This window comes from Mercenaria mercenaria, chromosome 18 (genome assembly GCF_021730395.1).
Source record: "Mercenaria mercenaria strain notata chromosome 18, MADL_Memer_1, whole genome shotgun sequence".
NCBI lineage: Eukaryota > Metazoa > Mollusca > Bivalvia > Venerida > Veneridae > Mercenaria > Mercenaria mercenaria.
The window spans coordinates 41,665,594-41,737,682 of NC_069378.1; the positions used below are offsets into that span (position 1 = coordinate 41,665,594).

At 35.5% G+C, this 72,089-nt stretch overlaps 5 protein-coding genes across 5 annotated transcripts; 2 read left to right on the plus strand and 3 right to left on the minus strand.

Moving 5' to 3' along the window:
- Positions 1–531: 531 nt before the first annotated feature.
- On the minus strand, positions 532–1,440 carry LOC123538617 (microfibril-associated glycoprotein 4-like). The gene has a single exon (XM_053529796.1). It carries the CDS (start codon positions 1,438–1,440, stop codon positions 532–534), a length of 909 nt encoding a protein of 302 aa, XP_053385771.1.
- Positions 1,441–5,167: 3,727 nt separating this feature from the next.
- Positions 5,168–13,657, minus strand: LOC123539281 (perlucin-like protein). Its single transcript, XM_053530408.1, has 5 exons — positions 13,562–13,657; positions 12,867–12,957; positions 6,847–6,933; positions 5,949–6,078; positions 5,168–5,298 (listed from the first exon to the last, which is right to left on the minus strand). Exons 1-5 carry the CDS (start codon positions 13,625–13,627, stop codon positions 5,271–5,273), a joined length of 402 nt encoding a protein of 133 aa, XP_053386383.1. The 5' UTR covers positions 13,628–13,657; the 3' UTR covers positions 5,168–5,270.
- Positions 13,658–23,905: 10,248 nt separating this feature from the next.
- Positions 23,906–32,428, plus strand: LOC123538790 (uncharacterized). Its single transcript, XM_053529908.1, has 9 exons — positions 23,906–24,046; positions 25,807–25,888; positions 26,782–26,947; positions 27,377–27,398; positions 27,897–28,071; positions 29,443–29,562; positions 30,121–30,306; positions 30,941–31,059; positions 31,996–32,428. The coding sequence occupies exons 1-9, from the start codon at positions 23,945–23,947 to the stop codon at positions 32,173–32,175; spliced, it is 1,152 nt and encodes a 383-aa protein (XP_053385883.1). The 5' UTR covers positions 23,906–23,944; the 3' UTR covers positions 32,176–32,428.
- Positions 32,429–43,312: 10,884 nt separating this feature from the next.
- LOC123537765 (uncharacterized) lies at positions 43,313–51,603 on the plus strand. Its single transcript, XM_053530520.1, has 7 exons — positions 43,313–43,489; positions 43,918–44,092; positions 49,385–49,450; positions 49,895–50,026; positions 50,302–50,400; positions 50,851–50,912; positions 51,455–51,603. Exons 1-6 carry the CDS (start codon positions 43,424–43,426, stop codon positions 50,898–50,900), a joined length of 588 nt encoding a protein of 195 aa, XP_053386495.1. The 5' UTR covers positions 43,313–43,423; the 3' UTR covers positions 50,901–50,912; positions 51,455–51,603.
- A 9,253-nt stretch (positions 51,604–60,856) lies between these two features.
- On the minus strand, positions 60,857–62,119 carry LOC123538146 (heat shock 70 kDa protein 12A-like). The gene is made up of 2 exons (XM_053529797.1): positions 61,786–62,119; positions 60,857–61,641 (listed from the first exon to the last, which is right to left on the minus strand). The coding sequence occupies exons 1-2, from the start codon at positions 62,117–62,119 to the stop codon at positions 60,857–60,859; spliced, it is 1,119 nt and encodes a 372-aa protein (XP_053385772.1).
- Positions 62,120–72,089: the final 9,970 nt, after the last annotated feature.

A 72,089-nucleotide genomic window follows, 5' to 3' on the forward strand; every position in this document is an offset into this window, starting at 1 on the left:
ACTGCATCAATAGTAAAACGGCGCCCCATAGATACTTGATATCGTTTAAACGACTACGCAAATGAAAGTCCCTGACATATATTCACATATTTAGTGAGATGTTGTAAATATCGGAAATAACAACAATTATTTAAATAAATAATGTATTAAAAAGTTATTAAGCTGCATTAAAGGATATCAAATGGTTTGACATTACGTAAAAGCTCTTTGTAAAACAATATAAACGCTGAAATTTGGGTATATTGCAGATTAACTCATTTAGTAGATCTAGTTATGAGTTTAAAGAACGCTAACGTTCTTGATAAAATTAAGGGTATAAAGTTTGAAATAATAATATGATGCTTTTATTTTCTACAGATGTTTCCTAGCAGTACATGTACTAATAAATAAGCAATGAAGAATGTATCTATGTTAAATGTAAATATGAAATGCATTTCAAACCAAATAATGTTCCGTGTCTCCAGGCATAATTTCCAACAGGTTAGTCTTTTAAATATAAATACTACTTTATTGTAAACGCGAACATAGTTCTTATGGGTCTACAGAAACTAGTGTTTCGCTTTGTTGCCAGCGACGAATCTTCATTTCTGTTGTCTTCAAAGGCGAATAAAGTCCTTTCCATGTGTGCCATACCGGGCCTTTTGCGTAGGCTTTGTTGCCATAGTCACCATTCAAATTTGAAGCATGACAATCTGCATACCACCAGGCCCCAGAATACATCCGAGCGCAATTACCACTAGAGGTATCATAATCTCGATCTTTTGTAGAAAATTTTCTGTTATTGTGTACAGTAAGGCTGTCCCCGGCAGTACCACTATAGCCTGCTACAGTAAGTTTATATAATGAATCAACATCTCCGACAGAGAAAAGCTTATACTCTGCATATGCTGTTTCATTGTCCATGCTTGTCATATCAACTCGCAGTTCATACCAGCCCTGTGTAGAAATTAAATGAATCTGTTGATTACCAATCCAAAAATTTTCACTCAGATTGCCGAATCCAAACTGATAGTCGTCCCAGGTCTTATAAAAGTCGCTGTTCAATATTCTTCGCTGAATAAGAGTCCATCCACCGTTTGCTGTGTCCATGTCGCACCTAACGGAAAATCCTCTCGTGTTTTTCGGGTAAATGTAATAAACTCCTGACCTTCGATGCCCCAACGCTTTAATATCCTGGCAATCGATCGGTCTTGAAGTTACGTCTAGTGTATTCAAGAAAGCAACAAATCTCAGTTCATACTCGTCCAGTAGTGTTCTAGATACATTAGTAAACATCTGCCATACTTGCTCTGACTGAAATTCTGTAGAGACATGTACACTTTCGGAACCTCGATCATTTTCTCTCAGGATATTTATCACGGGATTACAATAGTGCTGCAAATCCTCGCCGGATATAACACCTGTCCAGAAAACAGTCACAGCTAGTATTTTCAGATACATTGTTCTTTAATATAGCAGGAAATATCGAATGTGAAAATGATCTTATCAAGCAGCTCATTATATAGGACTTACAATGAGTGGAAGTGTGCCAGCAAAATCGGGACTATAAAGTTAAACAAGTCATAAAATGATCATTAAAGATAATCTACATACACTGTACATACTTCCTCTTTTAGCACAAATGATTTTGACTGGCAAACTAAGTAGCCAATCAGGTGGACAGTGATCAAATAAAAATCATCCTTTATTTAAAAAAGCTTATTCACCACAGTAAAGAGGGTTCAAAGGAAGTCATGGACGGTAATATTTTTATAACACCAAGATTTACAATTCAAACGTTTTCACCCTGTGAAGTAAGAAATATTACGAACCGATTTGCTTGTTTCATGTGAGGTTTTTAAGTATGTTAAAAATGTGTGAGCGACACGAACCTATTGATCTGTACTTGATTGAGTACAAAATATTAGTCAAACAAATACAGATACGTATGTTGACGAGAGAGGAGACTGGGTTACTATTAACTTACAGTAATATTTACTTCTTTTTCCGTGATATAAGATGATTTAATGTAGGACAGTGAAGTGTCCTGTAGTGTGTGGGTACCAGAGATTGGTCTCAGCAGAAATTGTCACTTTACCAATTCACCAACCTGACAGTAACAGTAGTTATTGTCACTTTACAAACCTGACAATAATAGTAGTCATTGTCACTCTACCAATTCATCAACCTGACAGTAATAGTAGTCATTGTCACTTTACAAACCTGACAATAATAGGAGTCATTGTCACTGTACCAATTTACCAACCTAACAGTAATAGTACTCATTGTAACTCTACCAATTCACCAACCTGACAGTAATAGTAGTTATTGTCACTTTACACACCTGACAATAATAGTAGTCATTGTCACTCTACCAATTCATCAACCTGACAGTAATAGTAGTCATTGTCACTTTACAAACCTGACAATAATAGTAGTCATTGTCACTCTACCAGTTTACCAACCTGACAGTAATAGTACTCATTGTAACTCTACCAATTCACCAACCTGACAGTAATAGTAGTTATTGTCACTTTACAAACCTGACAATAACAGTAGTCATTGTCACTCTACCAATTCATCAACCTGACAGTAATAGTAGTCATTGTCACTCTACCAATTCATCAACCTGACAGTAATAGTAGTCATTGTCACTTTACAAACCTGACAATAATAGTAGTCATTGTCACTCTACCAATTTACCAACCTGACAGTGATAGTAGTTATTGACACTTTACAAACCTGACAGTAATAGTAGTAATTGCCACTTTACAAACCTGACAGAGATAGAAGATATTGTGTCTTTACCAGCCTGACATCAGAAGTAGTCAACCTGAAAGTCATTGTCACTCTAGCAACCTGACCTTAAAAATAGTTGTTGCCTTTCTACCAACCTGACTGTAACAGTAGTCATTGTCAATGTACTGACCAGACAGAAACAATAGCTATTTTCACTCTTCCAAGCAGACAGGAAAAGTAGTCATTGCTACTCTAACAACAAGACAGTTATAGTAGCCAGTGTCATTCTATAAACCTGGCAGTAATAGAAGTAATTGTCACTTTACCAACCTCACAGTGACAGTTTGCATTGTCACTCCACTAACTTGACAGTTAAGTAATCATTGTCACTCTATCAATCTGACAGTAAAATTTGTCATTGTCAGTCTACCATCCTCACAGTAATAGCAGCCATTGTCACTCTACCAACTCAACAGTCATTATGACTCTACCAACCCGACAGTCATTGTAACTTTACCAACCTGACAGTAAAATGTTTTCTTGTCACTCTTATATGTGTCAGTAACAGTATTCATTGTCACTCTATCAAACTGACTGTAACAGTAGTCATTGTCACCCTACAAACCTGACAGTAATAGAAATCATTGTCACTCTACAAACCTTACAATAATAGTAGTCGTTTTCATACTAGTAACGAAATGATACTTTTATAATTTTAGAACTGATACTTTACACATAATATAAAGGTATATTTAATAAAATATAAAACGCAAAATAACAGCAGACCCAGATTGACTGAGTCTGTGAACTATTGCATGTTACTTCTCCCATACCTCCTACCACAGGGTTAGGTGGGCTAGATTTAGCACAAAGCACTTAAAATATGATGATAATATTAAATTAATAATGATATTGATAATAACTCAATTTAAAGAGGATATCATATCTGGCTCTTGTTCAATGCAATTCCTTTTCATCATTGTAAACAATTCTGTACAGTGCGATGACGAGGGACTACCGTTTTCTGTAGAATTTGATTAAAATTGAAGCATTTTGTACAAAACGAGCGTTATAATGATAATGCATGCATCATAAAATGAGCCGCGCCATAAGAAAACCAACATAGTGGTTTTGCGTACAGCATGGATCCAGACCAGCCTGCGCATCCGCGCAGTCTGGTCAGGATCCATGATGTTCGCTAACGGTTTCTCTAACTGAATTACGCTTTGAAAGCGTACAGCATGGATCCTGGCCAGGCTGGTCTTGATCCATGCTGGTCGCAAAGCCACTATGTTGGTTTTCTCATGGCGCGACTTAAATAAGTACGACACTATCAAGCAACAATCATTTCCTCATAATCGTTGAATTTGTCATCGCAGACATATGAAATAATAGAACAGAATTGGTTCCAACCTAGGGGAAGTGGATACAACTGCAACGCATTACGGGGTGTCCGATTTCGTTAATGACTGTTTTGGAACTTGTACTTCCCTAAACTGCATTTGTGTCGGGATTTCCAATAGAGTACGACCATTACATCACTCTGACACAAGTCGATGTTTAGTAATAATATTTCAATGATGTGTACTTCGGTTTTCTGACTGTTGAAAGTAACCTTAACTACAAAGCTTATCGTTCGTATCGTGCTGCCTTTTTATGACCTTGAGCTGTGACTTTAACCTTGACCGACATGGCTAACTCTTTAGTTCTGCACATTGTCATGATGTGTTTCATAAAAATTCTTCAATGGGTAAGAATGTTAAAGAACTCTTCCATGCGTTAATATAAACATAATTTTGCTTTCAAGTTCTGAAAAGAAATATTCTGACTATCATAGAAGGCAAAAAAATATTGGCTACAATTTAAATCCCAGCTCTTTCATATATAATTTAATTGTTCATGTGTTTATTGTGTATTTTTATCAGATATACATTTTATCTGAAAGTTTTAAATATTATATCACAGCTCTAATCAAAGTGCTTTAGCTGTTTATTGTTTATTTTTGTCAGATAGACATATTTTGCTAATGTATAAGACTTGTTATTGCTCCTCTTCCTTTTGTCCTGAATTCAGTCGAATCTCGTATGACAGAGTACCATTTACGAGTATACCTATGCCAAAGGCGTGAGGATTGTTGCTATTTTCATAACTTTTTACGGACAGGTTCAGACAAATCGAAATTGCTATTTATTTTGCTTGATTTAGTTTTATACTTCCAAGAGAGTTTTTTACCTACATATTATAAAATTGATAAAATTCTACTTAACCTAACTTGGCGTGTCCTCGGGAAGGCTTTGAAATGATAGTTATATCATATAGGTTTGATTTGGTTTGTTTCTAAGAGGTGACAAGCATATCGAATTGACATACGAAAATACTGTCTGTCTTTCTGTTTGTAATACATTTTATATATTTGATTTTGATGTTTCGTTATTTTCAGTATGTTTGGATTTTATTCCCTTAAGACGGAATGTTTAACAACAAATGCTAAACAGAAAAATGTATTCAGTGTTTCCTACATAACATCCAACGTTTAAGCCGTTTAATTAAATTCATCCAACAACATCCACTTCGTCAGATCTGAAAAAAAAAAGTAAGAAAGAGTTCGAATTGTTCTAATTGCAAGCGTAGTCCTCTTTCTGTACTTTTATAAATTCTAATAGATATCTTATGTTATGAGGATAAAGACTCTTTAACACTGTATAAAGAATTTCAAAATTTCCTTTATTTAGCCTGTTGTAGTTCTGCCAAGAAATATTCTTGACCGCATGGTGCGGTTGGCAGTTTAATGCATGTTTATATCTGCTTCATGAAAGGTAGTAATTTAACAAACTAATGTCTTAGTGGCGGCAAAGTGATAGCACATATTTCTTTGATTTATGAAAATCAAACATACAGTGAAATTTAGGTAATTATTAAATAAATGCGTCTGTTCAGTATTTTACATGTTTGAAGATAAGATAATCGAAATAAATGTCGTAAATTGAATGTAATGTGTTTTGCATTTAACTGTCTTAATCCTGCCTATAAACTTCATGGTACATGTATAAGTATCACACGTTTCAAATTGTAGCAATGCACTCAACAATGTTATCTTCACTGTGTGTCACATTATACTGAATTAGTGTTTCTGTATATTGCAAATTTTATTTTGGGGAAGAAAGGTGTCATTTACTTCAGTTCATAATGATTTTAAAATGATATCGAGACAGAGTAAGAAAAACATTTACACAATCTCGCATATCGGTTCATACGAACGGGTACATGGTACATCAAGCCATCTGTAGTCCTCAGTGTACGAGAAGACAACACAGTCTTCTTCAGTTCCCCTGTGTGAGTTTGGTTCACCAGGATACCAATCTAAAATCGAACGTTGACAATAATAGAAAATACAATCAAAATTAATTTATATCTGCATATATTCATAATGACCAAACCAATACATAACACTATATTTCAATTTTGAGAAAATCATAATACAGGCTAATTCATGTTCATGTTCAGTACCAGCATAAGTCATTTTGAAAAGATTTAAGTGCCTTAATAAAACTGATTTAAAAGGGAATACTCGTCCAAAATGGAAGACTTTCTATCGTTACCCAAATTATGTTAAAAATCTAGTTCTTTTTGTCAATCTGAGGGTCTATGACAACAGACCAGAGTATCTGCAGTGATCAAATTTTGTTATGGCTTCAGTAGAGATTTTCCTCAACATTTAATAACGTTTCTTGCCGAGTTAATCTTGATCAACGAAAGTGAGGGCACATATGTTATACTGAATTTGAAAAAGAAATAAATGCCCCAATTTAGAATGCCATGATAAAACAAGCATTAATTTGTACCATGTACAATATGTACAATGAATATGTCTTGTTATACCCTAAGATATGATTTTACCATTTTCTTGTATTTCGAATAAAACAATGTTTTAAGAGGTAGACAAATACTTTTGCATGGTTGTGCATATACAATATTTTATTTTGATTGTTTGTGTTTTCTCATTGATTGTACATTGTCTTATTACCACTTTTTTGGCGTTGTCAGTCATGTTATTTATGGTATAAGAAACGTTAACATTTCGTTTTAACGAATCATACACGAGTGATTAGAAGATCAAATATACGTAACCTGTGTATGTTACATCTCTATTTGATGTATACCATTTCCAAACTCCCTCTACCATCTCGTCAGTTAGGCCTAACCAATGATATTCGCCTAGAAAAAAATAATTTGCTTAATCGTAGAATTTACTTGCATTTGTTACATTATATACTTTATATTTCATAATTTGGTTACCGTTTCGTAATATCTGAAGCCTGAATAATAAAATTCAACTTCAAAGCATATATTAGTTAAAATGCTGTCTGCAAACAAAATCATAGGCTTCTACAGTTTTAAATGGTTTCTATTGAAATTATCTATTTCACATCATTTATTAATTTTATGAACTCATTATGGACATACACTCAATTCAATTTTTAAAAGATGGTCAAAGAATTGATTCTAATGTTTTCTGATCAATAACTGGAGAACAAAATTGACCTATGGTAGTTAAATGTCAAATATGAAGATACTTGCTTGTTTTCTTCTATTAAGTAAGTCAAACACCAAGGTCATAAGGGCTAGAGACTCTAATGAGGTTTAATATCATTTACATTTAAGCATATAACTTTCGAATTTCAGAAAACTGCAAGAGGTTTCTACACTATGCTTTGTAATGTAGCAAGATGCATTGTAATTCTCATAAGCTAGAATAAATTTTGTTGTTATGTTATTGTTGTTGTCATTATGCTGTTGCTGTTTTTGTTGTTGTTGTTGTGGTTGTAAACATGACTTCTTTTACTTTCGTTTTATGAATAATCAGTTTATTAGAAATAAGGTCGAATACCCAAGAAAGAAAGCCACATGTCAAAACATAGCCTTCTCGAACCACAATTCACCAAGGCCGTCGCGGACAGTCGGACGACCTTTTTGGCCGAGCATAATATCTGTAATAGGACGTACCAGTCTTTTGCATTAAATTTAATCTTTTGCTTTGATTAAGAAAGCCGAAACATTGCCTTGTTAGTGTAATTACGGAGTGGTATCTGTCGTGTGAAAATAACTTCGGCACACTTTGTCAAACTTTTCGACCCTGCTTGATTGGATTAAACATAATTAAACGATTATCTCATAGATCTTTAATGAGGTCAGTTAAAAATTAAATAATTATGATAAAAGGGTTCGTGAGGACCTAGAATACAATGTTTACAATTGCATAATTATATAATGTTGTTTGTTCGGAAGTTTTAAGGAGTGGCTACGACCTCGGGCAAAAGTAATGCTGAATTCAGCAGTTTTGAGCTACGTTACTATATATCACATACTCACAACTAGTTATGATGATGTCAGGTTTATGTATGTATTGAATACTATGTCTATAATTGTAGATTTTATATAATAAAAAACAAAGAAAGAAGAGAAGAAAAATAAAAGAAAGACACAAAAAAATACGAAAAAAAAACCTATAGCGGGGATACGTTTGATGCCACCGCCTGATGAGACACCCAGTGGGGTCGAAATAATTGTTTTTTATGTCTTGGCCGACACTCAGAAACTGAAATACATCAACATTTATAGCAATCTTCTAGAATTGGGCAAATGTTGGAGAGTTATCCTTAAAAATAGGCCTAATGTGAAACTGACTGAAAATCTTAACCGTAAATGCTTTTAAGATGCAAGAAAAACGCATTTAAAGACCCCCAAACATATGGAACAGAATTAGGGCAAAAACTGCATTGTGCTGTCGTACACCCAATCTTGCGATTTACATGTATGCATTTGTGATTTTCATGTCCACATGTTTCCTTCTGACATTCCATTTTGCTTTGTTACATGACCATTTGTGCATCCTATGCTTGTCTGTTTCTTTCTGATATTCATACATGCTTAATTCTGAGAAATGATCTGTGCTTGCTTCATTTTTCTAAGATATTCGTGCTGCTTTCGGACATGCTATAATCTGACAAACTACATTCATTATTCATCTTATTTACTAGTGGTTACTTGCGTTATGTCTTCTTTGGAGCGTCAGTGGTGTATGCTAATTGATGAGAAGATCATACTAGGTGGTTCCTTAAATGTTTAAATGCAAGGAGTTTTGATGCTTACATATAAATTTAGCTGTGGGTTATGTTGCGTTGTGACAACATACATTTTTACATTCTCAAATTCTTGTTCAAGTGGAGATTACCCCCTCGCACTAAAATACGGAAACACACAAACTGTACCGAGAGTGTTAAGACTACACGTCCGGTAACCGGACAAACAACAAAGTTATATTCTTATCTGAATCCAAGTGTAACAAGCATTGTTTTCGAAACACTACCCTTACTATTGTGTAGTTAGCAGATATTTATAGCGCGCTTTAAATAGCCTACACAACACAATTATGTCAACTGAATGAATTGTCTCCCTGCAGTCGAGCGTGTATTTGATAGCCTTAAATTGAGATGTAATGCAGCGCTTTATCTTTATCAGTAAAATAACTTACGACTTAAATTTTACTCGGCCAACGCGGTATCACCCGCAGCACCGAACTTCTTTAAGTTCAAGACTCATATATTAAATAATTAACAATTAAAATGGAGATTTTCAATGGATAGTAAACCTAGCTGTCTGACAAAAAATGTTTCTTTTCAATGGCGCTTTTAACAAGAGCCGTCCGTAAAATAGCCAATGCTCGACTATTCACATTCTTGTCCCAAAAGCTGGAATATTACCCTAAATGTTAAAATATCTATAGAGTTTCAGTATCTGCATTTAAGGTTTGGAGGTAGCATAACTTGTAAGCAAATCTTTAACCAGGATTTTCTAAATCTAAAAAGGAGCATAATTTGGCTAAAATACACGTCAGAGTTACAGAACTTGATGCTATCACCTAGTTTTATAACACAGAAGACACATGTGAAGTTACAATTCAATATCTACATTAATTTTAGAGACAGTAACTTGCATGCAAAACTTTAACCAGGATTTTCTAAGTCTAAAAGGGGGCATGATTTAGCCAAAATACATGTGTCAGAGTTATGGGACTTGACCTAGTGAGGTTGGTTATTGACCTACAAAAAGACGAAAATAAGTTTCGAAGCTATATAAAATAATATCTATATGTACTTGCAAGCAAAACTTTAACCAGAACTTTCTAAATCTAAAAAGGGGAATAATTTGGCCAAAATACATGTCAGAGTTTTGGGACTTGATGATATTACATAGTTTTATAACCCCAAGGACACGTGTGAAGTTTCAGTTAAATATCTGCATAAGTTTTGGAGATAGTAACTTGCACGCAAAACTTCAACCAGAAATTCCTAACTCCAAAAAGGGGCATAATTTGGCCAAAATACATGTCAGAGTTATGCAGCTTGATGCTATCACCTAATTTTATAACCCCGAAGACACATGTGAAGTTTCAGTTAAATATCTGCATTAGTTTAGGAGATAGTAACTTGCCAGCCAGACTTTAACCAGGATTTTCTAAGTCCAAAAGGGGGCAATATTTGGCAAAGATGCATGTCAGAGTTATGGGACTTGATGCAGTCACCTAGTTTTATAACACAGAAGACACATGCGAAGTTTCAATTCAATATCTGCATTAGTTTAAGAGATATTTACTTGCATGTAAGACTTAAACCACGATTTTCTAAGTCCAAAAGGGGGCTTAATTTGACCAATATTCAGAGTTATAGGACTTGACCTAGTGAGGTTGGTAATTCACCTAGAAAAGGAAAAATAAGTTTCAAAGATATATGCCTTTAAATGATAGCCTTATGTACTTGCATGCAAAATTTTAGTTAATGTATAACGCCGACGCCGACGCTAGGGTGAGTAGAATAGCTAGACTATTCTTTGAATAGTCGAGCTAAAAACGAATTATTTCGCAATTGACTTAATGCAATAAATAAGATGCATACATTCTAATGATACACAGGCCTTTTCGAACTTGATTACCGGACGCCTGGAAAAATCAAACAGGTTAGGTCCGGTCACCGGCCACATAGTCAAAATGTGCAGTGTTCTACTTTTTCCGTGACTTAGCGGAAGCTTCCGAGCACGAATCTGGTATCATAATGAGAAATATACATTATGGCAACCTCATTATGCTTAGTGCTATGTTGCATTGTGACAAGTAAGATTGTGTTTGTTTAAAACTTTGTTAGCTATTAATACGTACGAGTAAGCACATTCAGCCTGTCCAGGAGCCACTTCTGTCCATATCATCAGTATATAGACAACATAAATACATGGGGAAGGTGTGTCTAGGTTAACCACAAGCTAATACAGTATGTATGACTGAAAGCAAGATAATATCATAGACTGATGAAGAAGTAACCATGATATTAAAATGAAACACGTAAACATAGGATGTACAAATGGTCACGTAACAATGCAAAATTGGATGTCAGAAGGAAGCATTTGAACATGAGAATAACGAATGCATATATGTAAATCGCAAGATTTGATATACGAAAGCACAATGCAGATTTTGCCCTAATTCTTTTCCATAGGATAAACCCCCCTCTCCTGCCCTCCCTCATTCCCCCGCCCCTCCTGCCTTCAGCACTCGTTCCAAGGCCGGACAACGACAGCCCTGCTCACAGCAAGTAGACGTACATGCGATCAGCAAATATACAGATATCACTAAGAACCACTAAGGACAGCTTAGTTCCACTAAGGACCACTAATGGGAGTACAAAAAAACTACTAAGGAGGCAATAAAGACTACTTAGGAGGTATAAGGACCACTAAAGAGGCACTTGGACCACTAATGGAGTAAAAAGGACCACTAAGAAGACAATAAAGACTACTAATGGGTTGAAAGGACCACTAAAGAAGCACTAAGGACCACTTAACTACAAGGGTCACTTAGAGAAAATAAAGGACCACAAAAGAGACATTAAGGACTCTTAATGAGTACTAAGTGGTAGTAGATTATATCATTTATTGTTTATTGACAAACATTTATTTCTGTAAGAATATTTCGAAACTTGAGCATAATCTGACTGATAATCTATAAATAAATATTATTTATCATATATAACAATATTCTATAATTCAAAGGATGTCCCACTTGATAAGTTAGCTGATGTGTCATAATCAAGATGATTAATAGTATTTTGCTTCTTGGTTACGTAAGGGCTTATAATCTGACAGGTAAGGTTTAAAAAATCAAAGAGACGATCAAAAACAGTTTTAGCAGAAAGAGTTATCTGTCCTTTAAAACGTCATTTCCCCCAAATGTCATTTTAAAGGGCAGAAAGTTCTTTTTCAATACCTGTGACATACTTCGGGGTTTTTTTTTCGATGATTGTCCTTCAAGATCAAAAGTTTGAAGAAATTCTGTTTTGGGGAGAAATTTCGCTCATTTTAAGTACAGGCAATTCTAGCGTATGCCTTTGATATAGGGATCAAGAGATTAAAATAGATTTATCACTATTTTATGATTAAAATATACCTATCAAACACAATCCTTCTTGAATCAAAGTAATTTTCTTTTATACTTAAAAGTGAATAATACACGATAAAATGCTTTGAATTGGCCTTAAATCCACAAGATCACCATACTCGTAATGCTATACAGTTTTAGGTTAAAACCCTGAAAAGATTCATGAATAACAAGGATGAACTCTATTGATAAAAGCACTAATAAACTGTAATTGTGCAGAATTTATCAAACCATTAGCAACACAATTGATCACGTTCATGTGTTAAAAATGTCTCATAAAATGTGTATAAACACCGCCAAATATTGATACTTTATAAACTGATTCTAATATATTTTTCTCTGTTAAAACACTCTTACGCTACAATGCCGTCACGTTGACGTGCGGTGACGTCACTGATTTTGTAGCGACCAAGACAAAAGCGCTACTGTATTTTATCTACTGTTTTAGATTAAGGGCGTATTAGAATCGAAATACTCTATAGCAAAAGGGTGTATACACTCGGGTGGTCGTACAAATTATTACGCCCGACGTATAACCGCCCATCGTGCATAGATAGTCTTATAGTCTTAAAACACTCTTTTGCTATAAATAATTTCTTAATTAATATGTTGTTTGTTCAGCTTATATAATTCTGAAAACAATCCAAACCTACAAATCAGTTACCTTTCAGGCCGCGTAAAAAGTCTTTGATGAACAGGTTTTCATTTTTCGTCTCTATGGTAATAAGATGACCTCCGTGTTGCTGACAGTAATGCTTGAAATAAACATGTAAACGAATGTTACGTCAAATATCAAGCCGATATCAAACCAGAATCCTTTATCGATCAGATATATTAAGCTGTATAGTATCATAATGTTTGTTATGATACCACCACTATAACATTTCATTTTGAAACTTATCGGCAGCTATTCTAGCCGAATGAAGAACAAAATATTTTTTAAGTAATACACAAAGTAAATAGTATGTTCGTCTTTCTTTTTCTTGATACATCTTTATTCTCTCTAGTGCAACAGAAAAACATCGTTTGACAACTGTGCTGATAGCAGAGTTAAGAAACATCTAGCCATCTATCCTCGTCTTCATTTGTATAATGTGTAATTAAAACGAAAAGATCATTTGGAAGAATAGAACGTAACTAAACTAAGAAATAACAGAATCGGTATATGATAGAGTAGATCCGTAAATTATCAATGACCAGAGAAAGGCATCATTACAGGAAATCTGAGTTTAGTTTTTATAAATGTTTCATAGATTATTTAAGAATCTATTAATCCTTAAGCTATTAATCTTTTGACTTTAATGATACAAAAATTGTTGAAACAGAAAAAAATTATCGACAACGTGTTGTTTTTTTTACCTCGGCCTCAGTGAAGGACGACGCGTGGTTTCGTGCAAACAAGTAACATGAATTGTGATATGCCATCCAGCCGTCTTTGCAATCTGTTCCTATGACCACTCCTGCGGACGACAAAATAAAAGATAAGGATGCATTAACAACAAAAATCCAAAATACTAAATTTGTTAGTGGAAATATTACAGAATACCGTTCACATGCTCTCTTAAATGTTGTATGTCTTCAAGATATTTTAAGCACTTGTAATTATACCAAATATTGAGTTCTTATATATGTTACATGGATCATTTCTATTATTCCTTCCAATTTCCTAAAATACGATAAACCTTTTGACCGTAATCAATACAAACATGTTGAGATTAAAATTAATAAGAAAATAATCGACATAGTGTTTTTAATCTATTTTAACCTCGGCCTAAGTGAAGGACGACGCGTGGCTTCTTGCAAACAAGTAACATTTATTGTGATATGCCATCCAGCCATCTTTGCAATCTGTTCCTATGACCACTCCCAAAGACGACACAATTAATGGTAAGGATGTATTAACAAAGTTTTTATGACGTTTTCTTTGACGTTGTGACGGCAAGCACAATCGGAAGATGCGTCCTTGCATGTGTACTAAGCGCAAACGTCTTACATGCCCAAGGTTCGATTCCGGAATCATGAGAAAAACATTTGACAATCTATAGCTTTATATTTTCGATTATAACCATATCTGCATAATGAAAACAAAGAAAGATAATTGTTTTCTTACTTAGGCTTCAGAAATATATAAAATTTTGAATAATGAACATAATAAAGCTTTCCCGTAATATATGAATGAAATAACAATTTGTAGCACAGTCCTTGTTTTAGTGTTGACCATTTTTGCGCTTGTATATTAATATATCGAAGTCCCTGGCATATCTGTGGTCTCTTATCTTTTCACTTAGTGCATTTGACCTTATCTGTGATAATTCGCTCGTACTGTGGTCCACTATTAAACTTTAAGACACAATCAGAGGAATAGGGACAGTCAAATTCATGTCAAGTGGTTTAGCTCGATTAAGATTTTAAATCTCTCTTGAGTTGTCTTTCCTTATAAAACTCTGTCCCGTAGCTATCTTATATATACGCGTTCTAAATAATGATGTTAAAGCATATTTGGAAGAATTAAATGCTTAATATCATTTGAAATTTTCAATTCTAATATGCTTGTCTCCGATAAAACACGCTTACGCTAGAATGACGTCACGTTAAAGAGCGGTGACGTCAAAGTTTTTGTTGCGGCAAGAGAAAAAGCGCTTCTATGTTATATTTTCTGTTTTAGATGAAGGGCATATTAGAATTGAAATAATTTATAGCAAAACCGTGTTTTAACACTACTTATACACTCGGGCGGTTATACGTCGTGACATTATTACGCCCGACGTATAACGGTCCATCGTGCATAGATAGTGATAAAGCACTCTTTTGCTATAAATTATTTTTTAAATCACGAATTAAGAACCCAAAACCTGTAAACTGAAAATAGTAGACTATTCTGATGTTATGATTTTGTTCTATTATAATTTAAGTGCAGAAAAATATAACAAACTCGTCGTTTTCAGGCAACAAATGCTTCATTTCTCTTCAACTCAAAGTTTGTACTGAATATAGGTGTATTAGTATCTGTAAAAGTTAGATAGAGTATTGCTGCGGGCGAAGTCTTCAGCATATACCGAGGACATATGCAGCCGTTGATACAAATATAATAATATAAAATAAAATATCACACAGAGATTGAATGTTTCCTTTTTAAAGATGACGATTTTATGAATTACAATAGCATGACTTGCCCAAAAGAACATTTACTTTCCCAATGAGTTATATATAAATATATCAATGCAAGGCTTTGACACAATGTTCTGGAGATAAAAGCAAATACTTTCTCTTTAGAAATCGATCTGATCCCTTTTATGAGACCTGTTACCCTGCTTCTTTTCTACTTAAATCTGTCAGAATGAACAGTGTATTTCATTTTTTCTAGAGAAGCAGTCAAACCTACTTTCTGTACAAACCCATGCACAGACTGTAATTAGCATAAGAAATTATGATTTTCAAGCAGACTTTTACACTTCCTCTTCATTCACATCAGTTTCTATAGAATTTGGTTACTTGCAGAAGCTCAGGCTATCTATTTTCAATCAGATCTTTAATGAAATGAGCGAGTGTTTTTCCTTTAGATGGAAAACGAGAGGCTGACAACTGTACCTTATTACCAACCATTTAACACTCCGTTGACCAATAGCTGATGATGGTGTTCGGAAGGGAAGTAAGCCAATGAAAAGTAAGCACATTAACATCCTGTGCAGTGGTTTACCCTCACCATCACAAACAGTTTCATCAAGATTTTGATAAAACGATTATTTCATCATTTGATATTACTTTTTTAATCATTGAAATTGTTTTGAGTATATTTTAAAGATTTAAGGCTAATGTGGATATTAAATGAAAAGAATAAAACTGAAATTAATATTTCATTTTCTTTCAACGGCCATGAGATTTTAGTGGGCACATGGTATTTGTGGCGGCAGCGATTAATGGAGATCACTGCTGGGAGTTTATTAGCACATAGGTAAGACGGCCACTAGAAGTTAATATAGAGGTACAAAGTGTAGATATACATTATTTGACAACGTCAAGGCTGCATTGTACCGTGAACATTTCTCAGTGAGCAGTACTGACAGTACCGCGGACACTTCTCAAAGAACAGTTCTCAAAGAACCGTGAATACTGAGCAAAACTCACAGTGTCATGAACACTACTACAAGAGTGATACTCAAGGTGCCGTGAACACTAATCAGGGAGTAACACTCAAAATACTGTGAACACTACTAAGTGAGTAATACTCACGATGTCGTGCACACTACCTGGTGTGCAGGACCCACGGTGCCGTGAACACTACACAGTGAGCAGTATTCACGGTGCCGTGAACATTATTCAGTGAGTAATACTCATTGTATCGTGAACACTATTCGGTGAGCAATACTAGGGATCCGATTAACACTACTCAATGAACAGTACTCACGGTACCGTGAACACTTCGCAGTGAGCAATACTCACGGGACAGTAAACACTACTCAATGAGCTATATTCACGGTGCCGTGAACACTTCTCAGTGAGCAGTACTCATGGGACGGTGAACACTACTCAATGAGCAGTACTCATGGTACCGTGAACACTTCGCAGTGAGCAATACTCACGGAACGGTGAACACTTCTCAGTGAGCAGTACTCACGATGCTGTGAACACTTCTCAGTGAGCAGTACTCACGGGACGTTGAACACTACTCAATGAGCAGTACTCACGGTACCTTGAACAATTCGCAGTGAACAATACACACGGGACGGTGAACACTTCTCAGTGAGCAGTCCTCACGGTACCGTGAACATTATTCAGTGAGTAATACTAGGGATCCGATTAACACTACTCAATGAGCAGTACTCACGGTACCGTGAACACTTCGCAGTGAGCAATACTAACGGGACGGTGAACACTACTCAATGAGTTGTACTCACGGTGCCGTGAACACTTCTCAATGGGCAGTACTCACGGTGCCGTGAACACTTCTCAATGAGCAGTAATCGCGTTGCCGTGAATACTACTCAGTGAGCTGTACTCACGGTGCCGTAAACACTTCTAAGTGAGCAGTACTCACGGGACGGTGAACACTACTCAGTGAGCAGTACTCACGGTGCCGTGAACACTTCGCAGTGAGCAGTACTCACGGGACGCTGAACACTACTCAATGAGCTGTACTCACGGTGCCGTGAACACTTCTCAATGAGCAGTACTCACGGGACGGTGAACACTTCTCAATGAGCAGTACTAACGGTGCCGTGAACACTTCATAGTGAGCAATACTCACGGGACGGTGAACACTACTCAATGAGCTGTACTCACGGTGCCGTGAACACTTCTCAATGAGAAGTACTCATGGGACGGTGAACACTTCTCAGTGAGCAGTACTAACGGTGCCGTGAACACTTCTCAATAAGCAATACTCATGGTGCCGTGAACACTTCTCAGTGAGCAGTACTCGCGTTGCCGTGAACGCTTCTCAGCGAGCAGTACTCACGGTGCCGTGAACACTACTCATTGAGTACTTCTCAGTAGACGGTGAATACTACTTAATGATCAATGTTCTATGAGAAGTACTCAGAGCTGTTATCACTCCACAGTGACCTTTATAAATGATTACTGAGAAATTGTAATCCTAGTACACTTCGAGTTCTTCACCAATGAACATTTCAAAAAGTGTTTGAAAAACATGTCCATGAGACCACCACGTATCACATGGGTGCCCCGTTAAATGGTGCGGCAGTTTTGTCAACTTTTCTGCTTTTCATAAATGTTTATTGATAGTGTAAAGCACTGGGGAAACGACCATTGAAAAGTTATAATGTAATTTAATAACAGAAATTATAAGAAAAAATCGCTATTTTAAATATATTCACAGTTCAAAGTTCACAGTTAATATTTCACATGTCACTGGATGCTACTTAAAGGTTTATATGCACAGTCTAAAATTATGTCACTGGTGATGTTGTAATTAAATTAAACAATATTAAATTTTGGTCGTGTTTAACAATATTTTGATAATGTTAGTATCACAGAATAAGCACATGATAAAAGAGAAAAGCACCCCCGTGACACGGTCCAACCATACAGCTCGCGACGAATCATCCCGGCCAAGTGCTGCCGCATACAAAGGCGTATGAACTCTTTAACTCATTAAATTGTTCGAATTTGTCATCTCTAAATGTATTTTGAAACTATGTTATGGTGAAAAAAAAAATAACTCCAATGACACAGTTCTACCAGACTGCAACGAAAGCTATCAAGCAATCGCCACAACCTGGTGCGTCCATATATGACAGCATATGACTTTTGAAAAATATAACATATTACTTACAAGAGGGACATGATGACTCTGGATCACTCGCCTGGGTAATATGAGCTACATGTTTCAAATGGCAAACTGATGATAAATATTAAAAGGTAGGTTAGTAGGTCACATTCATGGTAACTGAAAGTCAGTTTTAAGATCGGTGTCCAAAACCGTACATGTCATCCAAATTACAAGGCCGTGTCTTAAAAAAAGTAGGTCAGTAGGTCAAGGTCATAGTCAAGTGATCCCTAATCGCTTGGGATCATATGGTAATTATAATTAAACTGTATTTTCCTATATAACTCATAATTACAACAAGTAACCACCAGGACGGGGCCTCTTTTCCCCCCAGGGGCATAATTTGAACAAACTAGTTATAGATCCACCAGGCAATGCTACATACCAAATATCAAAGGCCTTTAACATTTTTTTTCCTATATAAGTCTATGTTAAACTTGGTACCCCCAGGGCAGGGTCTCTTTTCACCCCAGGGACATTATTAGAGATCCACCAGGCAATGCTACATAACAAATATCAAAGGCCTTAAACTTTCAGACAAGAAGTTCTTTTTTTTCCTATATAACTCTATGTTAAACTTGGTACCCCTAGGACAGGGCCTCTTTTCATTCAAGGGACATTATTTGAACAATCTTGGTAGAGAAACACTAGGACAGGCAACATAGTTTACTAAATATCAAAAGCCTAGGTCTTGCAGTTTCAGGCAAGAAGATTTTTAAAGTTCTTTTCTTCTGTAAGTCTATGTAAAACTCGAGACCCCAGGGACAGGTCCCCAGGGGCATAATTTTAACAATTTTGGTAGAGGACCACAAGGCAAAGCTACATACAAAATAGCAAAGGCCTAGGTCTTGTGGTTTAAGACAAGAATTTTCTTAAAGTTTTTTACTATATAAGTCTATGTAAAACTTGGGGCCCCCGGGGCGGGGCCTCTTTTCACCCCAGGGGCACAATTGGAACAATCTTGATAGAGGATCATAAGGTTCTGTCACGTGTCAAATATCAAAGCTCTACGCTTTGCGGTTTTGGACAAGACGATTTTTTAAGTTTTTCCTTTTGGTTGCCTTGGCAACCAGAGTTCTGCATGGAATTAATTTCTTTTAACAATTTTAAAAAGGGAAAACCCAATGATCATTTCTGTGAAGTTTGGTGTAATTCTGCCCAGTGGTTTTCAAAAAGACGATTTTTAGAAAATGTTGACGGACGCATGACACACGACTCACGACACACGAAGGACGGTCATAAAAGCTCACCACAAGCCTTTGGCTCAGGTGAACTGATAAGTTGAACAAGATGTCGTAATAATATCAGTACAAGTAGTCATAAAATTCTGTTTCATCACATAAATCTGAAAAGAAAAAAAAGAGATAAAATCATGCTTAAACATTATACTTTTTTTTCCAAACGGGTCGTAGCCGGTAGTGCTCAGATAACCGCCGATAGCATCCCGTCATAGCCCGGCTGTGATCCGGTGACACACCGGCGCATACCGGTGCTTTCTCGGTAGCATATAAAACAGGACGCACGTCGAGGCAAACACAGAGACCAACGGACGAAGACTCTGCTGAATGGAAGGCAAATTCCTCCCTCCTCAAACTAGGATATTCACAGTGTTTTTATGTACTATATCATCATGCTACCTCATGTCACCGCAACTTCACCGTCTGTTACTGTCGTAGATCCGTGACCGCACCTTCTGTCACCGTCGAGTGGCAGGAATTAGCCGGCACACACCTGGTTAAACCCGGACAGTCCGTTGTGAAACGAGGTTCTACTGGACTAAACCGGTGGTTTGCCGGCATTTTCCGGCTATAACCGGAAGTTAATCGGCGTATAAACCTGGGCTTACCGTAACTTTCCCTACCCCCACCGGTACAAAACGGAGCCATATCATGCTTTTCCTGCGCCATGCCGTCCCAGGGTCGGAGTTCGCCGCAACTCTACCGTGAATAAAGTGATTGCCGGTGACCCCGGATTACTACAGAATATCATGGTAGACACACGGTGGATATCATGTGTTACTCCGGAAATTACCGGTATTGCACGGAATATGCCGGTTTTGGCCATCGTTTCCGGTGATTCCCGGTTGTATCAAACATTTTTAAAACAACCGGGGCCGTTTACCCGTTCGACAAGGTGTATCAAGGATCTTCCCGGACTTTCACGGGATCGTCAAGGTTATACGCCGGTTCAACAAGGTTGAACAAGGTTTATCCCGGATCACTGAACCGAGATCAATCGGGAGACCAAACCGTGACAGTTGAATCGCGGCTTTTACATCTGTAAATTCTTACTTTGAAGCTCTTCCAAGTGAGAAGAAAATTTAGAACGTTTTTAATTACCTGAATACTATCATATCTTTTATTTTCCTGTTCACTAAATTGAGTATTGCCATATAGGGTTCCAGATTATGAAAGGAAATTTGTAAACTTTACACTTTTATATATTTATTTAGTTTTAGGCTTCTTCAGAAAATTTAACTTTATTTTCACTGACGATATCTAGAAGAAATATGACTTTCAACGGATTTTGTAAATGTGTTTTTAATGATACGGAATATCTTCTCCATGTATAAAAAATACCCTTAGAGAAGTTGAAGCATGAAACAAACTGACTGTTTTAACAAGCAACTGTTAGGGCCTACTGCATGACATTTAATTATGAATGTAGTTCTATTTATGTAAACTTTATCTAAATATTTAGTGAAGTTAAATACGTTTAACGAGGATTTCATACATTTGAATTAGATACCTAAAAATAAACTAGTTTAGTAAAAATGGTCGTTCGATATCCATAAATAATTCAAAACATGGAATGAAAAAAAAATGTTCTTTCGTTTTATTTGTAATATCAAACATATTTCACTCGTGAACAACTGATCTATATATTTCAAATTAGACAAAAGTTCAGCATTTTCCGTAACAGGGATTTCGTTGATTGCAAGAGCACAGAGAATGGCCACACCAAAAATAAAACACGTAGATTTTCTGGCAAACTTTAGCAAGTGCGTGGTGATAAGGGCGTTGACTGTCCATATATATGTTATTCCTAAAATGATGTGACATTTCTAATATTATACACACACTTTCTTTCAAGAAAAGTACATTTACATGACTGAGTAATGAATAATAAAATGCCATTTGCCATTGTTAGTGCATGTGTAATGTTGCCTGAAGTTATTGATGTGCACACTTTTCACGTGGTCATCAAGAAAAATAAGTGTACATGAACTACATATATATAATGTATGCGAATCGAGGATATGGAAGGGGCATATAAGGAAAAATGCAGGTTGAAGTCTTCAACGTGTTAAGAGTTCTAAATTATGTTTAAAAAATTTGAAAAGTCTCGTTTAATCTTTCAAATAGTAAACATGCGAGAGGTTCCGGCGTAAAAATTCGAGAGGTTCAGGTGTCTTATATAGTCATTTTAAAGCTTTTAATCGGCAGTTCGTTCTCCACTGGAAGTCCCTCATACATGTACTAAATACAAACAACGGTTTAAGGTACTTCCACACATCTAAAGACATGCGATTGATAAAAAAAAAAATATGCAAAACCGCTGGAAAATGACTGTCGATTGCCTCCATTTTGATATTTGTATCGTACCGATACACATGTTTCTATAGTACAAGCTTAAACCACATTTCCAAAAGCCTCAGCCGTTTTTGAATTATGGTTATACGTCGGGGTCCGTTTTCATCAATTACAGTTAAAGTCTAGGATAGTAAATATTCAAGTTGTAATAATTATGCAATATTTTGTAGAGTTGTCCGTAAATTAAGAATGGCAAAGAAAAACGAAAATTATACATTTTAAAGTCTATGATTCAGACTTTAAGCGTTGTTGAATATAAGTTCAAAATTCATCACTACGGTGTCTTATTCCGTCTTTTCTTTTTTATTTAATATCATGAAAATTTTATATAAAAACTAACTGATTTTGAAACAGTCTTGATACCAGTCTCAGAAAGTATCATTGTCATTGGCTAATTCTTTAAAACTTGGCTCGGAAACAACATGTAAGATTTTTCGCTCAAAGATAAGACTTGCAAAGAAGTTTTATAACGTACAATAGATTTTTTTTCTTTTGAAGAAACAAAATAGTAAAAAAAATCTTAATATTTCTTTAAAGTATCGGTAATGAATATCTAGAAAATGCAGACATTATACTATAATGCGGGCGCTGTGATGTACCGTCTGAACGTTTTCTATTTCAATGACGATTTTGTCATTTCGAAAATCTGCAATTTGTAACCTGTGCCACATTCAGTCAAATAAAAATGTTAACGACAAGAGCTGTCACTATTAGTAACGAATACCCCCGAAGCGTGATCAAGAATGCTACAGTAACTTGTCTGCGCAAAATATGCTAGAATAACTTAGGTATGAATCATTTTGTGACATTGACCTTGACCTGAGAGACTCGGGTCATAAGCGCGACACACCTCTCAATATGGTTAACATTTGTGTCAAATTATTTTCAGATGCGTCGATAAATGGCAGAGTTATTGACCAGACAAGAAACAGACCATGTTAATCTTTGACTTCTAAGTGGACCTTGACCTTAAAGCTAGACATCTGGATCTTGCGCTTGACATGTCCTCTTATTATGGGGAACATATATGTCAAGTAATTTTAAAATCCTTTCATCGATGGCAGTTATTGAACGGTCACGAAACAGACCGTGTTAACTTTTAACCTCTAAGTGTGACCTTGACCTTAGAGCTAGGGGTCTAGAATTTGCGCTTGACAAATCATTTTGTTATAGAGAACATAAATGCCAAGTAATATAGATGGCATAGTTATGGACCGGACAAGGAACAAATCATGTTAACCTTTAACCTCTAAGTGTGACCTTGACCTTAGAGCTACGGGTCTACGTTTGATACGTTCTCTTATTATGGGGAACATTTTTGTCAAGTAATCTTAAAATCTTTTCATCTATGGCAGAGTTATTGACCCGAAACGAAACAGACCATGTTAACTTTTAACCTTTAAGTGTGACCTTGACCTTAGAGCTAGGGATCTAGATCTTGCGCTTGGCACGTCCTCTCATTACGGGAAATATCTATGCCAAGAAATATCAAAATATCTTAATGAATGGCAGAGTTCTTAACCGGACACGAAACAGACCCTGTTAACCATTGACTTCTAAGTGTGACCTTGACCTTGGACCTAAGGGTCTGTGTCTTGCGCATGACACATCGTCTTATTATGCTAAACATTTATTCCAAGTTTTTTTTTCAAAATTCCTTTATGGATGGCAGAGATACAGCCAAAACAAGAATTTACACGGACGCACGGGTGCATGTACACACTGACGGATAGTGAGATTTTAATATGCCTCTGGAGCATAATAAGTACCAGGTTTCTTAACTGAATTTGTTACTTTTTAACATGAAAATTACCTTAACTAATACACAAACGACTAAACTTGCACGCATGGCACGATATTCTCATGCGTTTGGCGGGAAATCGGATATTGCGGCTATATAAGGAACAACACGTGGCGCTTGCGCTATCCAGTCCCGAAACCACTAACAGAAACACTGATCTCAAGGTAAGAATTTAATTATACATTGTACGATTTTTTTTACATTCTGTATCCTTTAAAAACATTTTTATACTTAGATAATCGATATTTTTTAAATCGGAGCTTTTTTTAGAAAATTTAATACGATAAAATCCCTGTAACGTACTTGATTAGTAAATCCTAACCTGTAGTGCTTTTTCCGGCGTAGCCCGCCCGCTTAGCTCAGTAGGTAAGAGCGTTGGTCTACGGATCGTGGGGTCGCGAGTTCGATCCTCGGGCGGGGCTTATGTTCTCCGTGACTATTTGATAAACGACATTGTGTCTGAAATCATTAGTCCTCCACCTCTGATTCATGTGGGGAAGTTGGCAGTTACTTGCGGAGAACAGGTTTGTACTGGTACAGGATCCAGGAACACCGGTTAGGTTAACTGCCCGCCGTTACATGACTGAAATACTGTTGAAAAACGGCGTTAAACCCAAAACAAACAAACAAACAAATTTTCCGGCGTAGGTTACACTGGATAGTACGGTTAATATACGGCTTAGTATTTGAATGAACCATGTCTTTAAACCCCCAGTTTCCTTTATATAGGCTACTGACCGTTCCAAGGCCAGTGCCCCTGTTTTCAACTTGCTTCCTCTTTTGTATTTTATATTGCGTGTATAGACTTTGTTGTTGACATTTTATTAATTGTCCATCTCGTATTTTGTGTTACGTATGTAGTCATGTTTTTTGTTTACAATTACTTGTATTGTCTTGTCTGACTTGTTGGGAATGGGGTAAGTGTGAGGTTGGCATGCCCCAAACGCGTTTAAACCCACAGTTTCCTTTATATAGGCGGTGCCCCTATTTTCAACTGATTGTTTTGTCTGTCTTGTATTGTCTGTTGCTTATATTTTCTTGTTTGTTGTAAGCGTTTTTTCCTCCTCCTCCTCTCCCCTATTGTCCTTCCTTTCCCTTACATTTACGCTACTTTTGCATCCCCTCCCCCTTTACTTTGAGTGACTCTTGGCTCCCCTTTGTTTTGGCAGCCGGAATCCTAGGACGGTACACGATTGTTTTTTTTCTACTTTTGTGGGTGCGTTTGTATGCTTGTGAGTCTATAACGGTGCCCTACTGTGTCCTTATGTGTTGCTTGTTCTTTCTATGTTATTCAGTTAGTCGTGGTTGTATGTTTATCTTTAGTACACGAGTGTCTGCGCTATTGTGGTGTACGTTGTAGCGTGACTGTTATTAAGGAACGTGGCATTCCCTTTGTATATTCGTCCTTGTTCAACTTTCCCGTTTGGGTTCCCCCCGCCCCCTCCCCGCGACCCAATTTTGCCCCTTACCATTTCCTTCTCCTCCATCTATATTTAGCATAAATTAATATGTACTTGTTGGATGTTTGAAGCAACCCGTCTGAAATATTTTTTCATTACAGCTCTTTTGTTGTGGGCCTTCTATGCAAATGCGTGGCTCTGTGTCTGTGTTTTTGGTGCTCTGTGCTTCCGAGAAATCTACCCTTACCTCTTATCTTCTGTATATCTCTTTTCACATTTTACTGAACTTTGCTAAACGTCCTATGCATTGCCTGCCCTTATTGGTGCTTAACGAGGTATCAGTCTTGTATTTCATCAATCCGGTTGTAGACTTTTCCCCTGTTAGCACATTTCCGTCTCGGTAGTCCCGCAACGTAACGCAAACTAAGGCGGTCCAACGGTCCTTATCTCTGTAGTATGTGACGCCTAGAATGTGCAAAAAAACATCTTTGTAGAACATTTATAGGCAATAATTATTCTTACAGATGTTGCCGTACGTTGTGTGTGCCGTCCTACTCGTGACGTCATTTACAAATGCAAACGAATTAGATGCCGACACTTTAGAGGGTAAGTACTTACATTTGTATGTCAAACTTTTAAAACCTAATAGAATTCTTGTTTAAAACTGTTCAGTATGAAATAGAACACTGTTGTATTGTGTTTCTCAGTTCTCTTGCAAACATCCGTCGTGAACGGGAACCAAGACGTTCACGAGTCAGTACGTTTATCATTTATGGCGACCCCGACCGAGATTAAGACTTGACCTGGCACAAGGTTCTATACATTTTGTACATACCTAAATCTGAGGGTAGGATTTCCGTGCCAGCATCTTAATGCGTCTTTTCTTATTGGTTATTGTGCACCCGTCCAGTAAATGCTAGTTTATGCAACCTATAGTCCACAACCTCTGAGGTCTGACCTCGCACTAGTACATTTATTGTAATCAGATAACTCCATGGCATCTGAAATGGATTTTCTTCAGCGAGACCTGACCATGTGACTTATCTTACCACACTTACAAGATTTGTTACCAAAGTTTCCCATCATCACTGCAATTCTATATTTTTTTTTAGATTGCGCGGTATTATTTTGTATTGCTACTTACAAATGCTAGACTCGTTTTTATTTTTTTATTTTTTTTATTTATTTATTTTTTTTTTGTATTTTGCAGTTCAGCAGGGCCCGTGTCCATCAACGACTCGTGTCTGAAACTGAAAGAAACTACACTTCAAATGTCTGATTTTTATTTCACACTGTCATTAATTTAGCACAAATTGTAATTAAACTTCGCATGAGTATGCATTCTGCAGCAACAAATCAGTCAGAAAAAATTTATAAAAGATTTGAAATGAGCAAAGCAAAGTTACGACAAACTGCATTTCGCAGTTTCACACGTAAAATATTAAATACGTGTCCTAAAGTATTATTCTATTTACATTTGTAACTTTATATAACTGCAGGGTTCCAGTCCGCAATTTATGGAAAGATCATGGCACATTTAGATGCCGAGTACCAACTCCTTCAGCCCGCAATTGCCCAACAAAACCAGAGCATGGAACGGTGTAGGGGTCTGATCAACGCAGCTCAGGAAACCTGTAAAACCTGCGCTAGCAGTCGTTGCCAAGGGTATGTTATTATATAATTCTATAAATCGCCGGTCTGTAGTTTGTGATATTGACCGAGCCGTAGTTTGTGTTTTACAGATCTTAACTTGAAACAAAATTCCGATCTTAATCCTGATGTGTTAAAGATATGAAAAAAGTAACAGCCGTGTTCTGATATCGCCGGTCTGTAGTTTGTGATATTGACCGAGCCGTAGTTTGTGTTTTATAGATCTTAACTTGAAACAAAATTCCGATCTTGATCCTGATATGTTAAAGATATGAAAAAAGTAACAGCCGTGTTCTGATAGGAGTCCATTTCGATGGACACACGGCAGCATGTGCTACTGCTATGAAAAATCTGCAGTAATAAATAGTTTGTCACACGTCAAAATAATAAATGTAACTTGTATAAGATTCTATTGAATAACCATTTTATTCTTTTTATTTGCAGGGACTTCGGAGACTGGATCATGGTAGGATTTTATTTCTTTGACTTTACATACAATATTTTATCTAGAAATGACTTGTTCTCCAACCAGATTGCTTTAGTTAGATAAACTCGTACATCTTAAAGGCGCTCACCAGTAACACTTCAGACATTCATTTGTCACAGAAAAAGTATGTATTTTATATCTACTATGCAGGTGGGTCATAATTAAGGTAACAAGTCTGTGATTTCCGTTCAGAGATAAATCTGTAGCCACAAGAACTTCTTTAATTATCGGTATGAAATACAAGTTGAAATCATAACCTTCATTGGTGTGATTAAATGCAATAACGTCGAATTGAACGGATTATCATCACAATTGCTTTCACCCCGCAGTTTGCAGTTATTTAAAAAATGGTCTGATTTAATTAGACCTACATGTTTCTTTCACCGAAATATGCTACCATATCTACAAATATTTGACATTTTATAGATCGGGTTTTGCTTTGTAGTGTTAATAAGTGACAATGTTTCATTACAACAGGGTGGCTTTGGTGAGATGGCTGGCTGGTTTAAGGGAGCTGGCAATAGTTTCGTCGACTGGCAAGGCTGGCAGGACCTTGGCGGCTTCTTCGGGGATATTGGTGACTGGTTCGGAGGTGCCGGAAATAGCTTCGTCAATTGGAAGGGTTTTGATGACATGAAAAACTTTTTCGGCGGTATGTAAAATAAGTGTTTTTATAGATCTACAAGACTCTGTAAAGCATAGAACATTCATTTAATTAAACCAGAGTCGATGTAATGGTGATTCGAAATATAAAGACCTGTACGCTTTTATGTGGTTCAATAACGTGTTTAAAAACAATGCCGTTGCAACAGCTTTACGAGAATGTTTATGGTATATCGTTGTTATCCAGCTAGCTTGCCGAATATGGGTGTTTCCCACTAAATATCCGCTGTCTTAAGTTTCTGGACGTTCATAGTTAAAAGGGTTTTTCATTCTCACTAACCTTGCTATGTAACCTTTATTGTGCATTAGTCAAAGAGGAAAATTCATTTGGAGCTACAATCAATCCATACTCCTTAGTCTACCAAGAACACTGTTCTGAAATTCTTTGTTTATTTGGGTTTTTTTTTTTGGGGGGGGGGGGGGGGGGGGGGGGGGGGGGGGGGGCGGTTGTTGTTTTTTGACAAAGGAATAAAATATTACTGTTCTGTTCTGGTACCCAGCACTATCTGAGACTATCCATAGCTGCTAGGAAACAAGACTATCTTTCTATTGTCGTAAATATATTACCGTAGTCTGGTCTGTTAGTATATTTACATGGCATGGCGGAACCTGTATGTTGAATTCCAATCAAGTAATACATATTTATTGATACGCAGGAGCAGGGTGTGCACGGATGGGGAGGCAACATATCCTTTGGCCACCCCAACCTTTACCCAAAATATTTTGTCAGGAATGACAGTAGATATTATAGGGAGATAAAAACCAATTTGAGACAGAATTTAGAAGTAGTCATTAGGATTGTTAGGATTTTAGTTCATCACATGTTTGACGTCACGTGTGTGTTATAAAAGCCATTAATAAGAACGATAATAAGCTATCATAATAAACTAGTGTGTAATAAAGCTTTAACGTTGGCGTCATTTTTTGTATTGGAGGCGTTGGTCAAATTGACATGTTCATATAATAAAAGAAAGTAGAATTTTTGATGTTTCGACACGAGAGGCTAACATGCGATAAAAAGATTATTACATATGTGACTTTCCACATTGAATTAAATTCGTTGAAAAATTCGGCAGAGCCTCGCATTTTATTTTATTCAACTCGTTTAATAAATTCAATATGAGAAAACACTCGTGTAATATCCTCTATCCTCTATTTTCATGTTTTTTTTTTGTTGTTGTCAAAATAATTCAGGGAAAATAGGACCGGTTTAGCTGGACGCTTCTCCACTGCCCCCCCCCCCCCCCCCCCCCCCCCCCCCCCCCCAACACACACACACTCCCGCAACATTTTAGTTTAGTTCACTCCTACGCAAATGCATCCATGTTTACTTGTGTATTGTAAATTTTGAATGTTTCAGGCATTGGCAATGCATTCTCAAGCGGGTTCAACACTGTTAAAAACACTTTCGGCAATTGGGGCAATTCTATTGGCAGTGGACTGAGCAATTTTGGAAAATCGTTTACCAGTGGATTGTCCAGTAAGTATTGAATTTGGGTTTATTTACGTTTCACGGATTTATATTTGGCAAAATACGAAACTAAATTCTGACGACGGTTATACCCTACATTAATAGAACCAGTAAGTACTTTCACTGTTAAAGAAACCTTCAAAAGTAAAGTGTGTTAAATTTACCTATTAAGCCAATTGTATTGTAACTTCATTCCTTGGCATCCGCTTATTATTTACATCATTAATGTACATTTTTTCGCTTTCAGAAATTTGTTCAGTCCACAAAACGATAGGCTATAAGTTAATACAGCAATTTTAAGATATTAATTTCGAGCGAGCGTTAGCTAACAATGCATTTAGAGAAAAATGTATTGAAATTCTAATTGCTACAGACTACTTTTAAACTTCAAAGTGTGATAGCACACTTGTATAATTTGTCTTATATCCTCGAACTTATTACAAGAAAACAAATCAATTTAAGCTACATGTATGTATTCTGCGATTATCGATTATGTCTTGGATTAAAATGTTCATGCAATTTCAATATTTCCATAGTATTTGATTTTATATCACGTATATTCTTTAGGTGTATTTGGACGACGTCGCCGTGACGTTGGACCACTTGCAATGACGTCACGCAAACTTCAGATGATCAGACATCGTTATATGGCGAAACGAGTGGAGGAACTTGACCCAGAAACCAGACGGTGTATGGAGCAATGTAACGAATGCACACCTTTTCTCGGAGACCAAACTGCATTAATAGGCGGAGGTGAGTTTGGTTCCCGAGTTAATGCTGCCTTCAGTTATGTAACGGTGGTCTTGTTCTATTAATTCAATACAATCTGATTTTGCAACTTCCCCACACATATGAAGTTGATTATTACTGGTGTAGTGTCGATCTGATTGTCACTGAAAATGGTGGAAGTGGGGAAACTTTTTTTTATATTCCATCAGTCACATCCTTGTTAAATTGAAAGCATCTTACTGCTACAGGATTATAAAAAATGACCAGATTTTTTTTTTCATTTTAATTAGATTTCGTATGAAGATATACTTTAGAAGGAAGTTTCTTTCTCGAACTTTGTCACTAAAGTGACGTAATCATATGAAATTAAAGACCTATGATTTTATTACCATAGCATTTGTTAACGAACCAATAAATTTGAGCAAAGTAGTTGTGGTAAAATATTTAAATAAAAATAAGCATTTCAATTAAAAATCGCATAACGAGCATAAAGACGATGGCGTTTCGCGAGAAGTCCTAGTGTAGTCCTAGTGTAGATAAGAAAATTTTGTAGGACCATCTTTTAAACACGCAGTGTAAATGTAAAAAAAGTATAGTTTAGCTAAAAGTTCCAGCTTTCAGATTATCAGTTTTGAATAACACCAATTATGATTTTCAGTGTGTGGTGATCAGATCTTACTTGATCAAGCAGCAATGTCGGAGGTGATGACCAACATGCAGGCGCTCTTCAATGCCAATGGAAACCCCCTACAAGGAACAACGCCAATCGTCTCCAAGGTTAGTCAGTTATTAAACAATGTCGAGCTTTCAATCTATTTCTCTTAGTAAATGTCTTAAAACCAATAGCGAGCGAAGAAATATATTTCTTCTCAAGATCATAATGTGTTAATGAGTACGTAATTTTGGACATAAAAGTATACCCTTCCAGTATTCCAGTAGAATAGTCGTGCAGCCGCCAATTAAGTTACTTTTTTAAGTTTTTATCTAGACAATTCGAAGGAAAGGTAGAGCTACTACAGTCGTTAATTCGTTCCCATTTGGATATTTAAGCATGTAACTCAGTCCCCACAGGGATTTCACTTATTTACTGTAATGAACAGACTTGCAATCGCCCATGTTCTATAAATATATTTTGATTTATTTTTACAAAATTCTGCTCCTTTTTAGTAAAGTCTGTTAGCAGGTATCTAGGTACCCCCTAATGGGAATGGTTTGAAACTACAAACACTTGACCACTGTGACAATCGGAAATGCATGGTACACGTTCCATAACTCTTTATGCATTTCGAAAAATATTTACCACTTTTTCGACTTAGTATTAATTCAGTTAACTTACTTTAGACACTAGGCTGAATATTCGAACGTTGCTGTCCCCCGACAGCTCTTGTTCTCATTCCGGTACCATTTTTTCTGATGCTTTAAGTCATATATGGAATTTTAGTGTTTTTTTAGAAATAAAAAAATGAATAAAATGAATACAAATAAAAAGGTTATGTGTGGAACACAACTATGGAACAAATTTTACTTTGTCTTCACACGAAGACTAATATAATGTTGGCAAAATGTCTTCCAATACAATCGCTACGATGCAAGGGTAGACTGTTCATTCGCATTTTCCACCAACTCCTATCCTGCATTGCGGAGAAGGTTAATTTTTGATAGCATTTTGTATTTTTCAAGAAATGTTTCTCAAACTGGTTATTTAATTTTCAGATCGAATTCGACCAGTCTGACTTCAGCTTTACCGACTTCAGTGTGGGAGGAGGTTACGTCACTGCAAAAACTCCCAATGGCGTGGTTAGGTACCCAAGTAACTACAGGTACAAGATGCAATCACCACAAACCACCGCGGAAAATTTAGCGCAGGAACTGATTGAAAAATGGAACATTTAGATATTGAAACTGAACTTCTAGTGATATACACGATTTTTGAATGAATATGGACTTTAACGTGCAGTTACTAGTAAATGTAGGTTAATAACAATAATAAACAGTTTCAGCACGAGATTAATCTGTCCAAGGAAGCCATACAGCCAACAAATGTCTCGTGCAACATTAACAAACCCATCTGAATGTTTGGTTTTTGTTTAGTTTTTGATATTGTTAATTGTTTATGTTTTGCATTAATAAATGTTTGTGACTACAATGCATTTGTTTTATGCAGGTATCTCATTGTATTCATCATCTCCTCCATTTCCGCAATTCCACTCTGATATAATATTTGCTTTTCTTTCATGCGTATGTGCATTTGTACGGAGCATTTGGAACTAAGCGGTGACAATCATTATCTCCCTTCAGTAAATGACTGGGAACGTGTGTGTCCAGAGAACTCTAGTAAGGTATTAAGATTTTCAAAACCCCACACTGATAAGAAAGTGTAGCAACTTGATTACATTTATTACTAGACTTTTCTAAGAATGAAGAGCTACTGCACTCATCTCAGCCTTGGTGTTGGTTTAGCTTTTTTTTCGAAGATCAATATCCAGTTCAAACTTGCTCTACTGCTCTTTGACAATGTTCATTAGTATAACAAGTTGTGTTACTCTAAATGCAATATTTCCAGAATTATGCCGCTTTTTAGCTCACCCGAGCCAAAGGCTCGGGGTGAGCTATTGTGATCGCTCACCGTCCGTCGTCCGTCCGTACGTCCACACTTTCCTTTAGACAACATCTTCTCAACCACCAAGCCAGTTGTAATGAACTTTGACAGGGATGATCCTTGGATGGTCTTCTTTAAAAATTGTTCAAAGAATTGAATTCCGTACAGAACTCTGGTTGCCATGGCAACCGAAAGGAAAAACTTTATAACTCTTGTTCAAAACCACAAGGTTTAGGGCTTTGGTATTTGGTATGTAGCATCATCTAGTGGGCTTCTACTAAGATTGTTCAAATTAATCCCCTAGGGCAAATATGGGTCACATGATTTATATAGACTTGTATAGGAAAAAACTTTAAAAATCTTGTCCTAAAAAGCATTGCCTTGTGGTCCACTACCAAGATTGTTCAAATTACTCCACTGGAGTGAAGAGGCCCTGCCACGGGGTTCCCTAGTTTTACATAGACATATATACGAAAAAAAATAAATCTTCCAAGTTCAAGGTGTTTTGATATTTGTATGTATCATTACCTAGCTGACCTCTAACAAGATTGTTCGAATTATGTCCCTGGGATGAAAAGAGACCCCGCCCCAGTGGTCACTTGATATATGAGGTATATAGGAAAAAATACTTATATACAAATATTATTGGATCATGTTTCCAAGACTGTTTAATTATATTTACCCGATGACCCAAAGTGATAAGGGTCACCCGACTGTGACCTTGACCTACTGACCAACTTGTTTTTTAAGATACAGCCTTGAAATTTAGATGGCATGTACAGCTCGTGTCTGATAACTTCGGAGTGACTATTTGGACGAGTCTAATTCAGGAGGGGTCATCGATGATTATCATTATCTAAGTGTATTAGCAATTAGGAGTGACCTGTCGCTTTTATTTTTAGATTTGGATTTTCCAGACTGTTCCATTTATTAAATAAGGGTTTGAAAGATATTTGACTTATTTAAAACTGTAAATATATTTTGAATACTAGGCGGATTGAAATTGCGTTGATAGCTCATTTGGTAGAATTGAAGCATCTTGATAATGATTTAACTTTTTGCGATTAAGGGGCTGTGGGTTCGAATCCCACAAAGGGCGATTGTTTTATGATTGAATTTGTTTTATTTATATTTTGCATATTTCTTTTAAATTTCATTTTATTTCATCATTTCAATTTCAGTTCTTATTTCATTCATACACTTTCAATACATTCATAACATTTCAAACACATGCGCCCAATGGAGCATCCTCACACTCGCTGACGGCGTCGGTTTCCTCCAAATCAGTGTCATCAGCTAATTGAATGACAAAATTGTCAAGAGCTATGTCAACCATGTTGAATAATTCACAATCAAAAAGATATTTGAAAAACCTATGTTATATGCAAAAATAGCATTATGATACAAGTAATGCAATTCAAATACATCTTTAACATGATTATCATTTTAAATGTATGTTACCAAAATATAAAATGAAAATAAATAAATTAAAATGAAAAAAAAAAAATATTGATCACCGTTGGAATTCGAACTCACAAAAGTTAGATTCAAGAGCCGTCACGCTTACCGCGGCACCACGGCGTCTAATTGTCGAAGCGGCAGTCATTTAAATATTTATTATAAAATAAGTTACAAAAAGGTAGGGTACCCCTTTACTGAAGTGGTTTATTCTAGTAACCTTTCAAATCTATTAATAAAAGCGACAGGTCACTCCTAAATGCTAGTACACTTTTATATTACACTACTAACTGGAAGGCTTACTGCGAAGTAGATTAGTACAGGCCGTAGAGCGTTAGCCTTACTTGTGCAGTTCTTTTTATTTCCGTTGTCGCGTTGGTTAGAATCACACTGTGATTTACTTTTTTTAAATCTTTGTTTTTTATTAATGTTTTAAATACATTTTTTCAAAGACAATTGAAAATATTCAAAATGCAGTAATAAACACTACGGTATACAATGACGGAATATGGAAAAATGATGTTGCTTGAAATGACCTTCTATTCAGAATATTTTGTAGTATGCATTTATTATCATTCTTGTACTGAACAATGTTTTTCTTTGCAACAACAGACGTGGACGCGTCTGACATGTTGACTAAACTAATACTGGCAATATACCAGAGAGGACTTTAACCTGCACGAAATTTCCGAGTGTTTTCGTGACTATACGATGTGTTTACACAGAGCTGATGGCTGGTCACCTTTGAACAGATATTAATCTAATAATATTTCTTTCTAAATATATTTAATATATTTCAGGAAAAATGAATGAAAAAAAAAAAAGAAAAAAAAAGTCCTATCTTGATTCGAACCTACGACCCGCATAATTCGACATTTCAAACATCAATGCTTAACCACTGAGCTACCGGGACTGACAGACGTGTTGCAATAAAATATATCTAATATTATTTTTTATGTAAGCTGCTTTACCTATTTTGTTAGTTTTATAAGTCCAGAAAACATAAACAAACGTGACGTCTCTCCGAAGTTATCAGACACGGACTGTACAGCTTTGAAACTTGTTTTTGAAACTTTGGCAAAGAAATCTGTTCAAGCAAGCAACTTTACTCAGGTGAGCGATATAGGGCAATCATGGCCCTCTTGTTTACTTTTACTTTTTTATAAAGGCCAATATCTTCTTAACATGTACCTGTATTACACTTCAGTAGTATAGGGGCCCCATACTACTCACTTCTTTAAAACTCTCCGTACTTTCTCGACAATGTACATGTGTTTCACAACATGCGTAAGTACCTGCATTATTTCTAAACATATACCCCTCAAGTTTTTCATCGTTTTTCCAGTACAATGTTTTTAACATTTGTACATATTACGTGAACGTCTTGTCTATCTTTCACGCAAATGCATAGTCCATAACCTTTACATGAATTTCAACTAATCCCCGCCTTGGTTTAAAGATTCGCACTTGCATACAAAAATCTCTATCCAAAATTAATACAGATATAAAATTGAAATTTTCTACAAGTTATTCAGATGCATGAAACGTGCTGAAAGGTGCAGGTCTCATCACACTTAATTGTTTCTTGGCATGGCCTATTTAGACTTTGAAAATACAGGTTAATGTTGTGCATGTAAACCAAAAACTAATGGAGATATTTTATTGAAAATTTCACAGATATTTGGTGAACATGATCACAGCATCAAGTCCCTTTACCCCTCGTATGAATTTCAACAAGCTATCCTTAGTAAAACAATAACATACCATCAAGCCTTGGAGCACGTATTTCTCTTAATGAAGTTTACTTGTCCGGGCCGTAACTCAAGCGCAGAAAATTAACTGCAAACATAGAGGGGAGAATACAGTTTAAAGACCCAGCACAACTAAGTGAATTCTGTTTTCATCCCACATAAACTTCATGAAAAGCATTCCGATAATAAAACGAGAGTTGAATGCTCAACTATTCGAATTATTGTCCAAGAATCGGGAAAATATTACCCTAAATGTTAAGATATAGATTTTCAATCCAGAATCTGCATTAATTTTGGAGCCAGTGAGGTTGGTTATTGATCTAGAAAAATAAAATAAGTTTTAAAGCTATATGCCTTTAAGTAATAGCTGTATGTACCTGCACGCAAAACTTTAACCAGGATTTTATAAGCCCAAAAGGGAGCATAATTGTCTTGGCCTAATGTAGGTCATCATAAAAGTCCTTAACATCATGAAACACATAATGGAATATTCTGTGGTGGGTCTTTAAAAGAACTTTAACCACCTTGCTTGCTTTTATTTTCTCTTGATTGTAGTAGTCATTTTATCAAACCTTCAGAGAAACAGATGATAGCGATTAAATACAGTGTTCTATGTTGCTTACATAGTAAATATACTTAAAAATGAAAACAAAATACACACAATGATAAAACACTTAATGATTAAACACACAGTTCTGCAGTGGACCAGTTTAGCGTAGCGAACTGACTAACTTCTCCAGGTTTAGAAGGCACGATTTGTCAACCATAGATTTCCGTTGTAACAGAATTGGCTTCCATAAACCGAAACAAATATATCTAATCATGTTTTCTTCAAGAGCGAAATTAATTCCACCAAAATAACGAAAAAAACTTCATCTGAATAGTGATACTTTGAGTATTTTTCCACGTAATAATATGGGCACTGTTTTACGGAATTTCGTTAGGGCCATCGCCTTTGAATATGTTGATCTGAAACGCGATACTCGATAGTACGATGATGAAAATGCGAAATCACGAAACTACGATAACGAAAACGCGATACTACGATGATGATTACACAATATACTACGATAACGAAAAAGCAATAATATATTCTTGCATAAGAACTTTTTTTCACTGGATCCGCCGAAGTATAAACGGGAGAAAAATCGTGTGCAAACAAGGCAAAACACGTGCTGTTAATATATGATTTTTATTTTTGAAATGCTTTGCCAGGGACGTAAACTGAAACTGAAACTGAAACTGGTTTTTTTGCTTAAACGCCTATTTCTACATTTAAAACATATTCAATGGCATTGTACAATACAAGTTGAAATAAAATATTAAATATAAAGTATTTAAATAAGATTAATTAAAACGAATTAAAATAGCAATTATTAATTTAAAGTTAATGATAATACTATATTTTAAAATATTACTAACATATAATTATCACAGACAAACATTAAATTTCTATCACTGTCACTAGCATCACTGTTTTAAAACTCAGTCAAAACTTAGAATAATGCAAAGTAGTCTCTGAAGAAATGCGTTTTCAACTTTTTCTTAAAGCAGTCAATTGAAGAACTTTGTCTGATGTTCAGCGGTAAATTGTTCCACAACTTTGGCCCTATAGTACTAAAGCTTCTATCACTAAAAGTTTTTCGCTTGTTGAAAGGGACGGTGTCAGGTCGGATATCCGGGCACTTCAGCGTATCGCGTTGCGTAGCAACAAGCGGAGGTGACAGCAAACGCTAAATTGTAATTGAAAAGCGTTTCATGTTTCACTAGTGCTGGTTGTTTTTCTTTGCTTAAAGTAAAATTTTGGGCAATATTAATAAGTCAGTGAATTTATAATGTAGCATGATGTTCCAGAAATCACTCCCGAGAAAGAAACCTTTCTTTTTTAGGTTTCAGACATGATATTCATCATTGATCCGTGTAAGTTGCAAGGTCTCATATTTGTGACGGACTGGATGAAAATTATAATTTAAAAAATCGGAGGTCTTTTTAAAGTAAATAAAACAGAAAATCTATTTCATCTAATTAGGTTTCTCCATTCGTTTCACTTTTCTCGTTCTATTTAGTAGCCTGCCATTAAAATACTGTGGTGTCAAAAGTGATTCAGTCACTCCAAATTTAATCAAATCAACACCTCTTACCTAAATTCTCATTCGTATGAAATTTAATGAGAGTTGTCATAATTTAAAACTTAATAGCACATTATGCGTAAATACTGGAGAAGAGATTTTTTTTTCTCCCTCGAAGGGTATCAGGATCACAATAGCATTTATAACACAAAGCGGTTTTTTATATGTTACAATTGTTTTAAATGTAATATGACATCTAGAGCTACTGTGTTACACGCGGAGATAAAATGATATATATAATAACTGCATGCTAGTTTCTTTTTTACGAAAAGCCAGGACGTATCAATAAATTGATGACTTCCAATTACGAAAATACTAAAAAAAATACTGATCTCTGTTTTGTCAATTATTTAAAACTGAGAACGATAATTTGCACGCTTTGTCTAGAATAATGTTAGTCATATCTTGTAGTTTTCAATATCTATTTTTTTTTGTTAATTGTTAGACTGTCACAATTGACTGCTTCCACATACCACAAAATTAAAGCATTCATTCCAGTCATAAATCACTATGGAAACCAATCAGTATGTGGTATATTGATGAAAATCAGTTTTGACCAGTTCCTAATGACTATCGCTTATTAATAGATTGATTTCCTGTTTGTTTTATCCCTCTGATTTACCCCTTCGGGGCCTTATGGTAATTTCCTGTCTTATCCGTTTGATGTATGCCTTCAGGGTCTTATGATATTTGGAAGATGCACATTATTGTTATTTGCGTGTCAGTTGACAAAGGGATTAATAGAGCTACTACATAAAAAAAACTTTAACCAATAAACATGCCCGAACATTTAGTTCATTTGAAACTTTAAAATTAATTCACCAAGGACATTTTTTCTTCTTCTTCAAAAAAATGTCTGCAATAAGATTAAATATAGAATAAAGTATAAGTTTTCAACTTTATTTAAATGACTTTCATACTTAATGTACTTCGACATTATAGCATTTTACATTAACTAAATAAAATATATCGCACAAAGTACATTTCAGAAAATGGCAACAATATAATTATTTCAGAGCATTAAAACATTTAGAAAATCAGCTTATTTAAAAAAGACATAAAAATATCAGAAAATTAATTTACTATTTGTTTGATCTGTTCTTTCTTAAAAAGAAAAATAAAAAATTCAAGACACTTGAAAGAGATGAAAGAAACAACTGCTACGATTTCAAGCAAAGAAGTTGAATAAAAAAAATGTTTTGTTCTCAGATATTTAGTTTAGATTAATATATATATAGCAAACTGAGAAAATGTTGAATAAGCTTGGGAACTTGTTTTAATTATATGTGATCCGTAGCACCGAAGAGCAGACAATACATAATCTGTCACTTTTTCCAGACCGTTTTAAAATGCCACAAAATCAATTATCACAAAAACCCTACTTTTTTTGAAAAATATATAGATTGTACCATAGCGTAAGGACTGCAGATGATAAAAAAGATGACTCTTGATTTGTTTTATTTGAGAATTAAAACATCACAACCCACACCGCTAGTTAATTCGCTACGAATTGCGAGGTCCTGCTTTCACCTCCAAGGTAATTTGCATAATCGATTGCTCCGGATGTGACGTCACGCCGACCTGATCCGAGGATCTGTATGTATGTATTTCTGCGCAGACTGATATTTGGCATCTGCATCTTGTTTATTCCATAATAACCTCTTCTTGTAGCATTATAGATACAATGTAATCCATAGTATGTTTAGCTGTATCAGTATCCAACCCCAAACGTACTGCCCCTATCAATGTACGCACTAGCTTCTCTTAGAGTTTACTCCCTTTACAAAGCGTCTGTTCAGTTATTGTAAATAACTGTGAATAAATTAAGTATCACGTGTAACTTGTGCTATTGCCCGTCTTTAGGTATTATATTAATGACTTTTGTTAGTATCAGTCGGTTTGTTTTTACCTGATTGTTCGCAGAATTCATATAATAAACCTCGAAAGCTAGTCACTAGCTTCGTACTCATCCGTACTCTGTTTGTTCGTACTCAAAATAATTCGAATGTAAAGTTGTTATTCTTAAAATAATTGTGTTCCTGTTTATCATGTTTATCAAATTTTTTAGTTATATGCAAAATTATGTGTAATGTAACGTTTGTAATAACTAAAAATAAAAATAAGATGCTCAAAAACCTTCAAATCACGCTTTTAGTAGTGTTGTTGCTATGTGTGCCCCGGTTATGGATAATTAAAACATGTTTACCGTTTCCAAGAACAACAAGAATGGTAAATAAAAAATATACCGGATTCGTCAAGTCATCACATATGAAAACAATCATTGCATTTAGTCGTCGTGTAATGTTTTTTTTTAAGCAAGAATAGCGACAATACACGTTTGTTTTGTGTATTAACGCCTGCAGAAGCCCTTGGGATATGTTTGTGACAGAACAGAACAGAACAGAACATCTCTTTTATTCACTCAAACATGTACAAAACATGCAATATGAGGTATTTACAACAATAATACATGTAAACGAGGCTGCAATACAAAATCACATTTATACATTTATATGTGGTTTTCATTTATTAAAAAATCGGACATTTTCAACATTTTAAGAAAATAATGTATCAAATAATAAAGAATACAGAAAAAATGAATATATTTAGCTATATTCTTATATTCCGCAATATTATTATGACAAACTTACACAATTTCTGAAATTCTGAGTTATTCTTGGTACAAATAAGTTTTTCCAATTTAAACATGTTTGGTCGTCTATAATAAATAGGTTTAATATATTGTCTTCTTTCATTTGTAAATTGATCACATTCGAAAAGGTAGTGAAATTCGTCCCCGATTTTGTTTCTACATGAATTACATAAACGTTCATTTAATGGTATTCTTGTCCAGTTTCCCGTTTCTATTGGTAACCTATGATTTCTTGTTCTAAATTTAATCATGTTATATAGTGAAGAGTTTTGTAAATTTGATAAGTACAGTTCGATTCCAAATGATCTTTTAAATACACGGTAAAACGTACTGTTACTAGAGTTATCTACTTGAGAATACCAGTTATTCAAAAATAAATCATTTAGTTTTTGTTTTACTGCTAACTTTAACCATTTTGAATTTGGAAAAGTATGTTCATTCCATATATTTATGAAACCACATTTTATCAAAATTGATTTAACATTATAAAACCATGGGAATTTTACCATGAGGAGCCCATCAGGTATATTTTGGGAGTATTGAAAAAACTAGTAGAAACTTCACACATAAGTATATTCTCTATCGTGAAAATAAATAGTCGTCCCGTTTTCTGATTCCAGTAAACAACTCTTGTGTCAACCTGGAATAAAAAAAATGCACGCATTAAAAGTTATAAACCTTCGGTCTCGGTCACAAACAATCCTGCGGGCTTCTTCAGACGTTAATACACAAAAAACGTGTATTAACCCTACAATTGTACGATGATGATAATGCGCCGTGATATACTATCGTGTTTTCATCATCGTACTGACGCGTTTTCACCATCGTAATATCCAGATATTGCGTTTTATGTTTATCGTAGTATCGCGATCTCGTAATTTCATAATCGTACTATCGCGTTATCATCTTCGTACTATCGCGTTATCATCACCGTTCTTTCTCGTGTTGTCACCAGCGAATAGTACCATTAAAGGTCTTAACTGGCAGATTGAATCAACAAAAAATCTATTATTTGTGAAAACAATAGGCTGATTTGATAATTAGTTAACTTTTATGTATAAATACTAACATATGAAAGTGTTGTGGTGACTTAATATAATAAATATTTCAGATCTGATAATCTTGTATTTATTATAGTAACATGATTAGTAACTGAATAGATTTTGGGGTGGAAAAAGTACGAAAGCTGCACAATGTCGTTTTAAAGAAAGTTACCAGCTCAAGGTCAAAGGTTCGAACCTTTTGATTTCATGTCTGCTCCATTAATGAACGGGATTGACATCATCGCACGGTTTCCCTTTTCAAGACAAAGTGCAGAACTTGTGCGCGGACTACGGGCGTTCAGGGTCAAGATCATCAGTGAAGGTCAAACGATACTGAACCTTTGGATTACATGTCTGTTCTATTTCTTATAAACCCATGGAAGGATTACCATGAAATTTGGGCGATATTCTCTCGTCCAGAAGACTATATGCAGAACCCACAAACAAATCATGCTGACTGAAGGTCAAGGTCACTTATGTCAAAGGTGTAAACCTTGGATATGACACTTTAATGACAGCTGCTTGAATGCAGGCGACACAAGTGTTCGAAGTGTTTCTAGGAAAACGTCTCTAGTTTCTCAGATTTATGGTGTTCAAGTATATAGATAACTGGCAGATAAGTGGGTATCTAAGCACAAAGTTACCACATGAGAATGGTGATAACGCGACAGTACGATGGTGATAACGCGACAGTTCAATGATAATAACGCGATAGTACGATAATGAAATTGCCAAATCTCGATACTACGATAACGAAAAAACGCGATATCACGATATTTCGATGGTAAAAACGTGGTAGTATATCGCACTTTCATCACCGTACTGTCGTATTACTGCGTTTCCGTTATCACAATATCGCGCTGTCATCATCGTGTTGTCGCGTTTTCGTTATCGTAGTTTTGTGATTTCGCTTTTTATCATCATTCTTTCGAGTATTGCGTTTCAGATCAACACATTCAAAGGCGATAGCCCTAATGGAATTCCGTACTTGTTAACATCATTGTCATGGCGGTTCCGATGAAACCTATTTTCAATACACATTAAAAGTAGGAAGTATTGTCAAATGTGTGATAAATTACATCAAACGCACTTATCCAGGTCCAGTTTCGAAAACCATCACTTATCTTACATGTGTTTACATAACAGACCAATCAGAACGGGCAAAACACTGCCTCATTCAAAAGTATGCGATTACCTTATTCCCGACTTCTGAAGGCCCACATTTCATCCATAAAATATTTTTAAATGCAATGTTAAAGTACAGATGTATTTTTGAAACCCCTATAATCTATAACATGTAAATGGATTCCAATCTTAAATCAATGTCGACATTGTAATGTACCCTGTTGCTACATTACACTCGTATGTGTTCTGTTTTTATGATAGATCTAATACAGGCGACGTCCTGACGTCATGGAAGCAGTTGACGTCGCTCTATAGCAACGCCTCATCACATCAAGAAACAGACATCTTCAACTGCTATTTTAATATTTCATTATGGAATAACAATGGCAAAAGAAAGTTCTGGGTGTTTCGCGTGGGTTATAAGCCTTAAACGATCATGCAACGAGCGGGTATGTTTACATTATTTTTAAATGAAAAAAAAACGGAAAATAGAAGTAAAGTACAAATTATAGATATTATTAAATTTCTTTATAAATTACCTTATATAGTGAAAATACGCAAGTAAAGCTTCGTTGGTTTGTCTATTCAAGTTAATTTCATCAAGTGAACATAAAACGAAAATCAAAAATAAGTCTTAATAATTTCGATCTTTCATTTTTTTATTTAAAATATGCACTGTGGTGTTATTTTAGGCGCTGTATAGATTAAAGTTTTAAAAAAACTTATCAAAATGCAGTAATATATTATAATTGTTTGTACTTTATATGGATAAGAATATATAATAATTATTTTTATTAATTTCTATGGTTAAGGTTACCTTTGAAAACAGTAGATATACTTGTCTTTCTTTTGAAACTAAAGTTGCTTTTTTTTACAGTGGGCAAGGTTCAGAAACCGCTTCCGGCAAAGGTTCTATGCCAGAAGAGGCCAAACTGTAGATCCAACCACCGTTTTGAATGAAACGGGAACCAGTGACATGGTCATCAGTAAAACGCCCTACAAGTCAAACAAAATAGTGCCACTAAACCAGGCTGTTATGGCAGTTCAAAAAGGTTTGTTAATTTTATAATTTGCGATGGAATTAGTCAAACTGAGGTCGTGTCCACATTTGTTAAGAAATTATTTGACGTAAAAAGTTCGTAGAAATGTACAAGCTCATGTATATTAACCAGGATGTATTTGTTAGATAGCATCATTAACTAACCTGCAGTAAGCAGGCATGTTTTCCAGCTCTATGAAGCGTCTTTATTCTATACCTATTTTATCTATCCAATCGCGAACGTTCATTTGCAACACGTGACCGTTACGGTATTTGGATGCACGTGCGTACAAAAATCCTGTATTTTCTGTATTTGGACGTACAAAAAATCCTGTATTTTCTGTATTTGGACGGTTCAACAGTCCCATGTTAAACATACGATAAAGCCCGAAACGCGTGAAAATGTTCCGAATGTAAATCGGATGAAGTAGGCGCTCTATGTACTGAGTTTGATTATGCGTCTTGAAATCTGGATTTAATTTAAGTTTTTGTTGTTTACAACACACAAAAACAATGCTATCTGATTTAGATATTAAAACGTTCGTTAATAATCAAAAACTTAAAAATACAGTAAAAAGGATCATCAGATGTTGGAATATTTGAAAAGTCGCTAAAAGAAGCCGTTCCGAACGAAACCTAGAAATTTGTATCAGCCCTGACTGTCTGAATAGCTACCTCAGCAGTTTTTATTAAACGGTTAAGAAACAAAATGGAGAAGATTATGAATGGCAGCGGACGGGCGGTCAGCATCCAAAACATGTCTGCTCTATAATTCAGTTTTCGTCGGAACTTCACCAAACTTGCTGATCGGCCAATTTCGATAACCAGCCAAATTGTACCAGGCACTCTTTGATTAATATGAAAGTAGGTGCTACCTAAAAGGCAGAGCTCCCATGAAAAATCACCAGTGCCCGTTAAAAATTAATGGAGTGGTGCTGGAATTATCTGGAATTATGGATTCGTTTAGGAAGTTTATGTTCTTTAGATCTATTAAAATTATTAATGATAATTCATGATTTCTGAATGCATGTTTTAGACTGCATCAAGATTAATTCTCGACATGTGAAAACTCTACAAATATTCTGTATATAATCAAAAGAAAGTTTGGTATAGATTAACATCTGCACCAAGATAAAGAAAAAAAAACGTATTTGAATAATTTCTGTTATTCTTATTAAAACGCACCGCATCAACAATTTTACATAACTTATTATCATACTGGAAACCAGTCACAAAATGATAACTGCTTCAAATTGAAAAGCTTGAACTTTGAAAATTTCAAACCTAACAGAATCTCATTACGCCAATAGCCAAAGGAATTCTGTGTCTTTGCGTGTGAATGTTGGGCAATGAGGACTTAATGTAAAAAAGTTATTGTTCCAATTCCAAATTTAATTACAATAGACTTTAGTTATACAATATTTTCAAAACTCATAATAATACAAAAAAAAATGAAATAAAAAATAAAAATAAAAAAAAAAAATCTGGCCCAGGTGAGGTTTGAACTCACGACCTCTGTGTTACAACGCGAACTCGCTAACCACGACACCATTGTGGAGTTATGACGTCATGAGACAAGCATAAGTATATATAATAAAGTTCATTAATGACAGCGTGACAAAAGTCGTTTCAAACTGAAAATATTGTGTTTTATTTCTTTTTTTCTTCGTAGAAAATGTATTTAGCATTAATTTCTTATTATCAAACGCTCATTTGCATTTTTATTCAATATTCAAAGCAGTAAGCGAGACGCTTTTGTCAACCGTAAACAGTAAGCGTCTACTGACGTCTTTACTGATTAATTACTATGTGCATAGTGTACTTGAAAAAATCCGAACAACACCGATTCCAAAAAGTACCACGAATTTTCAACTCGATAGTATACACAGTTAGATCTCTCTATTCATTTTATTTTTCATACGTTTAACCGTAATGCGACGCTGTCGGCGCCGCTTTGCGGCGCCGGTAGCTCTGCTATAATCCTTGAATTACTCTAAAAACGGAGAATTTAGCCTTGTCCGCTCTTTTAAGTCGAACAGTTTTCATCCGATCTTCACCAAACTTGCTGACAATGTTTGTGGGCATGATATCTCAGCCAAGTATTATTACCACCCAAATCGCCAAATGGCTGTTGTAGGGAGGTTGCACCATATACTTTTTTAATGATGATACGCAGAAAAAAAACAACATTCAATGAATTACGTATATTATGTATGAAGTGAAATAAATATAGAATAAAAAGGTTATTTAAGGTCTAGTGCCTAGCGGCTCGTCCAATATGGTTTTCTCAGCTGGGTACTCGCCCAAATATATTTCCGTATTGTACAGAACAATGTTAAATAACCTAATAGTAATAACAACAATAAGAATAATAATAGCTTTAAGAAGGTAACACATTAAGATATATAACAGTGTTAGAACGCATCAAACATCTTAAGTTTCAATGTGGCCTTCTGTTATATTAATGTAACAGTTCAACACACAAAAATAGATAAAAACTGATTATCTAATTATAATATAAGACATATAATAGTAAATTGTTTGATTTTATGTATACTAGATATCTTTGATATAAAGAATGGAATATCTTCGTTTCCATTTCTATTAAAGCTGATTTTAAAACTAATATGAAAGTAGGTGCTACCTAAAAGGCAGAGCTCCCATGAAAAATCACCAGTGCCCGTTAAAAATTAATGGAGTGGTGCTGGAATTATCTGGAATTATGGATTCGTTTAGGAAGTTTATGTTCTTTAGATCTATTAAAATTATTAATGATAATTCATGATTTCTGAATGCATGTTTTAGACTGCATCAAGATTAATTCTCGACATGTGAAAACTCTACAAATATTCTGTATATAATCAAAAGAAAGTTTGGTATAGATTAACATCTGCACCAAGATAAAGAAAAAAAAACGTATTTGAATAATTTCTGTTATTCTTATTAAAACGCACCGCATCAACAATTTTACATAACTTATTATCATACTGGAAACCAGTCACAAAATGATAACTGCTTCAAATTGAAAAGCTTGAACTTTGAAAATTTCAAACCTAACAGAATCTCATTACGCCAATAGCCAAAGGAATTCTGTGTCTTTGCGTGTGAATGTTGGGCAATGAGGACTTAATGTAAAAAAGTTAATGTTCCAATTCCAAATTTAATTACAATAGACTTTAGTTATACAATATTTTCAAAACTCATAATAATACAAAAAAAAATGAAATAAAAAATAAAAATAAAAAAAAAAAATCTGGCCCAGGTGAGGTTTGAACTCACGACCTCTGTGTTACAACGCGAACTCGCTAACCACGACACCATTGTGGAGTTATGACGTCATGAGACAAGCATAAGTATATATAATAAAGTTCATTAATGACAGCGTGACAAAAGTCGTTTCAAACTGAAAATATTGTGTTTTATTTCTTTTTTTCTTCGTAGAAAATGTATTTAGCATTAATTTCTTATTATCAAACGCTCATTTGCATTTTTATTCAATATTCAAAGCAGTAAGCGAGACGCTTTTGTCAACCGTAAACAGTAAGCGTCTACTGACGTCTTTACTGATTAATTACTATGTGCATAGTGTACTTGAAAAAATCCGAACAACACCGATTCCAAAAAGTACCACGAATTTTCAACTCGATAGTATACACAGTTAGATCTCTCTATTCATTTTATTTTTCATACGTTTAACCGTAATGCGACGCTGTCGGCGCCGCTTTGCGGCGCCGGTAGCTCTGCTAAAAGGGGTTAATGCAGGCATGTTTTACCTTTATCTTTTGTAAACTGCAGTGAAATCTTTACATATATACATTTCTCATTTGAAGACTGAACGTTTCAATAGAGATATTACATACTGCTTTCAACTTTTAATGAACAAACATAGCGCCGAGAGTTAGTCTATATGAATTGACTACCTATTTAAAAGGCTAGTGAATCTTTCCCCAATGTCTGTCTGCTCTAAAACATGCAATTTCTTTGCATATTACTTTATGAATTGACTACCTATTTAAAAGGCTAGTGAATCTTTCCCCAATGTCTGTCTGCTCTAAAACATGCAATTTCTTTGCATATTACTTTATGAATTGACTACCTATTTAAAAGGCTAGTGAATCTTTCCCCAATGTCTGTCTGCTCTAAAACATGCAATTTCTTTGCATATTACTTTATGAATTGACTACCTATTTAAAAGGCTAGTGAATCTTTCCCCAATGTCTGTCTGCTCTAAAACATGCAATTTCTTTGCATATTACTTTATGAATTGACTACCTATTTAAAAGGCTAGTGAATCTTTCCCCAATGTCTGTCTGCTCTAAAACATGCAATTTCTTTGCATATTACTTTATGAATTGACTACCTATTTAAAAGGCTAGTGAATCTTTCCCCAATGTCTGTCTGCTCTAAAACATGCAATTTCTTTGCATATTACTTTTAAATTAATCATCTTGATATTATTTGTTAAACTGATATATCGAGCATAAATATGTTTTAAGCACAGTTATTAACTCCCTTTTAAATGGTATAATATATCTGTTTCAAGTTTTGTGTGCATACATACACAGAGTATTCTTGAGTGTATAATTTATTTTTCTTGAAGTTTGCCGCAACGTCTATTTACGACGTTTCCCGTAATTTTTGTTATGACGTGACGTCATTGTACATTATTTCAAAATGTAAACTGCCTGAAGATATATGTATTGAAAGCGCTTGCAGTGAAGAATTAAAATAATTGTAAAACACAGAAGTCTGCTGCTGTTTATTCCTTACAAATTGAACTTTTATATATTTTATACCTGCACAAGGATTTTACTGACTTTTTTAATATAATATTATATATATTTAAGGAGAATATGTAAATGTGAATTTAAAACTTTTGAGGGTTTTCTTTTGTTGTTGCTGTTGTTGTTGTTGTTGTTGTTGTTTTGTATTTTTGTATCTGTTTGGTAATCATGTAAACTCAAGATTCTACAGACGGCTCAGTTGTTACTAAATCATTAGAATTAAAGCATGGCAACACTTAATATATTTTTTCTGTAAATAAAAATAAAAGCTATTAATTATTTTTCCATATATTTTTAGATATTAAACAGAAGTTCATAAGCGTAACTGTTACACTCTTATTTTGCTCAAAAGTTTCATACTTGTGTCTTTTTTGTCTCAGGATGTGAATTCAAAACTCTCTTTTTCTATTTTCCTAAAAATGTAAATTCATAACTTTTTTTCTTCTGTTTTTTTTCTGTTCTCTCATGATGTTAATTCAAAACTTTTCTTTCATTTCTTCTCAAACTGCTCTATTTCACAGACGACCTGGGTGTTACTGATGAACATGCACCAACTGCAGACGCTGACAACGACTTTGACAAACTAGGTGATTCTTTCAACTGAAATAAACATAAACAGCGGCAAATAAAATCTGGGGCATATTTTTTTTCCTTGGGGCCTCGTTTCAAATGCGAACGTTTTGATAATTGTTGATATCAGTCGTTAGTTAGTTTTGATGTTGCTTTTTAATCGGTACAATTTCTAACTTGCTTTCCAATGTATCTAAAAATCCGTACATTTATCTGTTTGCATGTCTCTTTCAGACGGGATTTGAAATTGTTGTCTTAAAACTTTACAATATACTTACTTTAGTAGCAAACAATAGCATTTCGCTTTTTTTACATATTACATGTGTACATACATGATTCGAACTCTGTATTTTGCGATGGTAATTTTTTTCTAATGTAAGAAAAAAAAACAGACGTGTAACAGTAAGGTTGTTTTTTATATTCAATATACACATATAATATAACTTTCTACGTCCCTACAGTTGGCGAGTTCGTGTCCTGCATTATAAACAGTGCTGCAGACGCGCTGAAGCAGACGTCGCTTAGCAACACAGTCGTCGTCATAGAAAATGTCGCAGACGACAATGTGTCATTGTCTTCAAGCATTATAAGCCGTAAGTACCATAATTGTACATGTACTCGCATAAATATGTTACCTATAATCGTGAATCGTAGGTGGTCCTTCTGTTCACATGTGATCGAGAATTCGCTACTGTCAAAATGCATAATTAAAGACATGTAGTATATAGATCTATAAAGTTTTCCGGGATTTATTTTTAAAAAATGTTTGAACATTTTTTTTATAATTAGACCCCTTAAATGGAGATAATAGGAAATGTATCGTAAGCCTGTCAAATTTTATTGTGAAGAATTTAATTTTGTTTATTAGAAATGGCTGACACAGCAGTGACAGAGAGTTTGACGAATATACTAACAGAAGCCGACATCAACCACTCAGCCTCTCATTATGCCAGGTCTAAACCTAGAGGTGAGTCTGCGAATCACGTGCTTGTATATTATATATAAGTTTTTTTTTTGTTTTTTTTTTTTGTTTTTTTTTTTGTTTGTTTTTTTTTTTGTTTTTTTTTTTTTTGGTTTGGTGGGGGGGGGGGTTAAATGTCTACGGACCTACGGCTAAAAACGACACTACGAAGTTTGACTGAACTAGCGCTTCCAAAGGTCGTCATGAAGATTTAATTTATCAAAACAGCAGCCTTTCAGTGATGTGCTACGGTTGTAAAATCTCTCCGTATTTACTCAGTGTTTTAGTATATTTTGGTCTTTTGTGGTTACATATCTAAATAAAGTTTTGCTGTTATTTTGCTTGTTTGCCTTTCATCTTCATAATGATTTGGCTACTTCACTATTTCTTACAGAATTTTAGGGTAGGTTAGCCAAACTAGTTCTATTACTTGTTACATATTGTTTGTTTTTACAGATGCCTTTGAAGTTGTTTGTGGAGATGTTGTTGATGATGGCCTGTATTAAGCTGTTTATTATGTAAGTGTCTATTTTATATGTAAGTCTCTATTTTATTCATAATTTGTATATGAAAACGTGCACGAGATACACGCGCACGTGTAGGATCAATAATCGAGTGAATCTGATGTTGCCGGGCTACGAAACCAGGGGTCATGAGGTTGAACCCTTGCTCTTTCGGATTATACTGGAAATGTTGGAGCTATATGGTATATGGTCATTTTGGCGCTGAAATATAGTAGCCGCCCTTTGACATTTCGGCATTCTTACATTGGCCCTGTTTACTTTTTCATCATATTAAAGGACTTTTTTGAAAGTACAATTTTTATGAATGAATAGTGTTAATAAAAATATAATTATAAATCATCTTAAATTCTATTTACCATGACACGGAATATTCTGGAGTTCAAATGTCTCCTCTGTCAAATTATATACCTGGAGGAGTCGTCAGTAAGTTTAGCCGAAGCCATACGTTTGAATTTTTTTTTTTTGCGTTTTCTTTATTTATTTAAATATCTATTTATGTAACATAACCTAATACAACTTCTTTTTCTATATTTCAGTGACCAGGTGGAAGGCCAATTGCAATTGCTTTGTGATTTATCTGTGATTTTTTGTTTTTAAATTGTATCAATTTTTTAAATTGTTTTGGAGGTTCTGAATGTTATTTCATGAAATAAAGTTCATAGATACCTCTGAAAAAGCGTTTGTTCTAGGAGAATACACGAAGTCTCACCGGAATATCATCTGGGACCATTCCCTCACCAATTGCAAATATACATTATCAGGTTCCGTTGATTTGATCCATGCTACATTTTCACTCTCCTCCCGACCGCACACCCCCTCCCACCACACCAAACCCTAATGCAGAAATATGGCGATCTTCAGAGGTGCAGGTACGGGCCTATCGGTAGCAACATACAACATTGGTAGCGCTTTATTAGCTTTGACCATCCCATCATCAACTTCAAACGGAAAGTATGGGTCGCAAGATCTGAGATGTAGCTACAGACTCAGTCCGATACGCACCGTCAAAATATTTTCACAAGGCACAGACGGTGCACTATACCTTTGGCTAGAGTCTAAATCAATCATTAGCAATAGTCTATAAACACGAACAGATACGACACCCAGATTCATTCTGTTTGACCCTATATCATACGTTACTTGTCCAGTTTTTCATAGTAATGATTGATCACATGAAAAAAACTTTGTCAATTTCGAAGACTTTTACATGACCTATCAGCTATTAAAAATCTAAACAGAATGCCTCTAAATTATTCTTTTCCACGTGTTGAAATGTTAGGAATAACGATCATAAAAAAGCAACACTGTTTCACCACCAACACGGCGACAAAACCATGGTATAATGGGGGTATAATTCGTTTCTCCTATGACAGCTCTAGTTTCTATAGTTTATCAAGTTTATGATGTAAAGCATAAGTTGGAAAAAAAGTAGCGAAACTTTGTATTAAAATCCAGTTTGTTTTATGTTTCTATGGAAACAAAATAGCTGTCATTTTCCTTATAGAAATAAGGTACGCAAGTTGGCCAAAATGTGCAGAAAAAAATCCAATATAAATATATCTTAGTTCGAATTTTTGTGAAGAACGAGTGCTTCGGTCACACAGTTATACATTCTACATGAAATGAGACATTTCATAATCGTCCAGTGATGGTTAGTTAACAGTTTGGAAACAATAGAAGAGGTTTTTTGTGCAAACAAGGGCTAAGACAATGGAAGCAACACAGTTTAGAGCAAGATGCATCTTTTTAGTGTACCAGACCATCTCTTGGCCACACATACACTAACTATCTTTCTATTTTTTTCGCCAATCCGTGACAGAACTTTCATGAAAAAAGTTATGTTTTATGATAGCACGTAAATTATATCTGAATATGTCGTGTTTTTTCTTCTTTTTGTGTGTGTGTGTTTTTGTTTTGTTTTGTTATAAATATCAAACTATTGAAATTATTTTTTAATCCGACTCACTACTTTAAATCATTTAAGAATGCCCAAATGACAGACTTAATACTAAAACAACGTTGCGACCAAACGGGATAGTCAAAAGAAGTTCGAAAACTTAATACCAAACTTTCCTGGAAGCATGAAGCAAATGAATTCTAGACAAAAATATTTGCCGCTTTCATTTCTTGGGACAGCCAAGAATTTCGCCATTCCGTACATCAAAACATCTTCACCATTTGCACCGCTTATCTGAATGTTGCAGGAAGATTCAAAGATTCAATTTAACCGCATTTTTTTTTCAAGAAAATTCTCCTGCTGATCATGAATCTAAATATTGTACACATACATAGTGTGGTACGCAAAGGTCGAAATATTAGGATTTGATCATCAACGTCCTCCAATAGAATCAGCAGACCTACACCCCTCGGTACTGAAATGAAATCGCCCAGGTGAGACTGGACTCGTGCACCGCATGTGGCGATCTCATTTTTGACATATGTTCCACATATACCTGTAATATTGAGGTATCGGTTTTCGCGACATGGAGATGATTTGGAATAATATGGGAACGTTTCTGGTGTAAAATTTCAGTGGATCCTAATTTGTCCACAACTTTACAATGAAGAAATTAGCTCTGAGTTTGTTTAAGGTAACTTTTTATACTTTTTTTTGCTTTGCATGGGCATCATTCTCTGATCAGCTGATTGGAAAGCGCTATATTTTTTCATACATTAAACCAAAATTTCGAGAATTCTGACAAATCACCGACATATTACATCAGATTTTTGTTATATGTCCACACAGTACAAATAATAATGTCAACATACTTTGTATTGCCAGTTAATTGAGAGAACTAATTTTATTAGTATGGAATTAGGAAACATTATAAGCTCAATAGATTTCTGTCAGTCTGCATCACTTTATATGTGTCTATTTTGTCAGTATCATTTATATTTCCTTCAGGATAAAATTCATGAATTACATGTATATTTAGTTAAATTTGTCAAACATTAATATTATTATTGTAAAGTTATTCCCCTTTTATAATTTCTCCCCATTTGTAGGTGTAAGAGTAATTCCCCTTCTCAGTTTCAGAAATAAAAAGGGGCATGTGGAGTCTTTCATGTGTACTATGTACATGTGGAATCTTTCATGTGTACAATGTACAATGTACAAATCAAGTATGGTTTTGAACTTTAATGAATTTCCTTCATCACAAATTTTAGCAGTTCAAAAATGTTATAAGTAGAAGTGTAATTTTTTTATACTGCTGGTATAAACAGTATGATATAGACTGCTGCTTATCTACATGTGCCTTGATTTTGTTCTTTCCAAAGGGATCTTTTCTGCAGTTTTCGCATAAAGTGGATCCTCGATGCATGATCTCTAGCAGTTTTCGAAAGGCAATTAAATTTACATGACTACATTTCACCCTGACTTAAAATGATAGGGCTGCTGGTATGGCACAATTTGGATGCAGAGACATTCAAAATAGTGTGCACTGAAAGTGCTGCTGGTATGGCACAGTTTGGATGCAGAGACATTCAAAATAGTGTGCACTGATAGCAGTGTTTGTACAGAAGGCATACAAGTTGGATAAAGCAACATTTAAGTCAGTGTGCACTGATAGTGATGGGTTTATAATTGGTTCAGCTTTGATGCAGAGACATTCAAGTTAGTGTGCAGTGATAGTTGTGTTTGTATGGTACAGACTGGATGTAGTAACATTCAGATTAGTATGTATGTGCATTCGTGCTTGTGTGATACATTTTAGTTACAGTGATATTCAAACTTATTTGTATTAATAATGAAGTTTGATTAGTACAGTTTGGGAGCAGTGACATTTAGATTTGTTTTCAGATGTTTTAAAACATATGAACTACTAAAAATCTTTTATGTATTTCCAACATAAATTACAAAAACATCTACCACTGTTTTATGTGTACGGTAAATAACAGAATACTATTTCTTTTTACCTCCTGTTCTGGAACCACCTCAAGAAATAAGCCAACCAAAACAAAAATTTATTTAGCACATTCTGTATGTTCCAAGATATTGACCACATAAAGTTGTTTATAGAAATAACTTGCTTCTGATGTGTTCATTTGAATTGGACTTGTTTTGAATGGGATTTTTTAACTTTAGTGTTTTATTCATTTTGAAATACATTTGTGTGAAATTCAGTGACTTTAGAACAACAATCTGATGTACGATGTAATGTTGACTTTTGTGGAGTACTAATGAAATTTTAAATACTTTTTATAAGATTAAGAAAAATTCTGTTGTCAAAAAGCATTTATCAATTTTGAAAATTTCAAAAAATGAAGAAGTTTATTGCAATTATTCCTTCTTTATATTTTGGAATAGATTTTAAAACAATAAGATAAGGGAAAAGTACACAATAGAAGGAATGTCAGGAGATTTTCAAAAATAACAGGACAGGGATAAGATTGAGTAAAAACAACAAGAGTTTACCCGAGTACACTTCAGTCAAAACTGAAAATGTAGTTCGTCATTTTTTTACATGATGTGAAATGATACACAAAATAATATGTTATTTTATTTTATTAATGTCTCATCACATGTACAGCATATATTAAATCACATAGTAAAACAACAATGTACATATGCCGCTCTATACAGAGCTATCAAGAGACAGAATACATATATACATATTAACAATGTTCCAGATCTTTATATAAAACACGGACTTAAAACATCACTCTTTATAAAAAGGGGTGAATAGTTACACCAGACTAAAATAAACTAAAACCTAGTCACATTATGTACCAGAATTTATAAATATTGTTTTTAAAGTTCTTTAAAACGAACAAGGTACGGACGGTATTTACAGATAAGAAAATTATATCTATTTACAAAATAAAATACTTTTCCTACATTTTAAAATATAAAAGCAGGTTCCAGCAGTGTGTCTAGCTACTTCATTATTGGAGAAAAGCCATATAAACTTATCAGAGTCATTCATCTGTTCAAATGTGGCAAAAATATCTTTCGCAGCATTGTATAACTTATCTCTTAACTGCTTATATAACGGACAGTAAAGTATTACATGTTTTTCATCTTCCACACAATTCTTACAATAAAAACAAGTTCTTGAATTAACATCTAGGTTCTCATATCTACCAGTCTCCAATTTCAGTGGAGCTACCCCACATCGAAACTTTGCCATAGCACTTCTAAAATGAGACGGAATAGTAGATTTCACATAATTTTCTGTACCAAAAACACTTTTAAATAATCTATATGTCCGTAGTTTATTATTTCCATTACCCCTTTGTGATTCTACTTTATTCAATGCATCCTTCCATCCCTGAATCTCAACCTCTACCAATTTGTTTTCTACTGCTTTAACACAACTTTTAGCATTTGGTGATGGCAAATCTTTGATGTGGGAAAGGTTTGTTTGTTCTAACATTTTACACATACGAAATACATTATTTTTACAGATGCGGGAAGATTCATTCTCACCCCATAAAAATATTTTCTTATTGACACGATTATGAGTCATATTTTTAAAACGACAAAACTGACGAGTAACTGTACCCCATTGTTTAACCTTTGCTGGTATCCAACCCATTTCCCCATTAATTGCAGTATTTGGTGTATATTTGTCAACCCCAAGAAAATACCTCATTGCACGATTTTGTACAGCTTTAACACAAGAAAATTCTTTATCTCCCCAGACAGCTGCAGAGTAATTTAAGACTGGCCACACCATGGAGTCGTACAGTTTGGTGAAAGTAGAGAATTGGAAGCCACCAAAGGTTTTACTTTTAGATATTACCAGGCCTAAAGCACGGCCTGCAGATAAAGCTGCTGTCTTGGCCATTTCTGCATACTCCAAAAACTCACTGAGTAATACACCTACATATATATACATAGAAACTACCTTTAAACTATCTGTTCCCATTTTAAATACAAAATTTGTTACAGCTTTCTTATTTGGTCTAAAATGTACAATATTTGATTTGTCACAGTTAACCAACATATTATTATTATTACACCAAATATTCACCGTGTCCAACATATTTTGCAAGTCTTCTGGAGATTCAGCCAACAGAGCAACATCATCAGCATACAACAAGATACTAATTTTTTCATTACCAATTTCAATACCTATATCCAGGTCCTTAATGGCAGTTATCAGATCGTTGATGTACAGATTAAACAAAATTTGTGACAGTGGGCATCCTTGTTTTAAACCAGTACCAACTTTGAACCAACGTGATTCAAACCCATTTACCCTTACACAACATTCCACATTCCTATATAAAGATAATATTGCATTATAAAACCTGCCACCGATACCAAATTCTTTTATTTTATCCAATAATGTTGTTCTGTTGACAGAGTCATAAGCTTTACGAAAATCTACAAAGCATACAAATGTATTAAGTTTCTTTAGTTTTCTTGTTTTTGCTATGAACATGGTCAATAGTACTTCTACCCTTAATAAAACCATTTTGCTCATCATGAAGAATATCATTTTCTTTACACCAATTACTTATTCTATTGCTAATTATGCTACAATATAGCTTATACATAGACGAAGCAAGTGTTAATTAAACCTCAATGTGATAATATGTTTTTTCATCATCCACAAATATTGTGGCCGATTTCTGCCAGTTTGTGTTTTCGTGTTGGCGGGGCAGAACTCGACAAAACAAAATCACGACAACACGAAACCGTGACAAATTTTACATGAAAACAGAACATTTAGAGGGCGCCAACACGACACATTTTTTTTCAATTTTTCATGTACACTGGTATGAATATGTTGTATTGGCGCCTTCTATTTGTTTTGCTGTCATATTTTTGATTCGATAGTATTCGATATGAATTGATGAAATTTTGCATGAGATTTACCATGATATGAACTTGTGCACCTCCTATTTTTTGTCTGGCTCCGCCCCTATTTCTAGAGTTATGGCCCCTGAAATAGTTAAAAATGCACATTTACACCTTGTGACACAGTCCCCCAGCGAAATAAAACGTTACCGTTCATGAACAGTGCATGCATATTTCATGAATGGAGTTCATGAACACTTCATGAATTGTTCGTAAGATAAAATGGCATAATTCTTGAAAGATTCTTAAATACCGTGTTCACTGAACAGTGCATGAAAAGTGAAAGATGACTTCAAGAACTAATGTACATGAACAGTTCATAAACTATTCACTTCATGAATAGTTCTTGATATTTTGTTGAACATGTATAGTTCATAAACTTCTTGCTATATGTTTTTATTTTGCCATTTTATCTTCACGAACTTACAGTAAACCAACCGTTCATGAACATGATTCTTCATTAGTTCATGAACTACCCGTCATGAGTAGTGCATGAAAGATTCAAGAAAATAACATTATGATTGTTCCTTTAATCTTTTATAATGGACAATTCAAGAACTCTGTGTGATTCTTTAGTAGTACATGAACTGTTCATGAACACTTTTTAAGGACAGTTCATGTCCAAAAATTCATGAACATATATCAAGAACTGTTGAAGGTTAGTTCATGGACAGTTCTTTAATGGTGTGAAGTGTTCATGATTTTAAGAACTGCATTTCGTAGAGGGGAGGGGGGCTAGCTTAAAAAGTACTAGTTTGATGTAAATTCATGAAACCTTGCAGGAGTCTTAATCATGATATGAACTTGCACACCTCCTATTTTTCATCTGGGTTTGCCTCCTATTTTCAGAGTTGTGGCCCCTGAAATAGTCAAAAATGCCAGTTTCACCATGAGACGACTAGCTCAAAAAGTATTTAATATAAATTTATCAAACATTGCATGAGTCTTTATCATGATATGCACTTGTGCACCTCCTATTTTTCATCTGGTTCAGCCCCTTACATTCCGAGTTATGGCCCCTGAAATAGTCAAAAATGCACATTTTGACCTAGTGACGCACCTTACTCAGAAAGTATAACATATGAATTAATTAAACCTTGCACGAGTCTTAATCATGATATTAACTTGTGCACCTTCTATTTTTTGTCTGCCTCCATCCCCTATTTTTAGCTTGACTATTCGAAGAATAGGGGAGCTATCCTACTCGCCCCGGCACCGGTGTGAGCGTTTAAGCGTGAGCGTCACACAAATGTTAAAGTCTGCGTACCACCCCAAATATTTTCAAAGTCCATTGAGATATTGCTTTCATATTTTGCATACTTGTTAACCATCATGACTCCTGTCTGTAAATAGGAGGAGGCAACTCTGTCAAGCTTTTTGACTGAATTATGGCCCCTTTTCGACTTAAAATAAATGTTAAAGTTTGCATACCACCCCAGATATTTTCAAAGTCCATTGAGATATTGCTTTCATATTTTGCATACTTGTTTATCATCATGAACCCAGTCTGTAAAAAGGAGGAGGCAACTCTATCAAGCATTTTAACTGAATTATGGCCCCTTTTTGACTTAGAATAAATGTTAAAGTTTGCGTACCACCCCAAATATTTTCAAAGTCCATTGAGATATTGCTTTCGTATTTTGCATACTTGTTTACCATCATGACCCCAGTCTGTAAAAAGGAGGAGGCAACTCTATCAAGCATTTTAACTGAATTATGGCCCCTTTTCAACTTAGAATATGCTTATTGTAATGTAAAAGTTTTACTCATAGCTTATATTATACTATCAAGCAATGAAAATAGTCAAGCGCGCTGTCCAAAGACAGCTCTTGTTAGAGTTATGGCACCTTACATAGCCAAAAATGCATATTTTCACCATGTGATGTACCTAGTATATGATATAAATGGATGAAAACTTGCATGAGTCTTGATCATGGTAAATACTTGCACACCTCTTAATTTTTGGCTGGTTCATTTCCCTATTTTCAAAGTTATGGACCCTGAAATAGTAAAAAAATGCACCTAATTATGTGCCGAGCTGAAAAAGTATTTGATGTAAATTAATTTTTGAAACCTTGCTAGAGTATTTATCATAATGTTACCTTGCACACTTGGCATTCTTCTTTTAGCTGAAAAAGTATGTGACCTAGAATAATGAATCCTTATTATAAAATGTTTGTTTAGGCTATACCCCATTTAGACTGCAAACATTTGAATTATTTCCCCCTTATTTGTGACAAATGTACCAGCGGGGGGCACACCCTGTGTCCTACAAACACATTCTAGTTATTTCATATTTTGACTAAATTTAGCCAGTGTATAATTTTATACCAGTGAAAGATATAACTAATAGTTACAAACTGTGAAAATACAAGATATACCTAACAAATCTAGCTTAGCAGACCCTGGAAAAAATTACACTTTAAAAGTTTGATAATTCACTGAAAAACATGTAATTAGAATTATACTTTATTGACATGCAGGAAGTTGAATTATTATAACTTGAATTACAGTATAGTTTACAGTATAATTATTGCATAGATAGGTCAACAATGTTTCAGCTCAATGTATGTTGAAGCTTATTTCAATGGTTCAGCAAAATGTCTGTTAATTTCATGAAAACAAGAACAATCTATAACATTTCACAATGATTATTATGGTATGTGAAACTAGTTCAGATTCTGTAGACTGAGATCTTCTATGTTATTATTCATTTCACCAGTGAATTTGAATTTGTTAGAAATGGACAACTGCTTTCCACTCAGATTTACGCAAAGACGATGAATAGTTTGTTTCATATTTACTTTAAATAATTATATATTTATGCCCCCGGAGGGAGGCATATTAGTTTTCAACTGTCCGTCCGTTTGTTCGTTCGTTCGTTACTTTGTTAGTTCGTTCGTCACAACGTTAACTTTTTGCATGAAGCCTTCAAGGAACTTTACTCGCGAACCACTGCACCCAGGACCTTCAAACTTCACAATCATGCTGATAGTACTTATTGAGTACACGACCCCTACTGACTTTGGGGTCACCTGGTCATAGGTCAATGTCACCAGGTCAAAGGTCAAGGCGCTGCGGGGGTATTTGTCACCATTAGTGACAGTTCTTGTTTGAAGATTATAATTCATAGAAAATTCATTTGGGCTTTGTATTCCTGTCCTGTTGTATGATTGAAATCTTTCACTGTAAACTCTGTCTCTCCCACTATGAGATGTGTGTCACTCCTCCAGTAATCAGGCCATCCCTCTGGTGGAGGTTTCTTCACAATCTCTCCTACCATACTACACCCCTCCTCTATACAGTACTGAGGATTCTCTCTTGTAGATCTCCACAGTAAGGTATATCTCTCCTCATGTTTCTCTTCTGGTTCCCTGGCTGTATTATATCCTTTAAATCTGAATGTTTGTCCATACTCCACTATCTGACCTTTCTCTATCATCTTCTTAAATAACAGGTAACACCAAGCCTGTCCATCCACTATGCACTTCCGACTCTCTGGATGCTTTCCCTCTATGAATGGCTCATTAACAGCAAATCCATATGTGAACCTTGACCTACGTTGAATGATGTTTTTAGGTTTCCAGCCCATCATCACTGCCCCATTTAACACAGCCAGTCTAGCATCTTCTACAAGGACAACTGTCATATTACTGAACTCTGACTTAATTCTGTCCATTAGATATGAAGATTCGCTGTAACCTCCAACAAGCAGCAGTGTATCAATGTCACCAGCACATTCTTTAAGGATTTCGTTCACTAAGTTAACAATGCTATCAATGGAAGGTTTGAAGAATAGCTTCATTAGATCACAGTGAATGTTAAGCCTTGCCTCAATAGGTAAATATTCCATTTTATCTGCATACTTTGACTCTTTGATTTTGGCTGGTAAAGACTGTTTCTTCTTTTCATCTAAAACACACACAAGAGCATTTTCAATTTTCAATGCTGTTGTTTTATTAAAAGTAGTTATTTTTTTCTGTTTTTGGAAGTTATTCATAAAATCTATATAAGCAGATGTATAGTTTGATTGGAACTCGACCCAAACCTGCTCACCTACTAATTCCTTCAGGAAAGACAAAAATTCATCATCAACATCAGTCCCTCCTGCTATTTCCCCTGTTGCTCTATACACTTCCCTGAGTTTACCATCCTCCATAACTTCATGTACACAAATATCAGATGTTCCACCACCTAGATCAGCAAGGACATATTTGAATCCAACAGGAAGTCTGTTGTCATCTACCACTGTTTTTTGTTGGCAATATAGGGCAGCAGCTTCTGGTTCCAGGACAAGACGCATCTGGTTCTCAGGGATCCCTGCATCCCTGGCAGCCTCACGCATAAACTGTCTTGCAGAATCACTGGAAATAGCCGGAATAGTTATCATCCATTGAATGTCAGACTCTCTCAACCAATTAGACTGAACATATTCAATGAATATTTCAATTTTCAATTCCCATAGAAAATACTTTCATTGCTTTGACTGGTTTGCCAGTAATGTCTGGTATTTCTATATCACGGGAAATGACCTCTTTCTCGTATAATGCCATTTTGAAGTTTTCCAAATAGAAATAGCTTTTTCTCTCATTTTCCTCTAAATCAGAATAATTTCTCTGTGCCTTATATCCAAAAGAGTGAAATGTCTCATCAGGATTCAATAAAACAACAGTTGGTACCCGGTCTTCTTCAAGCATACCCCCGTGTGTTGGTACCCGGTCTTCTTCAAGCATACTCCGTGTGTTGTACCAGGTCTTCTTCAAGCATACCCGTGTTTGGTACCCGGTCTTCTTCAAGCATACCCCCGTGTGTTGGTACCAGTCTTCTTCAAGCATACCCCGTGTGTTGTTCACAGGTCTTCTTCAAGCATAACCCCCGTGTGTTGGTACCCGGTCTTCTTCAAGCATACCCGTGTGTTGGTACCCCGGTTTCTTCAGCATACCCCGTGTGTTGGTACCAGGTCTTCTTCAAGCATACCCCCGTGTGTTGGTACCCGGTCTTCTTCAAGCATACCCCCGTGTGTTGGTACCAGGTCTTCTTCAAGCATACCCCCGTGTGTCGGTACCCGGTCTTCTTCAAGCATACCCCCGTGTGTCGGTACCCGGTCTTCTTCAAGCATACCTCCGTGTGTCGGTACCAGGTCTTCTTCAAGCATACCCCCGTGTGTTGGTACCAGGTCTTCTTCAAGCATACCCCCGTGTGTTGGTACCAGGTCTTCTTCAAGCATACCCCCGTGTGTTGGTACCAGGTCTTCTTCAAGCATACCCCCGTGTGTTGGTACCAGGTCTTCTTCAAGCATACCCCCGTGTGTTGGTACCCGGTCTTCTTCAAGCATACCCCCGTGTGTTGGTACCCGGTCTTCTTCAAGCATACCCCCGTGTGTTGGTACCCGGTCTTCTTCAAGCATACCCCCGTGTGTTGGTACCGGGTCTTCTTCAAGCATACCCCCGTGTGTTGCCGATTTAACATCATCCTCATATCCTTTAAATGAATACGCAAATCCTGAATGTACTGTTCCAAAGTCTATTGCTATCACAACTAAAGGCCCCTCAACAATTGTTTCTGTTGTTGGTACATTTTGATTTATCATTCCACTTTTTGGACTAGATCTTGATGTTTGTCTATTTTTGCTAGGGTTACTCCCCATTTTGTTATCAGAATTAAAGCAGGTAAATGAAAATATTACACAAGCTCATTGACCACATATTTGTAAGGAATTAGGAACACTTCCTATTGCAACAAAATGTCAGTGTTGTTGGTGCAGTATCTTGTGTCCAATCCTGTTTTAATATGCTAATATCCAAGATGCTTTAAATCATTACCTTTAAAGGAATTTGTCAAGAAAATCCCAAAAATTATAGACTTTTAGATGTCATTTTTATTTCTGTCATTTCCATTTTGTGTATTCCATCCACTAAATGTGTGACATTTTAGTTGTGATTGTGTACTATAAGCTTTTCAAAATTAATGTCCCTTATCTGATATTTTTTTGTATCAATCAAATATCCAAAGAACAGTGTAGATAGTAATATTGATTTTACCTCAAGTTGACAGATCATGAGTTCTCTAATGTAAATTTGCATGATAGAAACATAGGTATTCAACGCATTTGTTTGGTCAATAATGATGATATCTATTATAACAAGACAGCTATGGCAAGCCAATTGTTCAATAATTACGTGAACCCCGGTTCACGGTCGAAAAACTAGGATTAACGATCGATAAACTAGGTTTTTCGAACGTAAAACCAGGTTTTTCGAATACTAACCTATATTTTCGAGTGAAAACATCAGATACCGGGCGTAAACCATAGTTTACGCTCGTGAACCCAGGTTTACGTTCGATAAACTAGGTTTGTCGATTGAACTATGAATTTCGGTCGTTATCCTATGTTTACGACCGTAAACTTGGGTTTACGAACGTGAACCTATGTTTACAAGCGTGAATTATGGTTTACGACGTTATCCTATGTTTTCGCTCGAAAAAATAGGTTAGTATTTGAAAACCCTGGTTTTACGTTTGAAAAACCTGGTTTATCGAACGTAAACCTAAGTTCACGCTCGTAAACCGAAGTTCACGTTCGTAAACATAGTTACACGCTCGAAAATATAGGTTCAGGTCCGAAGACTATGGTTCACGGTCGTAAACATAGGTTCACGTCCGTTAACATGAGTTCATGGCCGTAAACCTATATTCACGCCCGAAATTCATTGTTGATTCGATAATCGCGGGGTCGTGAGTTCGATCCTCGGGCTGGGCGTATGTTCTCCGTGACTATTTGATAAACGACATTGTGTCTGAAATCATTAGTCCTCCACCTCTGATTCATGTGGGGAAGTTGGCAGTTACTTGCGGAGAACAGGTCTGTACTGGTACAGAATCCAGGAACACTGGTTAGGTTAACTGCCCGCCGTTACATGACTGAAATACTGTTGAAAAACGGCGTTAAACCCAAAACAAACAAACAAACCAAACGACCGTAAACTTGGGTTTACGACGTTATCCTATGTTTTCGCTCGAAAAAAATAGGTTAGTATTTAAAAACCCTGGTTTTACGTTTGAAAAACCTGGTTTATCGAACGTAAACCTAAGTTCACGCTCGTAAACCCAAGTTCACTTTCGTAAACATAGGTTCACGCTCGAAAATATAGGTTCAGGTCCGTAAACATAGGTTCACGGTCGTAAACCTAGGTTCATGGCCGTAAACCCATGTTCACGCCCGAAATTCATTGTTGATTCTATAATCCTAATATATCGACCGTTAACCATGGTTTACGTTTGATAAACTAGGTTTCTCGATTGAACTATGAGTTTCGGTCGTTATCCTATGTTTACGATCGTTATCCTATGTTTACGCTCGTAAACCCTGGTTCACGCTCGTAAACCATAGTTTACGAACGTGAACCTATGTTTACGACCGTGACTGGGGTTTACAATCGTGAACCTACATTAACGAGCGTGAACTATGGTTCACGGCGTTATCCTATGTTTTCGCTCGAAAATATAGGTTAGTATTCGAAAAACCTAGTTTTACGTTCGAAAAACCTAGTTTACGGATCGTTAATCCTAGTTTTTCGACCGTGAACTAGGGTTCACGTAATTATTGGACAATTGGCTTGCCATAGACAGCGCGCTCGACTTTTCTCAGTGCTTGTCTCTAAATTAGAGATTTGCCAGTAAAAAATCCAAGTTAAAAAGACACATAACTCTGTCAAATTCAAATCAGAGTAATGGGAATTGTGTCTCCTGGTGTAGACTTTGATAGTAAACAACTACTTTGAGTTTCAAGTCAAAAGCTTTAACAGTAACAGAGATATTTAACTTGATCAAAAAAAATCTAAGTTAGAAAGGGATATAATTCTCTAAAATTTCTAATCAGAGTTATGTAGGTGTAGACTTTGATTGTAAACAAGTATATTTTAAGTTTCAAGTCAAAAGCTTTGACAGTAACAAAGATATTTGACTTCTTGAAAAACTTTAACCAAAAATTCTAAGTTAAAAATGTGCATAACTCTGTCAAAATTTAAATCAGAGTTATGGGAATTGTGTCTCCTGGTATAGATTTTGATAGTAAATAACATTTTGAGTTTCAAGTCAAAAGCTTTAACAGTAACAGAGATATTTGACTTTATCAAAAATTTTAACAAACAATTCTAAGTTAAAAAGGGACATAATTCTGTCAAAATTCAATCATTATTATGGGAATTGTGTCTCCTGGTGTAGACTTTGATAGTAAATAATTATTTTAAGTTTCAAGCAAATAGCTTTGATGGTAACAGAGATACTTGACTTTTTCAAAAGCTTTAACCACAAATTCTAAGTTAAAAAGGGGCATAATTCTGCCAAAATTTAAATTAGGGTTATGGGGATTATTTCTCCTGGTGTAGACTTTTATAGTAAATCACTATTTTAAGTTTCAAGTCAATAGCTTTGATAGTAACAGAGATATTTGACTTTATCAAAAACTTTAACCAACGGCAATGCCGAAGCCGAGGCGAGTACCTAAATAGCTCTACTTTTTCTTCGAAAAGTCGAGCTAAAAACAGTTATAGACAGTCCAGGACCCAAAATATTTTTCCAGCACCATTTACTTTGTATTGATTAATTGAAGCTAAATAACCTGGCAGTGCTGCATTTCGAGACGACTGTTGTTCCACGCTCTGTCATTTTTATGGCCCCACTTGTGCAGGGGGGATATATATTTGCCCTTGTCTGTCCGTCCTTCCGTTCGGGTGCTGTCCGTCCTTCTGAGAATGTTGTGTCGTGCCTAGCTCCAAAAGTATTTGACGTAAAGTCACAAACTTTACAGGAATGATGGTCAGCATGTGTAGTTCTGCGCCTGGATTCATTCAGTCGTGTAGGAGTAATGGCCCCTGACTTTGAAAAAATTGGTCATTTTAGTGTTGTGTCGCGCCTAGCTCCAAAACAAGATTGTTCAAATTATACCCCTGGGGTGAAAAGAGGCCCCTCCCTGGGGGTCACTTGTTATATGAGTTATATAGAAAAAAGTATTTAAAATTATAAGATCATAGTTCCTATACTGTTTAAAGAGTAAGGCCTGACAGTAAGTAATTCAGTATGAAAGCCATCCTCAAAAAAAACAAAAACAAGGAAGAATATCCAACAGGGAAAGCCACGTTCAAAACACGCAGCCTCCCCAAAGCCACACACGAACAACCCTCGCAAACAACAACAAAAAAAAAAAGAAACACAAAAGGACAAAACAAACAAATATAGGAACACAGTGGGGCACCGCCTTTGAACGGTCAGTGGCAAAACCACCACTGGGGAGTTTAAACCGGTTTATGGTGCACCTAACCTCACTCTCACCATGTTCCAAAGTCACAAGACAGTGTAAATAAAAGTAATCCCCGCCAGGTGAAACCCTAACATACGTAAATGCAACAGAAGGTATGTTATGTAAAACACAAAGATGCCCTTGTAAATATAATATAAAAATGCAGTCCTTTAAGAACCTAAAACGCATGTACTCAATGCCTTTGCAGAAGACAGAGCAACAAGGAAAACACCCTTAAGGGCCCGACGAAACAGGCCAGAAGACAGAAATCAAAATAGCTCAGTCCTGGTGGGATTTAAGAACTACTAATCATAGAGTCCTCCACCTGATCCGTCAGACACAATCAAAGAGGAAAGCGTAGCGTCCAACTGTAAAAGGGTTGAACACCAAACATGCGGTGTGTCTCAAAACACCTGGGTCATAACCTCTTTTCATAAAACGTTTAATTACTTTACTAAATACAAATGGAAAATTGCCATGACCCAAAATCTTACGAACACTGAAGAAAAAAAAATTAAAATCGGACTACTGTTGAAAAAGATATGGCAATTTGAAATTTAAGAAAATGGCTGATCATTGAGGCAGCCCTTTTAGTGTGTTTATGACGTCATTTTCACATTGCTGAATTCTTTATTTAGCAAAAAACCTTTTAAATGAATTAATTTTATATGTTCTTGAGTGTAAGGTGTAAAACATGATAATTTCTTTCATTATAGCTGGAAAAAATAGAGAAATTATTTTACAGAAATAAGTAAATACAGTTCAAATGTGTATCTAAAAATTTAATAAATCTGCCATTATATTTTTTGTTGCCATGGAAACAAAATGGCCGCCAATTTGACCAAATATTTAAATGCTCATAACTTTCTCATTTTTACTCAGATTTTGAAAATTCTTTGACTTCTTCAAATGATTTAAGAAATTCCAGCCGACGAAATTAACGTAAGAACAACGTTGCCTTTCCCTGATGACCCCAAGTGATTAGGTGTCACCTGACTGTGACCTTGACCTACTGATCTACTTTCTTGTTTTTTTAAGATACAACCTTGAAATTTGGATGACATGTACAGTTAAGCAAACAGATCTTAAAACTGACTTCTTTCAGTGACCATGAATAGGACAAACTGACCTACTTTCTTTATATTTTAGCATCAGTTTGTCACTTGAAATGTGACTCGTATTACTGAGGTGAGCGATCCAGGGTCATCATGACCCGCTTGTTTTAGCTCACCTGTCACAAATTTTCTTCTCAAAAACCAGAAGTCCTAGAGCTTAGATATTTGGTGTGAAGCATTGCCTGGTAGATATATACCAAGTTTGTTCAAGTCCTGACCCCTGGGGTCAAAATTGACCCCGCTGCAGGGGTCACTTGATTTTACATAGGAAAATCTTAAAAAATCTTCTTCTCAAAAATCAGAAGCCCTAGAGCTTAGATATTTGACATGTAGCATTGACTAGTAGACCTCTACTAAAGTTGTTCAAATCATGACCTGGGGTCAAAATTTACCCCGCCCCAGGGGTCACTTGATTTTACATAGGAAAACCTTTAAAGAAATCTAGAAATAAACCAGAAGGCCTAGAGCTTAGATATTTAACATGTAGCATTGCCTAGTGGACCTCTACAAAATTTGTTCAAATTATGACCCCCGGGGTCAAAATTGACACTGCCCAAGGGGTCACTTGATTTTACATAGGAAAACCTTTAAAGAAATCTAGAAATAAACCAGAAGGCCTAGAGCTTAGATATTTAACATGTAGCATTGCTTAGAGGACCTCTACAAAATTTATTCAAATCATGACCCCCGCGGTCAAAGTTGACCCCAGCCCAGGGGTTACTTGATTGTACATAGAAAAATCTTCAAAATTTTCTAAAAATAAACCAGAAAGCCAAGAGCTTAGATATTTGACATGTAGCATTGCCTGGTGGACCTCTACAATTTTTTTCAAATCTTGACCCACCCAAGGGTCAAATTGACCAGCCCCAAGTGTTACTTGATTGAAATCTTCATAAATTTGCTAAAAATAAACCAGAAGGCCTAGATCTTAGATATTTGATATGTAACATTGCCTAGTAGACTTCTACAAACTTTGTTCAAATCATGACCCCGGGGTAAAATTGGCCACGCCCCAGGGGTTACTTGATTGTACATTGGAAAATTTTCCAAAAAAATTCTAAAAATCATCAGTTTGACATTTGAAACATGTAGCTCATATTACTCAGGTGAGCGATCCAGGGTCATCATGACCCTCTTGTTCTTTTTTTTTTTTTTTTTTTTTGAAAAACCTGTTTTTCGTAGAATTTCACAATTCTTGTTTAATTATTTCAGGTATGACATGTTGCAAACCATTCTGTTTGATTAACAGATAATAGATACTGCAGACACTAGCAAATACTTACCTAGCAGTTGCCGGATTCCAGTCATGGATGTAATTGTCCAGTATCAGAATCTTAGAATAAAGGTAAATTTGTTTCGGATACCTTCAAAATAACATTAAAAAATGCTGTCTTGCGAATGTTTTATGTTATAGACACTTTGACAAGCAGTCAGCTGACAGTAACAGCATTAGTGTCCTGAAGTCACTCAGGTGCTTAACTACAGAATTTTATGTTGACTGCTAGCTCTTCAGACTGCAAATTTTTTTCTTAACAAGGAGTACATGAAAACGTACTTGACTGACAAGTAGTTTTCTTATGCTAAGTAGGTAAAAGAGAGGCTTATAAATGTTCAAGGCACTGTGCATTGTTTGATTCACTTTTTGCCGGTTATCTTCTGGAAAATAAAATGGACTACAGAGTCTTGTAAATGGCAGATATTGTAGCTGAACACCTCCAGAATTTTAGGATTTTTTTGTTCTCTCCAATATTATCTTTTTAGTCAGTAAACAACATATTGTTTTTGCCATGTCTGTCTGGCCATTACACTTCATTTCTGATCAATAATTGGAGAACCATTTGACCTAGAACCTTGAAACTGCATAAGGTCTAAAGGTGGTAGGGCTTATGAATAAGACGACCCCTATTGTTTTTGGCGCCACTCCATCAAAGGTCAAGGCCACAGGGGCCCGAACATGGAAAACCATTCCCAATCAATAAATTGACAGTCACTTGACCCAGAATGTTGAAACTATGAGGATGATTATACATGCAGAGTACATAACCCCTATTAATTTTTGAGTCACTCTATCAAATGTCAAGGTCACAGGGGCCATAATCCATCACACTTTATTTCTAATCAATAATTGGAGAACCATTTGACCGAGAACCTTGAACTTCATAGGGGATAGGGCTGATGGAGTAGACACCATTCATTATTTTTGGGATCATTCCATTAAAGGTCGAAGTCACAGGGGCCAGAACATGGAAAACAGTTTCTGATCAATAACTTGAGAACGACTGGACCCAGAATGTTCATATGATGACTGGACATGCAGAGCAGATGACCCCTATTGATATTATGGGTTACTCCATCAAAGGTCAAGGTCACAGGGGCCTGAACATGAAAGCCGTTTTTGATCAGTAACTCGAGAACCACTTGACCCAGAATGTTCAAACTTCATAGGATGACTGGATATGCAGAGTAAATGACCCCTATTGATTTTATGGGTTACTCGATCAAAGGTCAATGTCACTTTGACCCAGAACCTTCGAACTTCATAGGGTGATAGGACTTAGTAGAAGACCTGTATTTTTGGGGGGTCACTCCATCAAAGGTCAAGATTAAAGCGGCCTAAACATGGAAAACTGTTTCTGATCAATAACTTGAGAACCACTTGACTCAGAATAATGAAACTTTGTGGGATGATTGGACATACAGAGTAGATGACCCATATTGATTTTGGGGTCACTTGATCAAAGATCAAGGTCGCAGGCACCAGAACATGGAAAACTGTTTTTAAAATTTCATTTTGATCTGGAGGCATGTCCTTACGAAGAAACTTACAACTATATGTTTACTATATGCTTTATTTCTTTCAGGTCTCTGTGTTAGGTGAATCTAAGGAAAGTCCAAAATGTTGCAACTGTTTCTGTTGTTAAAACTATAAGCAAAGACGTATGCTGGCTTAAACACATCAACAAGACAACACACAACATCAAAACGCACGTTTTCATATGCTGGCTGCAGTGATGTTAATTCAGCTGCAGATACTTCTGTTCTCAAATACCGACAGTACATATGTCACATGTACTGGCAAACATGTTATATGTTCATTTTGTTAAAACTTTCCTATAAACTAACGCGAGCACAACCAAGAACAGGAACAGGAGTATGCTGAAAACCTGCTTTATAAATGTACATTAGAGACTGCATTCATTTCCCTTATCCAGACAGTCCATTGATCTTTTCTGATAAATCTGTTTTAGATGGGGTCGACATTCATTTCTTTTGTGGTTGTGCAGCTTGACATTCCAGTTTTTCCTTAGATTTAATGTTGTTTACTTTTGAAGATAGGAAAGCAACTTTATTTTAATGTAATTTTTGCATATAATGTATGTTTGTTTGATGAAAGGCTTATCTTTGAAATTTATTTTAAGTTAGGCGTAAAACAAAATTGTTTGTTTCCGGTATCCCGACCTATCCTAAATGTTTGGCCCGACCCTAAATGTTTTTATGGCCTTGGAGAATATTTTTTCAACTTTTTAACAAAAATATGCAAAACTGCACTTTTTACGCACTAAACATAGCCAGTGATGTTAGAAATCAACTTACTGATGCTCTAAAGGCATAACCCCCTTATTTGTAATCATTTTTTGACAAAAAAAAAATCCGAAAAGTCTGCCTTAATAAAAAAAATTCAAAAAAAAAAAAATCCGACCTACCTAGTACCCTAATTTTTTTTAGCATGTTACCGGAAACAAAGAATTTTTTTTAGGCCTTAAAAAAAATGTTCATATAATTTATGTATTAGAACCCGCTTGCTTGGCTCAGTAGGGAGAGCGCAGATCTACGGATCGCGGGGTAGCGGGGTTGATCCCTGGGCGGGCCGTATGTTTTCCGTGACTTTTGATAAAAGACATTGTGTCTGAAATCATTCGTCCTCCACCTCTGATACATCATGTATT

Coding starts and splice junctions, on each gene's coding strand:
- LOC123538790 (XM_053529908.1), top strand. CDS start 23,945: ATGCGTTTGGCGGGAAATCGGATATTGCGGCTATATAAGGAACAACAC. Junction 27,399..27,896: donor ACTTCGGAGACTGGATCATG/GTAGGATTTTAT, acceptor TCATTACAACAG/GGTGGCTTTGGTGAGATGGC. Junction 28,072..29,442: donor CATGAAAAACTTTTTCGGCG/GTATGTAAAATA, acceptor TGAATGTTTCAG/GCATTGGCAATGCATTCTCA.
- LOC123538146 (XM_053529797.1), bottom strand. CDS start 62,119: ATGATAACTATTCCGGCTATTTCCAGTGATTCTGCAAGACAGTTTATG. Junction 61,642..61,785: donor TTTCCTGAAGGAATTAGTAG/GTGAGCAGGTTT, acceptor TGTGTGTTTTAG/ATGAAAAGAAGAAACAGTCT.
- LOC123539281 (XM_053530408.1), bottom strand. CDS start 13,627: ATGGCATATCACAATTCATGTTACTTGTTTGCACGAAACCACGCGTCG. Junction 6,934..12,866: donor CTTTTTACGCGGCCTGAAAG/GTAACTGATTTG, acceptor ATTTTTTTCTAG/GCGAATATCATTGGTTAGGC. Junction 5,299..5,948: donor GAACCGATATGCGAGATTGT/GTAAATGTTTTT, acceptor TTTTTTTTTCAG/ATCTGACGAAGTGGATGTTG.
- LOC123537765 (XM_053530520.1), top strand. CDS start 43,424: ATGGCAAAAGAAAGTTCTGGGTGTTTCGCGTGGGTTATAAGCCTTAAA. Junction 43,490..43,917: donor AACGATCATGCAACGAGCGG/GTATGTTTACAT, acceptor TTTTTTTTACAG/TGGGCAAGGTTCAGAAACCG. Junction 44,093..49,384: donor TGTTATGGCAGTTCAAAAAG/GTTTGTTAATTT, acceptor TCTATTTCACAG/ACGACCTGGGTGTTACTGAT.
- LOC123538617 (XM_053529796.1), bottom strand. CDS start 1,440: ATGTATCTGAAAATACTAGCTGTGACTGTTTTCTGGACAGGTGTTATA.